Raw genomic sequence first — 70,105 nt, 5'->3', positions numbered from 1 at the left:
CGTCAGGGAAATTCACAAAGAAAAATATAAGAATCAATTTGTGCCATTTGTGTAACCTGCAGATAACACATGCTATCAATTCAGCTTCTTCTGGGTTTTTGACAATGCGAATGCAGCGATTTGTTATCTGCTCAATGGGATCAATACCTAGAACTCTTCCAGCCGCAACAGCATTTGAATTGTGCTCAACAAACCTTTCCTTTTGGAACTTGTTCTGGCAATAGGTGCAGAACCATTTGCCATGAGGAATACTCAACAAGGAGGCACATTCTGCATCACAAGAGAGAGATAGCGGTTAGACATAAACTCTGTAAGAACATTGCATATCTCTAAATGTACAATCATCGAGAGAATTTCAAAAGAAAACCCAGAATCATTTTGAGAAAAGCGGCATCAACTAGAAGCAAGTATATCATGGAACAAGGTTCATAATGTTTTCCATCAAAGTGTCGCACAAAGATCTCCAGTTGGCTTTCACAGATTAAGTTCAACTATCATGGAGTCACATAGGATTTAACATAAACGGACATCGAAGAAGGGTTGTGCTAATTTGATAAATATACAGTCTACAGGATGTACCATACAACACCATAGATGCATTCGGCAAACAGAGATTAAAAAATTAAATTAAATAGAAATAAAAATTGCTATGTTCAGACATCGAAGACTTGCTTAAAAACTCATGCTTAAATAGAAAATTATTGCATGCCACCCAAATACAACACAAGGACGTACATAAATATATATATTCAAAAAATGTGACTCGCAAAATTTTCAAATAACAGAAAAAGGCATGATTCTTTAGGTAAGTCTATGAAGGAAAATTTTCATCAAAATATGCACATCATAAATCTTAACTTCACCTTTGTGGAAGGCCCTGGGACACCCATCACAAAGCACAAGTTTCCCACCATCTGCACAAATGATGCACAAGTCATCATTGTCATTTGCAGATAACTTGCGCCCTTTCAACAGGGAGACAGCAAATTCATGGAGGGACACCCCATTAGAAGTGTAGATATACATATAGCTACAGAAAAACTATAAGGCGTAAGGAAATTAAATGGAAACAACTAAATATTAATTCAGAAAGCTGACATCTCGCAGAAAAATAATCAGAGACCACATACGGTTTCCGGCGGGAGGCACGACCAGCATGAGCCTCAAACTGAGATGGACTAACCTGCTCAAAGTAGGTAAAAAGAAATAGTACATCTGGTAAAATACGGAGCATTTCAAGCACAACATCAACACAAGTACCAGAGTGCTGCAGCATCGACACATTATACCCGATCCCATTTTATAGCCGTCACGCAATTTCTACAAACAGACAAGCGAGTGATTACAATGCTGAAATAATCTAATAAATAGATGAATACATTCATACATAATGTGGGTATGTGGGTAAGCAAACAACACATAAAGCATTTATCTGAACCACCTTGCCATTAGAATAATAAGCAACTTCAGTTCCATCTGGTAATCCACCGTCTTCAAAGACCATTCTGTGCATTTTCTGATCTCTGCGAAGACCCATGAACATTTTCTAATATGGCACGTAAACGAAGCATAAATAAGACAATCAGATTTCTATATGATTCAGAAAACACCACAGCTAAAGTACAAACTTTTTAGTAATTTTTGATGAACTCTTTGATTTCATGGATATGTGAGCAGATCCACGTTTTAAGGGGTTGGACGTCCTTGAAAACCTATGAGCCACAATGAAACAGTAAAATAGATAATAGATTATTTGGTACTACAAATCAAGACATGCAAAGAATAGTTATAAACACCAACTTCTTTAAGATCTTTCTCGTATTGTCGTTCCTCGTGGATCCTTGCGGAGAATCACTACCATTAGCATGTAAATCAAAAGATGACTTCAAATGGCTAGCCAAAGCACTTCCAGAAAATTTTGAGACTGGTTGCTGATGACTTGAACCGAGCAGAATGAAATCAAGGAGGAAATGTATAGGATTAAAAAGGATAAATAATTCAAGTGTCAGAAATGAAAATCAATGTCAATTGACTTAAAAGTGAGAAAAATATCAACATTTTCATTGTCTTCTGCTGGCCCCTCATTGTTGAAATCTGTAATGAGGATCTTTGTGGAGATTTTGTATTAGACGCCAACTCTAAATGCCTGTAAAGGGAAAATAAATGGAACAAGTTCACCTTTACATTCGCTCTGAAAAACAGCAAAGGAAATAATTGAGGACTAAGACCAAAAGATGATACATACTTTTTTCTCTTTCTTCCTCGACGACTCTTATTTTTGGGAGTGTTATGCACTTTACCATTATCAGAAATTGTCAAGCCTAAAAGTGGCTCCAAAGGCCTGGAAGCACCAAGGCAACAATTCAATTAAATATTACGAGAAGTACCTAGCTTTAAGATTATCGAACTTGAGTTCATCAAATTTAAATATTTATCGCATATAATTGACGAAGCTAAAAACAAAACTCAATGGCACACCATGATACAGAATTACAGATGCATTTACTGTTTAAATTTAGGAGCTTCCATACATTAACTTCCCAACATTAAAGGATACGAGGTAAGTATAGAGCTTTAAGAGTCTGAAAGTCAGTTTAATATCAAGTTTGACATTAAAATTTACAACTTCAGGCATCCTAAATCATCCCCACAAATCTTTGTGCGTTATTTTTATTTTACCATTTGGACCTCATTTTCGAAATCTGGCAATCTTTAATGCCATTGTACAACTTCATATTTCTTAAAGTGATTCAACTTTATGGTATTCCTAGCATTAAAACTTCCATCTTGTGATATAACATTTTCAACAGCCTCAAAATCATTAGAGTTACGTGGCTTGTTATCAGCCAATGGAAAAGAAATTGAGTTAAGACATTATCGTCGGCAGAGAGTACCTAGATTTTGTACATTCTGCATCGACTTCAGAATTCTCAATGATCATGCAAGAATCACAAACCGGTTCCACCTCTGAAGCTGTTGCAAGAAATGACCCTAGAAACCATAGAACATCGATTTTTTCTTCAAAGTATAATAGAAATCGACATATTACAGAAACAAATTTATACACACCCTGGCAATTCATGCAAATAACAGATTCCTTCACAGGCATGGGGCCTACAAATTTATGAATTGTCTCTTCTAATGTCTTTACAGATGACTTTCGGCATTCTTTGACAACATCGAGGAGGCTTTTTCCATTCTCTAAGCATATATACTGTGAGGCGCGCCGGTATGATTTACATGCATGAATCTCAAACTGACATGGTGGAACTACCTATAATGTAAATATATCTCTTGAATTCATATGGCTCATACACAAAGAAGAGAATTGGACTCAACCGAGAAATTTAAGTTCTTACCCTAACTCCCTTGCAGGAACTGCACGAACACAATATTCCAGTATCTTTTATACTACCACGTAGTGGAAATCCCTATAAAGATGATATGTCCAATCAGATGCAACAAGCAGGAAAAAATCTTTGGGCGAGGAATCGATATCTTCAATTTGAAATCTCGTTATAAAAGTCACATCTAAAAGCTTTACAGTTCAGGAAAGTTTCACTTTTCGACTCAATACAAGTTCATGTGAGTATTCATGCATCTCAGATTCTCAGTCAAATCAAGTTTCCATGAGTTGGATTAGCATGTGAAATGCTCATCTGCTGTTTTCATCATATAACCTTGTGAGAGAACAGACATATAAGAATCATTTTCATCACATTTTTCATGACATTTTCCAACCAACACGTAAGTTTATTATCCTCATTAATTTATAAAGCCTCGGCATTCCAAATACATGGTACATGACATAGATGATTAAAGCAATTTCGATAATTTAATTCATATAATATGACAATGACCATGATGGACGTAAAGTTTAAAAATATTTAAAGAGAGAAATCATTTGTTTTTCCTTGACCGTCTTGTTGGATTTTTTAAATTTTCAAAGGGGGGAACTTAAAAAAAATCATTTATCTTTGCTAAATACTCATAAATGCTAGCATGTGAAAATTACATGAGATGCAAGATTGCATTAAACACGCCAAGTCGCATCACCTCTCTATGCATGAAAATATAACCTGCAAGTACCCAAACAGTCACAACAAGATCAATTTGTGTAATTGATTCTATTCTGCAAAAGAATCAAGAAAGCCTTCTTCGTTAGTTTGATTTCAAGGAATAGTAAAGTTGCATTTAAGAATTACTAAGAAACTATACTTGCCACTCCATGGAGAAATTCTAAAACAATTTATGTATCCTATCTGTGCGATTATGATCTATTCTAATATTTTAATGGAAGGAGGAATAATATTTCTCAGCACACGTTATAACTCCTTTCCAAAAGGAACTCCATATTGGACCTATGGAATAAGTTACAAAATTTCTGAATAATTGCAAAAAAATTAAAGTCCAACGCTAGAAACAGTAACAATAACTAATGCAAAAATTTTAAGAAAAGTCACTCGAATAATAATCAGCACAAAATGGTTAGAGAGAAGAATACCCTCTTGCCGCCATTGTAGAAAACTGGATACCCTTCCAGCAATCCAGTCTCAAAAAGATCCTTCACTGTTGTTGGCCTTCCTTTTATCGCAATTTTCTTAGAAATCCCCATCTTCCTTGCATTTGGACTAGTCATCCCACTCGACTCCTCACTCTCCAATCCCTCCACTTCCAAAGAGAATGCATCTTGTAAACCCCTAGACACCTCACTCTCCAATTTCTCATTCTTGGACTTAATTATCGACCTCGTAGACCTTCCTGTTCCATTGCTCCTCGCCGCCGCAGCAGCAGTAGCAGCAGCCACAAACATCGGCTCCTCTTTTACTTCAACCTCCACCATTTCACCATCTACATAGCCAGAATCACCCAAATTACCCTCACTCCCACCCGCATACACCGAATCACCACCATGTTCTCCATCTTCACCATTCAAAACCACGGCCTCGTCACATTCGCTGCAAATTCCCGAATTACCCCTCACTTCACCAAAACACCGGATTCGGGCCCCGCTTTCACTCTTCAACCTCTTACTCCTTGTATATACAGCGAACCCATTCGCCTCACTAGGCCGAACCCTAGGGACATAGCCTTTGTCTGTACAATCCGACCCGTCCCATTCAGACCGGCTCGGGTAATCGGATCCAAACTCCGCCCCCTTAATCTGAACTGAACTCTCATTTTTCAACCCTAATTCTGGATTTATCACTGCTTTATCGTCCTTTTCCATGATTGTTCGATCCACTGATGCTGCGGAAGTGAACACAGCAACATAAACAAAACGTTCATTTTAGAAAGAATCACTTGGACTTGGGCCAAATTAACGTTTTACTAATGGTCTGACCCATTTGAACTAAGATCGCATTTTAGAAAGAATCACTTGGACTTGGGCCAAATTAACGTTTTACTACTGGTCTGGCCAATTTGAACTAAGGTTGCATTTTAGAAAGAATCACTTGGACTTGGGCCAAATTAACGTTTTGCTACTGGTCTGGCCAATTTGAACTAAGGTCGCATTTTAGAAAGAATCACTTGGACTTGGGCCAAATTTGTTTTAAAATTTTCTTCCATATAAGTACCTGAAATTTTTTAAAGACATTCCATTTTCATTTTTTTATTAATTAATAAATAAACAAATACTCATTTCGAGCCTCTCCGAAAAAAAATTTTATGATGCTTGATTAGAAAAAGTTTGAAAGGGCATTTTTGGGAATAAATTGATGTATGGTAAAAGACAAAAAAAATTAGGTTGCATTTGAATGGTCGAATTTACATGAAATCTGAGAATAAATTTCAAATTACGTCTTTTTTCGGATGAATTAGAAATATATCGCAATCAATTACAATGAATATTCCTAAATTAAAAGAATTTGAATTTGAAATTCATCAACATTTAAGTCTTCTGAAAATGTCAAATAAATAGATGGCATTTTATTCAAAAATATACAACAGTTTAAAGAATCAAACTGTTTCAAGGATTCAATTTCAAATGCTCAAGTTCTGCGTGGTCTCCAGTTGGTTAATTCGTTAACAAGCTATATCTTGTACCTGTCGGCCACTCTTTTCAAAAAATCATTTGACCAATATTGCACATTAGCCGATGTCTCGTAGTGATTCAAAAAAATACCTTCTAATAAAACAAATATATGAGTCAGTCATTATTTCTCATTAATCAACTTTATCAGAGCCGTTAATTATCATATTTGGATATATAACAAGAAATATTAATTGTGTTATACTATACAGATAAATGAGACAAAAGACAAATCACTTTTGTGTCGACTAAAGCAGAGTTTAAAGGTTGAAAGTGACTTGAAAGTTGGAAGAGTTAAACTGTATAAATGAAAGTCTTTTTTTCCTAGAACACTGCTAAAAGATTGAACAATCATTGAAACACAATATCTCGAGCACTTTTATATGAATATATTTAAGTTACTCACTTTTGCACACATTTCAACAAATATTTTGATCATCAAAGATCGTTATGTCCAACACAACAACTCGAGTTGTTCCTAGCAAGCTATATGTTTGAGTGTTGTGATTTCTATTGAATATAAGGATTCATAACATCCGGTGTATGTATTTATTAAGTTTGTAACAAGGAATTTTAATATAAGAAGTTGATAAGTCATAGATAAAGTGAGTTGTTACAAAACGCTATAAAACTAAAATATTATGGTAATTTACTTCCTTAAGTGGAAGAATGTGAAAATTAGAAGGATATTGTTTTTGAACTTTGATAATATCTATTGTGTTGTTTACTTTACGTAATGTTTTCGTTAAATGTTATTATTATTATTATTTTCTAAAATCAAGTTAAGCACTTTCTATTTGGGAAAATTACTTTAAAATTCTATAAATTTGATTTTTGCATGAAATGTGGTATAATAAATTTTTTAGAGAAAAAATATATTATAGAATTTTTTGTATTAACAAGAATGAATAACTATAAAGATTCCTTAAGCTCTCTATAAATATTATTAATTTAAATTATTGAAACTGAATCGAGTTTAGATATACTTAAAAAACGTAAATTATATTTTTCAAAGCACAAAATATATTGTTTTTATGAATTTTGAAATTTTTTTTAAAAAAAAAACGTATAGGTGAATTCTTATCATATTAAAAAATTTCTTTCAGGATTTATCCTTATATAAGATTCATCTCTAATTACGAGTCATGTGAAAATTGATTCTTATTTTAAATAATGATGTTGTGAATATATTATTGGTTTTTTGAAATTTGTTGTGATCAATAAAGAATCGTAAATTTTGAATTCCATTTTCTTCTAATAGATTTAAAATGTTTACATTTTTCAAAATTTTTGTTCTAGTAAGTCAAGTGTTTTCCAAATTTCGATGTATGTCTAATATAATAAATATTATTATTACAATTATTTTTTGAGTAAATACAAAAAAAATATAATGATATTTTTTAAAAATTAATTACAATTAATATTTTGGGAAAAAATAAATCGCCACCCCTAAAAAAAATTATACCTCTGTCCCTGTGCTTGGGAAATCCTTCTTACCCTAAAATATGATGAGTATGTCTCTTGTGAGACGGTCTCACGAATCTTTATATGTGAGACGGGTCAACCCTGCGGATATTCACAATAAAAAGTAATATTCATAGCATAAAAAGTAATAATTTTTCATGTATGACCCAAATAAGAAATCTGTCTCATAAAATATAACCTGTGAGATCGTTTCACACAAATTTTTGTCAAATAATGATATAATGGTGTGTAAATCAAATGTGCAAATGGGGGATCATAAATTATGAAAATATTCAAGTCTCGAATATTTAATTTTCTTCCTTTTATCATTTCAAGTCAAAGTCAAGCCTGCAACTAATTAATTAAAATAACATTTCTAGTCAATATACACACAATCAGAGAATGATACCTGTACGTCGAGGCCCTAATAATAATCTACCCACATTGGTATCAAATTAATTACTCAGATAATGGTCGTCTTCAAACACATTTAATCAAAAAAAAAATCTATATATGCTTCAACATTCAATTTATTGAGCATATATATTAATTTTAATTTGGAAGCATACTGAGAAACCAGTTTGTTCATGCAATGTGATGATGAACGATGAGATAATAAATATTTAGAATGATATAAAGATATTGTATCTCATCATCACACCAAGGGTCGCTAAGATATATATTTTGATAAAGATTTGAGTTTGAATATATATCTTAAAGATAAAAATAGTTGAAACTTTGAAAATATCAACTATATTATAAGATCCGTAACATAAATTTTTTGGTAAATTATTCAAATGACACTAAAATAGTGGCAATTAATTAGTGAGGGCCCAGTTGGATTAATTCGTTGAATTATGGGATTATATCAGTTGTTCACAACTGCATTGTTTGATTTTTTTGTGTGTGTATACATTTTTTTAAAATGAATTTATTAATTCAAAATCCAAATACCTTATTAACAATTCTCATCAAAATTTATGACACCTCCTCACCCACTGGTATTCGAGTTATTTGATTTTAAAAGTATCAACTTAATTAGCTTGATCGAGATGTCAGAACTTAAATACTTAGTACGATATTAGTTGAACCTAATATGAGGACAAGACACAAACTTTCCATAAAAAAATTATGATATCATTAACGAAGCCCTCGAAATCCTATATTTTCCGAAGGATATATACAATATTCGCTTCCTCAATGATCATACTCCATGCACAAATAAATAACGTTATATTAATATATATATATATATATATGTGTGTGTGGGTGCGCGCGCGCAACATATTTTACCCCAAAAAAATGTAAACATTAGAATAATCAATTTCTACTCAAATTATTACAATTTCAATTTCCTGGACTCGAGAAAATTCTTCTTTCTGCAGTCGTGCGATTGGATATACTCAAGAAAGCTAGCAAAATCTGTATCTTTGTACCGCCTCGGGCTTCCCTCGCTGATAAGCTTAGGCGACGGACGCACCGTACTTGTGATTGGAAGACTGTGCAAGGATGCAACTGAAACGCGATACTTTGTAGTATTTACAAGAACTCTGTGTAACACGCTTTTGTATCTACCGTTGCTGAATATCTACAAACGCAAATCAATGGAACTCAGTCTTAATGTATCTTAATATACAGAGATTGTATACTGTATATATATGTGTGTGTGTACGTATGTGTATATGTCTATGTATACCTCGAGGTGATCTCCGACGTTTACGACAAAGGATCCCGGCACGGGTTGGACGGTGACCCATGTATCTCGGTGGTGTATCTGGAGACCCTTGACCTCGTCTTGTAGCAGCAAAGTGAGAAACCCGTAGTCTGAATGAGGTGGCATTCCAAGAGTCAAATCAGGTTCGGGACATGGCGGGTAGCAGTTAACAACCATTAGCTGGCTCCCATTCTCGAATTCTTTCGATAATAATGATAACGAGTCATCGGCATCGTCATTCTTGTCTGATTCTGTTCCCTTCTTGTCTTTTAGCCCCAGGCTTTCCACTATGGCTTCCACCAACATTAGGAATAAGAATCTCGTTTCTTCGGCGTACGCAGCCACCAATTGCCTAGAAAATTTCGCTGATTTTTAGCACGATGTAGGGTTTAATATGGTGTATATTGCTCGTATAGGATTTGGGAAAACAACAGTTCTGGAATTTGAGACAAACATATATGTACGTAGGATAATTCAACTTTATACATATGTTTGTACGTGTTGACATAATAATTCTCGTACTTGACGCTTGTTGTGGTCCTAACCTGAAATCCAGCGGAGTAGAAGGCCAATGATGAAGAACATTTTGTATAGGGTGACACATCAACTTCAAAAAATCTCTCCAACAAAAGACGCCGTCGTTTGCCTGATTGAAACTGGTCCCGTATCGCACCGGCGAGCTCGTGTCCGCCGACATGTACTTTTCCCTTTCGCTTAACGGCAACTCGAAAAATCTTCGGCTCACGTTCACCGCGTTGCTGATGATCTCATCTGGGATTCCATGATTCACAAGCTGCGAAAAATATGTAATTTTCTGTCCATTAATTCAGGTTGTAATTTTTTAAAAAGAAAAAGTATAATGTGATTAGATTATGCAAACTTCGCCTACTTTTCCTCGATTTTAGTTTCTTAGAAATCAAAAGCTCCTGTTTATGAGAGATTATCAATGATATTTTTATATTTTAACGCCTCTTTTCACATATATTAGCCATATGTATTGATTTATTATCTAAAAATACATACATACATAAATATATGTATATGTCTATTTTATTAAAGGTGTGAGGTGAGGCTTATCCAGAATTTTAGATAAGAACATGATAATATGATTCAAGATAAACCTTGATGATTTGTCTCTGAAATCAAAGAAAAAAAAAACTATCAAGGTTAAGCAGGTTTCTCAATGCTGTTCCGGGATGAACAAGCTACCAACCTGGAAAAACCCATAATTTTCGCAGGCGTGGGCGAGAGATTTGAGAACTTGTGCTCTATTACATCCCTGTAATTCAGCAAAATCAATTACAGGCAGCTGAAGATTGATCATCTCCGGTTCGCTGGATTTTTCGCTATCGATCACATTTGGCCTTTCAGAAACAGGCAGAATGTACTTCCGGGGAACATGCTCGATCCCATTTTCATACAGGTTTTTTACTCCTTTCTGGTACTGGATTTCCATGGAATCCTGATTCCTTAGTTTCCCCGAGACTGCCATTAATGCAGCTGGAGACATTTTTTATAATACAAATAAAAGATGAATGGATACAGAGAGTGTTGAAGGAATGGGATCAGTATAATATATATGTGTATATCCCACCTGAATTATTACCCTCTCGTGAATGGATAGCTGGATAGAAGAAGATGGGAATCAAGAAAACCAAAATGTCTGTATTTATAGTTGTAAATTTCACAGAGCCCCTTGTGTTTTTCTTTTTTGGACAAGGTCTAAAAAATAATCAACGATTAATAGTTGACATTATCGTATCTATATTATTTTATGACATACGCACATTTTAAGCATACATATGTGAAATCATCTCGAAATCAAATTAAGATATCGAAATACAAATTTTTTTAAAAAATACACTAAAAACTAAAAAGAAATGAGAAATTGATTTTTTTGTCAATTAACTTATCCAATTTTGAGTTTTCGTCGATGGAGAAGTTAAAATTTGGTTTTGACGCATTAATTTTTATTTTTTTGATATAATTATCGTCGTGACATCTTATAAATCAATAATTAGTACTTTTTATATTCATGGAGACAAAAAATGATTGGATTTTAAGTTTTTTTTTTTTTTTTTTTTGGAGGGGTAAATCTAGAGGCTGCCGTGTAAAGAGGGGATCTAAATTGGAGGCTGTGTTGTATTTGAAAAACAGTAGGCAGTTTTGAGACAAAAAATGGTTTTGGTTTTATTATGTAGGTTCCATGTACTGGTTTCTGATATTATACTATGTAAATCGTTGACAATTGGGTACGACGAGTAGATGTTGTAGGGACATGAGACGCCATCCATTGATTTCCCCCTATTTAATTTTCATTTTTTATATTATATTTGTTTTTTTTTCCCTTGCAATTTATTAAGGTCTTCCCAATTTAATCTTATTAATTAATAACGTTTTTTTGCTATATTATTTCAAACAACATTATTGACCCTACAAAACCCACGTGTTTGACAAATGATTGCAAAAAAATTTGTGTGAGACGGTCTCACGGATCTTATTTTGTGATACAGATCTCTTGTTTGGGTCATCCATGAAAAATTATTATTTTTTATGCTAATAGTATTACTTTTTATTGTGAATATCGGTATGTTTGACCCGTCTCACAGATAAAAATTTGTGAGACCGTCTTACAAGAGACCTACTCACAAATTATAGTGCAATCTCATTTCATCTTCGTCTCCAAAGACTTTAAAGCCTTGATTTTATATAATGTATACATAGTTATTTGAAGTAGTACTCGAGGCAAATTAAAGCACATAAACCTTAGATGCAAGGCTACGAGAGTAAGATAGTATTTGTAAATACTTAAAAAATCTGATTGTGAATTTTTCCTTCACAAAGTTTTTCAAATTAATATTTTTTAAAAAAAGTCTATAATCAATTTTTTAACCATTTGCAAATAATACCTAAAATGTAGGTCTAAATCAAGTATAGCTTCTCTTCATGGCGTTCAATTCAGTTGTATATATTTGTTTTTAAAAGTAGAATAACTTTCATGGTACAACAATTTTTACTTTCAGTTCATTAATTTGTCAAACTTTGATATGTATATATAGTTTTAATTTTCGGTTATTTAGGTCTAATTTTTGACATGATGTCACACTACAAAAAAAAACGGATTAGCGACGGTTTAAAACAAGCCGTCGCCAAAATTTGCAACGGTTTTTAATCAAACGTCGCTGTTAACGATGGCTTTTAATAAATCGTCGCGAATTTGCGACGTTTTTAAACCGTTGCTAAATTAGCTAGCGACGGTTTTGTATTAACTGTAGCGACCGATAATATAAATCGTCGCTAAATTAGCGACAGTTTAATGTAAACCGTCGCTAACTTGATCGACGACGGTATTGTAAAGCGTCGCTAAATAGCGACAGTTTCGTACACCGTCGCAACATAGTGACGGTCTTTTAAACCATCGCAAAATAGCGACAGTTAATAAAAAAAACCGTCGCTACTAACGACGGCTATGTCAAAAACCGTCGCGCAATGCCTTTATATTCGACCCCACCGAGCTCATTTCTCATTACGATTTCTTGTCTCGAGTTTGTGTCTTCTCCCACCGATAGAGGTATCAAACGAGAAATTTCATATTTTAAAAAAATTAAAGAATTAGCGACGATTTTAAGTATTTATTAACCGTTGCTAAATCTTATAATGACGACGGTTTTACCACGTCGCTAAATATTGCGACGGTTGGTACCCGTCGCTAATTAGCGACAGTTTTATAAAATCCGTCGTCAATTATTTAGCGACGGTGTTTTATAAACCGTCGCTAATAAAGGTGTTTTATAAACCGTCGCTAATTTATTAGCGACGGTAAAAAGTGTCGCTAATTAGCGACAGTTTAGCGACGCTGACTTTAGCGACGGTTTGAAATTTCGTCGCTAAAACCGTCGCTAATTGGGAAAACCCGTCGTTAATATCGAATTTTTTTTGTAGTGTCATACACATCAACATGTGGAATACGACTAAAAAACCCAATTTAGTGATAAATGAATTAATACATTTGGTGATAAAGAAAGATAAAATCGTCACCAAATCAAGAGAACACAGGAATGTTGGTCCTGCATGCGAACGCGCTGCTCAAACAAATCCTAAGAGTAATATAGTGGATCATCAACCTTCCGATGCTCAAGTCAGTGTTATCCAAATATAACGATTTTATATTACTACGCCCCTTAGCTAATTAATCATGAAAATTTGTCACAAAATAGTACGTAGTTTCTATCGCAAATAACCAAAATACGTACATGGACCCTCGGATATTCTTGAAATCTAATACATGTGTACCTGTCACTAATTTTAGCTAGGTAGACACGGCCTATGTTAGGGTTTTGAATTAGTTAATCCATCCACATGTTTACACTGTGTACATTGTTTTCGAGACTTGGTTTGTTCTTGTCACGCCATTCTTGACTTTACATTCATTTTGATTTGACGCTGCTGAATTACAGTTGTAGGTAATACGACTTGGTCAACTTGAAATGGGCCTCAGAGCCAGTACACAAGATTTGGCCAACCCGCGGGGATTGCTAGCAATTCCCCAGTCAATAGCACAAATTTGGCTTGATGTCGACTCGTTTTGGGACTAAAGTCAAGCTTGAAATTTGATTAGCTCCTTCAATTGGTCGACACTCTTGTCAGGAGGGGTCGAAGCTGCTTAAGAAGCTCGGTCCACTGAATGTTTTAAGTCAACCTCGAATATGTCACGTCTTGGACCACACAAATGCAATTACATAATGAATGTTTAAATTCGAGTATTAAATATTTTAAAAAATAAAATAAAATTTAGTTCAAATACATTTCTGTTTAAATTCGAGTATTAAATATTTTTATACTTAGTTATCGTGGAAATATTATAATGATAAAAAGTAATTAATCATTATACTGAAATTTAAAATTATTATATTTAAATATGAGTTATATCATAAAAGAGACTAAAGTTTAATTTGAATTAATAAAATAAAAAACAAATAATTTAAAAGAATGAAATTAAAAAATAAAACGTAAATAGACAAAATAACATATCGATCGACACTGTTTTAACTCTATTATCAATATTAACAGTAAGAGATGTAACTTCGGTCAATTAACCAATAAAGGTCGGCTAACCAATTAGGGTACGAATCATCAATAATAACATATCGACACTGCTTTTTAATTTTTTTACTTTAAAATAATAATTATTATTATTTTAGAACTTGGGCACTTATTATATGCAAATTGAAATATGGTGTTTGAACTTATTTGAATTGCACTGTTACCACCAACTATAAGTTTTGATAAAGTGACAACCGTTCGGTCCTACAATTGATATCACGAGTTTGATTCTCATTGATTGCAAGAAGTGTAATTTTTGAATGAAAGAATATTAGATGCAATAATTGTTCATGCTGGTTAGAGCAATCGAAACATATTGTTTGAGATGTTGTATGATTTAAAAGATTTGAGCTGCATTGTTACCATCAGCTATAATTTTCTGTAAAGTGACAAACGCTCCGTCCTACGAGTCAGTCTTATTTTAAAAAAAAAATATTTGAGCTACAAATAAAAAATGAGAGTTAAAGCTAAATTCAATAATTTGAAAGATATATCACCTTAAAGTGGTGAACCGATCACCTAAATTTTTTCCAAAAAAAATTTATCTGTAAAATATTAGGTAATTTATATTTAAAAAAATTATTTTTACTCTTTTTTGTTTTAAAAAAATTCTTATTTATTTAAATATGTGTTGGTTTAATTTTTTAAGAGATAAAAAAATGTGTGCGTATTGGACCACATTTTAATTTTATTTTACTTCATTCAAAAAAAATAATAATAGTTCAACATTTGAAAAATCTTGAATTTTCGTACTGAAAGTTCTTGAATTTGTGCTCTTGGGCACATCTCTTATTTCAAAAAATAAGACTTGAGACCACATGACAAAAATGATAATTGAAGTTCAAGTTCAATCGTTTGGAAGATAGATCAATCTAAAATTTTTGAATTTGTGATTTTTTATTATTTTTAAATCATCATCTCGTGTGTGTGTGTGTGTGTGTGTGTGTGTGTGTGCATCGAACGGAATTGGCGGCCGGATGTAAAGTGTGTGTAAATATATATATTAGAAGTCATTAGAAAAAATGTTTAATTGGATGTAAAATTTTATTATATAATATTTGTTATATTCGGAACTGATTGATGGGTTTTTTGACTCACTAGATTTCATCGATACGGGTGAGATAGGCTAGATGATGTTGGCTTCCGAGGATTGTTATTCCAAAGCTGAGGGCATTTATCCGAGCCTTTTATAGTTTTCGCAAAAATTTAATATGAAGTTTTTGAAATTTACTAGTTTAATTATTTTATTTATAAGTATGAATTTCATGATAGAGTATCAATATTATTTTGGATACTTAATGTTATGAGGACGACAAATTTTGAGGAGTTTTTGATCGCTTGAAATAACGTTAAAATTTACCTTTATATGCTTGAATTTCATTAATATTGTGAAAGATTTTTACGAAATTAATTTGCATAATTTGGCTTAGGTGTTTAGGACTATAATGTTTATGAATTTTATTGATGAGACAATGTTTCCATGTTAAGTTTCATTTTGTGATGAATTTATTAAATGACACACCGTTTGAGAAATATTTACTTATATGGGAGATGAAGAAATTGGAGGAATTTATTTCATGACTTATGAGGTTAATTCATATTTTTAATGTTGTTAAAATTTTATTGCAAATTTTTATGTTTAAATACATAGAGTTTAAAGTTCTTGTTTTTTAAGAAAAGTTTTACGAGGTTTGAGACCGTCTCGCGGGTCAATTTTATAACATAGATCTCTGATCCGATCCAAATCAAAAAAAAATATTATTTTTTTTATGTCAAATGTATTAATTTTCATGTAAAATATGGATAACACGAGGTTTCCTCAATACATACTAAAATACAACGACAGTGAGTTTTATTATCATAAGAAAAAAAATTAACTAAATTTGTCAGAGCATGCATATAAAGTAGTTGACATAAAAAATTTATTTAAAAATACATCTATATAATATACTATTTTGGGGACTAATGCAAGGGTGGTTTATTATAATAATATGTTATCACAACAACTCAAAGATACAAAATCCAAAGTTATTTTAATTTAATTATGTATGTATTATGTATATTAAAAAATTATGAGTAAACTAATAATATTAATACAAACTCAGACAGGTGTAGTTACAATCCAAAAGTCGTCTTCATTAATTTTAAATGCATAAAACCTAGTTGGATATCGAAGCTTCGTTGGTGGTTAAACTTTTTGTGTACATAATGTTGGGATGCAATATTATTTTGGTAAAACGACAATCGTTCGGTATAATTGATATCAGAGTCAAGGTTATGAGTTCGATGCTTATTGATTGCAAGAAATGCAATCAATTAATGACAGTGAGAGATCTTTGGGTTCAAAAATTGTCCCTATTAGGTATATAAATCGAAACGTAGTGCTTGAGCTGTTATAATGTTTAAAAGATTTGACTTGCATTACTATCATATAACTTTTGATAAAACGTCAAACACACCGTCTTAACAACATAAAAGTTAGATTCTATGCACAGGTGACTCTTACAAAGTAAGAAAAGTGCATTAAAAATTTTATGAAATTAATTCGCATAAAGTAAATAAAAGTATTACAACAAAACTAATTACATACCTGAATTCATTTTTCAAGTGAATTTCTTGATATATCCCACCTGTGTGCACCATTTTCACGTGTTATCCACTTTTATATCCTTCATAATTTTTGAGCCGCGGGATATCTACCAAGATTAACGATTACTTTGTCGATGCAGATATGTAAATTGTTCTCATATACACTAATGTACATAAATAACGAATATAAAAGATGTTTGACATTTGAGAAAACTGGCATTTTAAAAGCATTAATGATGGAAATTAAATATAATTTATAAAAATGGAAACAAAGAAAGTCAAATAACGGAATTAATTTCTTCTAGATGTGTTACATACGTTTGTTAAGATCATGAAATTGATTAAAAGAGAATGAACAAGAAATGTAGACAAAAAATATCCACATAATTCGGCTGGGTTAAAAACACACAAATTTTTATTCTGTTAGTTAAGCTCAACAAGCCAGTAAAATATGAATGCACAGAAAGAGGCTCGCTCAGCTGAGTTGAACAATAATGCGGTTAGGCTCGTGGTCAGTTAGGCTAGGTGTCTAATAAAAATAAAGTGCACAAACAATAGTTCATGCATGTTCGGAGATCAAGTATTCATACAAACCCTTTCTTTCATTTCTGAAAAGATATCACTAGAAGACTTTGATGATTACAAATGACTCGCGACAATTAACTTCAACAGGACTTATCTTTGACCTACTGAAACTCCTATCATTAATGCTAATAGAATATAGCACGAATGATCCTCACAAGGATCGAATAAGACTTTCAGCATGTGTTTTAGCAGTTCATGATCAGTTGGGCTTTCACTGACTTAGTAAATCAACATTTATTCAATGCAAAGCGTAGAGTCTGAAAGGTTCAATCCTTACATTTTTATAGATGAATTCTAACATTCAAATATGAACAACTCTTTTTAAATTAGGTTAATTATCTATTACCAAAAATGACATCTGATAGCCACGTGTAATTAATGATATTAATAAAAGTAATATTATGATCCCCAAAACAATTAATTAGAGTCAAGTTACTTTGCCACAAATTTGGAAGCTGACTGGAGAATATTACTCTAATCGTTTAAGAGAATAATCTGAGATGCTAATTATGTGATACATTTATCTCACATTGGTCGAAAATAAAAATGTAAAAAGCTATATAAGGGCTAAAATATGATCTTATAACAACTTGAATTAACCATTTTCTTAAAAGGTATTTGCAGTCGTGCAGACGTGAGCCTGAACCTGGGGTGTGACAAATTGTGTCAGACTGATATATGATCACTAACGCTTGAAGTGCCTAACTGATATAGACTTGAGATATTCATCAGTTTTCTTTTAAGAGATTAGCCTTCTTCGAAAATTCAGTTCAATTTAACTTTATTTAAATAATCCGTCAGACTTGTTCAGTTCGACAACGTTTAGATTATTTTGAGAATCGTCAAAAAAATTAATTATGCGTGGTTATATTATTTTTCATTTGGAGGTTTTGAATAATTAATTTACCTTTAAAAATTTGATTTTGTGGGCATTGGTGACATATATGAATATGTTTATTTGAATTGTTTAAAATAGATTGTATGTTGATGGGATACGTGTGATATTGTAAGCCAGCAAAAGTCAATCTATAAAAATGGTGTCATTGGGGAAAGAGTCCACGACGTGTGGTTAGGGTTGAGATTTTTACGCTGTGTGTGTTTTGTCCTTTGTTCCCCATTCGTTGCATGCTTAGTATCTAATATCTATACGTCATTTTTTGTATTTATACATTCAAATGTCAACGCTTAACATCTGGTCTACATTTTACCTATATACGATCATTATTGGTATTACAATTTTTTTTTTCCAAAATATCAAGGAGACTCGTGGAATGTTATGGAGCCAGAATTTCATTTAAGTACGTTGGATATGATAATTATTCATTTTACGAAAGACGATCATTGTATAGTATTTAATTTGTTGTATGGTTTTAAATATTCGAATTACAATTATATCATTAGTTTTACTTTTTGGTAGAGTGAAAAACACTCGATCATACATAATAATTAAAACAAAATTTCAAATATCAGAAAAGGTCAATGCATAAATAGATAGATAGATAGAGTCGTCATATGTTTTCTTCGGATCACTTTCTAATGACATTGTATCGTGAACTTTTGATATAAATTCATGAAATAAACGATATGATATTGTTTATGGCAAAATATCGAGACACCATTTAAAGCGACTAATTAAAGAACATATATTAAAATTTCCAACACTAAAAATTTGTTGAAAATTTGCGAGTTTTTGTAAATTTAAATCATTTTTTGTCTGAAAAACTCGTGTTTATCTAGGCATGCTTGATTGCCAATATCGATTAAGAACCATAGATTTTTATATAAAAATCAGTGTGTTTTTAATTATATGTGAAGAAAAAGCAATGGAACATATACTTTTGTTTGGTTGTAATTTTCCAGTTGGCATTCATGCACCTCAAGAAAACGTGTTTCCAGTTTCCCTGGGTTCCATGTGTCGTCGTGCTAACGGCTTTCTGCCAATCAAAATATCCCCAAAAATTGTGTGTGATTCGATCTGCATCGCAAAATTTTACATTAAACGACATATGTTATATAATGATATAAAATAAAAAATAATTAATTAAAATTTAATGTTTTTTTTCCCTCAAAAATGAAAACATAAAACGCGACAAAGATCTATCTACTAATGATTGCTCGACAACACGCTTACTAGTTTGTATGGACACCCTTTGTCGTACGATCTCCTTGTCGGTCGTCGTGTCTCTTATGTCTCTTCTAAGGGACGAGACAAAAAACTTTTTTGGAGAATATATTCTCTTTCTAGTCACAAGATAATCAATTATTTTATTACAAAAAATTTCATATGAGATCATTTTATAAATCAATTTTGTTAGATAAATATCTAACTCGATCCAATCTATGAAAAAAATATTATTATTTTTATATCAAAATTATTACTTCTTGTTGTAAATATTGACTGGATCAATCCGTCTCGAGAATATAGATCCGTGAGACCGTTCACACGAGACTTACCCTTATTTTATTAATAAATATTTTCAATTATAATACTAATAAATTATTATTTTTTATTTTTTAGAATTATATATATATGTATATATTATAATACTAATAAATTATTATTTTTTTATTTTTGAGAATTATATATCTATATGCCTGTGTATTTTATGATCCTGATATGAAAACGCGTGAGTAGTATAATTTAATTTGATCTCTTGGGGAATTAAATACAAATAACGCTCATTTTTGTTTCAAAATGATATTATTTAATTTATTTACATAGGATGGATGATAATCCATTCGAATATTTCAAAGGAAAATACATTAATTTTAGACTGAGAAGATTTTATATTTGGTCATATAATTTGTATGTTTTTTCATTTTTTGACATGTTATTAGTCAATTCACCATATTATTCTACTAATTAATTTTTTTATTTTAATATTTTTACCGGAGAGCTGACATGATACCTTAAATTATGATGTGTTGCCAAAAAAAAATGTGTTCATGGCAAAAAATACAAGTTAGTTGATTAAAACTGTGAATTAATAGTTAAAATAACAAAAATGAAGAATGTAGCAATCAAAAATTTTCTCCCTTTTAGATACATACTGAACTGAATGTAGACGAAAACTTTGACAAAAATAATAATATAAAAAAATAAATGATAAGATTAGAATATTTTACAAATCATCCAAATCAATAAAAATTATAATGCCATATAAACCACTAATTAAATAATTTTTGTTCTTAAATGTTTAAAATGCCATATTAACAACTAATTCAATAAAAATCGAGTAAAATTAATTCAATAAATTTTTACCCATGAAGATATCGACATCAATAAAAATTTAAGACCCCAAAAACCGAATTTTTCTTTTTTCTTTTTTGTAATTCTTAATTTTTTTAATAATAATAAATATTTAAAATAAATAATAATAATAAATAAAGAATATGATGGTGGGGATAGATTTCAATGCTGGCTTCAACATCCAACTTCCAAGCGTCGAATTAGGGTTGGATTTGAGTAAAGCAGCCCAAACTAAAATTTAAGGGCCCGATTTAATTATTGTGATCCATCCCATGTTTTACAGGCCCAAACGAACATCTTCTTTTGCAATGTGAATTAACTAGTATAGTTTTCCAAAAATTTAGTACACATGGGTAATATATTGGGGGTCCATAAATTCAAAAGAGCAGGTCTCTTTTGAAAAAATATCTAGATTTATATCTATTAGACGGTTTTATAAGAATTTTTGTGAAAGTTAAAAAACATGAAAATTAAAATTCATCGTAGTTTTTGAATTCGATAGAAAAATGAGTTACATTACATTGCTAAATAATTGTCATCCAAATAAAAAATTTCGCCATTGACCTACATTGATGTGAACCATAAAGGATTTAGTTTCATTTAAATGATACAGAGAGAGAGATTTCTTCATAATAACTCTTGCTCGATTCAACTTTGTATTATTTGTGTTATTTTATATCTAACATAATTTAGATAACCTGAGATATATAGACTCGAAAATACAAAAATTTTTCAATAGAAAATATCTAAATTGGTAAAATATGTGGATGTTTGAACATTAGTTATGAGTTTGATTCTTCCTACCAACACTTTTTCGGATGATCTGTCATATGAGGCTTGTTCAGTGCGAGTTATTTAACTGGTGTGGTTTGGGTGTTAATGCGGAGGTTTACCCAGTACACATCGAAAGGTAGCGGTTGCAGGTTCCTGCGTCAATTTTAAAAAATAAAATTAAAAAATTCAAAGTAATTTACAAATATGCATTTCCTTGCAATATACACGAGTTTAAGGTTTATTTTTGAACTTTACAAGGAAAAAAAAAACTAAAACAAAATAAAAATAGTGGCCAACCAAATAGACAAGTCATAAAGCTATTCTGGGCATTATTTTTATTTAAAGAAAACATAGAAACTAAGGTGTATTGGGCAACACGGGATCCACGAGCTGATGACTCTTCCTTTTCCCTCTCAAAAATGAAAAAATCCAGTATATAAATCCAGCAGTAAAGAAGCTGAAGAACCAAGCATTGTTATAAATCACAGTGAAAATACACGGACTCGAACTCAAGATCCCAAATTTAAGCAATAAACCAGGAATCACAGGCAAGATTCCTAGGATCAGTGCCCATAATGCTGTCAAATTGTAACCACCAGAGTAATAATACATCCCTTCAGGATTCAATGTGTACAAATCCCTTAAACTCAATATCGAACCTCGAATCAGATAATAATCCACCAAGATTATCCCTCCAATAGGTCCCAACAATGCAGAATACCCAACTAGCCACGTATAAACGAAGCTTTCGCTGGACTGGAGCAGACGCCATGGCTGAAAAGCAATCCCAAGAACTGCGGTAAGGATCGCTCCTCTTCGAAAAGTGAACGTTGAAGGGCTCAGATTGACTAGTGCATTTGCAGGAGCAACAACATTTGCAGCAATGTTGGTAGTAATGGTGGCAAGACTTATGCCAAAAATGGCTAGAATTTTAGAAAAGAATCCACCGCCAATTTGTTCTAAAAGTCGGATAGGATTAGATATCACACTCCCAAAAATCACTTTTGTTGATGATGTTACTGCTAGGCCTACAAATGTGAAAGCACCCATGAAAATGGGTAGCCCGATTTGGCCCATAATTTGATCCGATTCGCTCTTGGCGTATCTAGTGAAATCCGGGATGTTCAGCGCAACAGTAGCCCAGAAACTGATATTTGCAGTTAAAGAAGGGAAGAAAAGCGGCCAAAATTCAAGATTTGTAAGCCTCGAGGATAAGGATAACATGTGGCTGAATCCACCGGCATTTGTATATGACCAGATAAGAAGACAAGAAGTTAAAAACATAAGAATCGGAGCAGAGTATTTTTCAAGCTCCCTAATCCCATCAATGCCATTCCAAACAATCGCCAATTGAGCCACCCAAAATGCAATAAAACAAGCAAATTCAAGGGGGGAAGTGCCGAGCCAAGATAAAGGTTTCGCAAAGGATGATTCTTTAACAAATCTTGGCAAAAGAATGAAAATCGCTTCACCCCCAATCCAAGATTCAATCCCATACCAGCCACAGCCAACGAGAGCTCTAAGAAGAGTGGGAATATGTGCACCCCTGATACCAAAGCTCGACCTAGCCAAAACAGGGAACGAAATCCCATACCGAGCCCCGGGATTGCCTGTCAGGATTAAAGGGATTAACAGGATAAAATTTGCAGCAACAACAGTAGCAATCCCTTGCCACCAAGCCATTCCAAGATCAACCAAACTTCCAGCTAAGTAATATGTGGGCACTCCCACCACAAGGCCAACCCACAAACTAGCCATTTCGAGACCGGATAAAGTCCGTTGAGCCGACGTTGTCGGATTAAGGTCATCATTTGTTAACGTGGGATCAGGTTCAAATTCATCAAGATTGATGGGATTTAACTGGGATTGATCACTTTCTTTAGCCCTGAGAGAAAAAAAGGTGATTCTTTTTGCAAAAGTATTTGGTTGAAGATGGATTACAGTTTTGTAGGGGACTTTACTGAAAGGGAAATTGGTTTTGGTGGTGGGAAAGAGAAAGCCATGGCTGTGGGGATGGGATTGGGAATGGAGATGGAGACTACACAACTTGGACACCATGATTACTTGGAACAAGATATTCAGATTGACTTTTGGAATCTCTTATAAAGATTGGAGATACTACTGTTATATATAAAATGCCCCATGAAATGGTTGCCGAATTATGTACTGTGCTTACTTCACAATGTTGATATAAAAAATTCAATTTTATTATTTTTTTAAGGATAAAAATGATACATAATTGAATTGATTTGTTTTAATAATGTTTGGTGATGGTCATTTGTCATATAATGATCAAGAAATAATGTTGATAAAATAATTTAACTATGTGAAAAATGAAATTTTCATTTGGGATGGAATGATTTTACAAATTTTTTTTACCAACATCCACAATTTTTTGAAGAACATAAATATGAATTGATTTGTTTAGTCCATTTGTTTTTGGATGAATTATCGAGCTCGAAACTCAATTATAATAAAAATATTTATCAATTAAAAAAATGAGTACGTCTTTGAGACGGTTTTACGAATCTTTATCTGTGAGACGGGTCAACCCTACCGATATTCACAATAAAAAGTAATATTATTAGCATAAAAAGTAATATTTTTTCATGGATGACCCAAATAAGAGATATGTCTCACAAAATACGATCCGTGAGACCGTCTCACACAAATTTTTGCCTAAAAAATTACATAATCGATATAAAGAGTTTGCTGTGTGTGAATGTTATGCATACAAATTATGACGCAATCAATGTACAATGAAATTTATTAGCAATTAGTATACTTAAATTTGATATAGATTATTGTTCTTCTTTTTTCAAAAATTTTCCATTATTGATTAAGTCGTTAGATGAAGAGTTATTTTGCAACTTGGCATAATTTATACCACAAATAAGAGAAAGTTGAACGATTATTTCAATATGAAATAAAATAATAATCTACAACCATCATATAAAATATCTATTTATTTATTTATTTTAAAACTCAAAGAGATTCCCTATCAAATCATGATCATGATTTTGTTTTGCCTCGGAAGTCATACAACTGATATTGATTCTAAAGCACTGAATCAAATTTTCCTATAAAANTGCATACATATTAATTGTTTTTTTGTGCAAAATAATATTTGTGTAAAATATTTAGATATCATGTTAAAATTCAAAATATTTTTTTACAATAATATTTTAAGTTAGTGGTGATGTGATTTTTTTTAAAAAAAAAAATCAAAATTTCAGATAAAAGTTAAAAGAAAATATTATTGAGATATGTTACTTATAAATTATCCATGAATTTACTAAAATAAATTTTTATCATATTTTTAAAAAAAATTAAATAGACATTAAATATTTTTGTGATCTTATAGGGGTATTTATGGTTCATAAGAACTTACACCATGACCTTAAAGTAATAGACATAATCTATTGGTTGGTGATTACATCTTCTGTCTTCGTCTGATTTCCTCCACAATCAGAAGAATATAGATGGGCAAGATTTTGATGGATCGTAGTTGTTGCATCAGATTGTAGAGTCCAAGGTGTGGGGAAAAGCGGCCATGGATACATAGAATTTATGTTAACAAACAAATTAAAAGAAGCTTATCAAATTAAAGTGTTTGAATATATAAAGCGTGTAGATAGGAGAAGATTGTGAGAAAGAAATATGGCATATTGTGAGTCGTGGGAAGAGCGGAGAAACCGTCCAGCAGTTTGCAAAAAAAAAAAAAATCATGGACGGAAGAGATAACTGTTAAGATTGGAACTTGGACCTAACTCAACCCCAAAAGTTAGCTCAATGGGGGAGGATTGTCCAAGTCCATATATGTAGCTTCTAGGTTATTTATCCAACCGATGTGGGACAACCAACACACCCATTCACGCCCAAGAATGAACATCTGGAGCGTGAAGTTTACAAATGACTCAACTATGGGCAGAACGGGTGGCCTAACTATAGACAGTCCAACACATAACGGTGGAACCTGGCTCTGATACCATGTTAAGATTGAAACTTGGATCTAAGTCAACCCCAAAAGCTAGTTCAAGAGGGGAGGATTGTCCAAATCCATATATGCAACTTCCAGGTTATTCATCCAACCGATATGGGACAATTAACAATAACAACATAAATCTCGAAAAAATTATAGCAACTATCTGCAGAAAACTTAGTCATAGTTTCACGTTTTTCATTCCATATTTGAGTAGCACAAGCGTTCTTGTTCGTATTTCAATATCTTTCTTTTTTATATTTTATATCTTGTAAATTTTTATAATTTATTGAAAATATAAATATGCCATAAATTTATTAATCAATTTTTAATAGTTTTTTTTTTGTTTTGAGGTTATATTTTATTTATTAAAAATATAAATTTATAGTAATCGTGATTTTAAAAGTTAGATTTTTTAATTTTTCTTGCATTTTTATACTTCACACATCCACGTCACATAAATATTATGCGCACAATATTAGAACTGTGCACGTAACATTTCTTGATAGAGTAGGTCTCTTGTGAGACGGTCTCATGAATCTTTATCTATGAGACGGGTCAACCTTAACGATATTCACAATAAAAAGTAATACTCTTAGCATAAAAAATAATAATTTTTCATTGATGACTCAAATAAAATATATGTCTCACAAAATATGATCCGTTAAATCGTCTCACACAAGTTATTGTCATTTCTTAATATATGGAATGACAAATTGCAATCCAGCTGTCAAATTTCATGCAACGTTAATATATAAACCAAGAAAATTTCTATATCCCATAGCCGGATTCAGCTCCACCTGTTGCATCAATCACCACAATTTTAAATCCTACAACCCTAAATCAATCTTAAATATAACGCGTGTTCATTTTTTCTTATAAATCTATAAACAATACATGCCGTTGTGCCATTCATCAGACAAAAATCTTCTCTTGTTCATTTCTTATTTCTTACTGACCCACCGTTTTCTTGAATCCACGTCTCAAAAACAGACACAGAAAAGGATTCCTAAATGAAATCTGCGGCAGAATCTACTAGATCATGATCTATGGAGGGAGTGACTTCACCGCCTGGATCACAAACTAGAGCACACTCCAGTTCATTTTTATCTCCATTGCTGATCTCCACGGCGGGCATAGTTGTCACATCTGTGGCCATAATCGTCTACCATTTATTCCTCGTCAAGTACTTCTTGAGGCGGCGACAGGAACTCACCACCACAGCTGCGCAACCCGTGCCGGTCGTCGTCTCACCTGGAGTGGAGAAGAAAGTTCTCGACGCCATCCCTGTTCTTGCGTTCTCCGCCGTGAAAGGCGGTGACCAGTACCTCCGATTGGATCAAGAAGAATGTGTCGTGTGTCTAGGGGGTTTGGAGGACGACGATCTGGTCCGATCACTGCCTAACTGCAAGCACGCTTTTCATGTTCCATGCATCGATCAATGGTTTCTTGCCCACACGAGCTGCCCCTTGTGCAGGTCCCCGATTCTGACGCAAGACAATCCCCAAGAAACTTCGGCAGTTACCGCGCAGACAAAATTACAATCCTGACGAAGAAGCTTGTTACACGCCGGATAACATGGAACCATCACTGCCGAGTGCACGACGCTTTGGCCTGCTCCGCCACTGTATGTCGTTGGAGCTGCCGCACGTGGCGGAGATGAAATCGGCGCAACGTTCGATCGGCGGATTGAATCGATCCATTTCAATGGACCCATCTTTTGTCGGGATTAACATTCAAAATGAAGGAGAAATCAGATCGAGTAATCCCGGGATTGCTTCATCTTCTTCGAGGGGTAAATTGAAGAGGAGTGAATCGTATAGGACGAGACCAGTGAACCAACTTCATCGTGTGTCGTCCAAGTTGAGGAGATCATTTTCAAGTTTACGTCTGGGGAAGGGGAGTCAAGTTGGGCCTGTTCTTCCTTACTGAATAAATTTTCATTTCTTTATTAAATTTTTATTTTTAAAAAATTAAATAAATTTTGTGTTATGTATAAAAATTAATTAACATTGGGAGAGAAGTATAACTCTCTTGTTATCTGCAATCAGGAGAAAACATTTGACATCAATCAGTACATCAGTACACATCAGACATGATTTTCTTGTAATAATAGATCATTTTCTCATTTTAAGAAATTGGTTAATAGTCCAGTAACAAATACGAATCGAGATTTTTGGGGATTTTATCAGTCCTACGCACATCCTCTCGTCATCATGTAATTTATGTTGTACCTATCATGTCTCAGACTTTCGTCTTCGCAAGCGTGACTATACAATGAGTCTATGTAGAGTTACTTAGTATTCATCATTATTTTACAAAAATGATTAATTAAGTTTTTATATGGATCAATTGTAAGTTATTTCAAACTTTCATTTCAACAAATGTGATACAATAGTTTAACAATAACCCTTTTTTTTAGAATACGACGTCCACGTCGCGAATTGACTTATCGATATATCAATGCCAAAAATTTAGATGTGATTATTACATATTCAAGATGTATATTTCTTTGTCATAATATTTTCCTTGTATAACTTCCCTTTACTTAGTATACTATTAGAATTCGTAAAATAAAATTTCTCTCAATAATTGTACCAACTAGTAGCTTATGATAATCAAATTGATATTTTTTTTATGATATCAATTGTATGATGAAATGTTTGATGTTTTGTGAAAAATTATAATTGGTTATAAATGTTATTAGTTTCAAATGCTCCATTTATATAAAAATCATGGTTAGACTTAACACGCGACATAGTAAATATTTAGTTATTTTAATTAATTAACTAAAAGAAATTGTTACATGAAAATGGAGATGCAGTTATTGGCAATTGAAAAGTCAAGGGTAATATTAGGATTACTAATTTCAGAAACTTCAGAGCAATTAGATAATGGAGCATCATACACATGTATATTTGTAAGATTGACATACATGCAATGTAATAAAAAATAATAATCTTGATATAAAAATAATATTTTTTATTGAGTAAATCAAATCGAAAATTCATTTCACAAAATTAATATTCAAAAATATATTGGAATCATAAAAATATGAATATTCAAATAAAAAATTTGTTTTACAAAATTAATATTCGGATATATAGAGGCATCATAAAAATGTGAATATTCACAACGCAAATTTAATAAAAATAAAAGATAACTTGGTAAATGCTACATTTCAAGTCAAGGCTTATCAAACTCAGATAGCTTGGTCTCTCCATTGAAGACGACAATCGATTTTTTCTTTTAGGGTTTTCGATCCTCTTTCTGATCCCTTTGGAATTCATCCTACAATCGACGACTGACACCATTTCAAAGTCATGTTCAAGAATTTTTGGTAATCATTTGTTTCTCAAATCAATCGGTTTCCATTGGAAGGAAGTAATGATTTAATATTAATTGATGCTTTGAACTTTTTCTGTTTTACATGGTTTATTTGCCTTTCGCGATGAGACCTTTGCTTTATTAGGCCTGGAATTTATTAATCTTTTATTGTTTCTAATCGAATTGTAGGAATTCTCAGGAGCAGCAATCTCAGCCACGGCCACAGGAGATGCCTACAAATTCGTGGTATCCCCCTTCTGTTGTTGGTTCACCAAGCTTTTCACGCCCGGCGACGCCTGGCGCTGGCTCCAGCAGTTCTAGCGGCTTCACTGTGTCAAGACATGTAGATCGACAAAACTCTCTGGTGAATGTTTCACCTGCAGAAGCCGGAGGCATCATTGCTTCGTTGAAAGATAAAAGGTGAGTGCTTTGTATCATTAAGTTAAATGGGATGATTAATCCATTAAATAATTCTACTTTTCATCAATTTTGTTCTGTGTTTTAAGGCATTAGTTCCTGCTTGGTAAAGTTGTAAAAATATGATTTTTTTGAGTACCTTAATAGGAAGAGAAATTCGATGACTTTATCACATTGTCGTTCCTAACCTGTACCAATCAACAGTTTAACTGAAGATCGGTCAAGGGCGTCGTTACTCACCAATGGGATAAAAAAAAGTAGACGATCTCATGGTGGTAAATGTTCATAAAGGAAAAATGAAGAAAGATTATGTTAGAAGTTCAACTTTCATTGGTTCATAATGACACTATTTCTAATTTCGTCCAGTTGGAGGATTATTCCTCCGCTCCTTCTATATCTTGGGATTTGCATATGCGGAGGGATCCGAGGGATCTTTGTTAGGATCTTTAGAGAGTGTCGGATTGGTTGAAGGGTTGAATATACCAGGGTGTGGGTTGGGGATTGTTAAGGAGTTTTCTAAGTCAAATCATTTTATGAGTCTTTATTTCCGATTAGGGATGTCCCTGTGTTCCCGTCCTTTAATGTACTTTGGAAAAGCCCTATCCCATCTAAGGTTCAAATATTCTCGTGGACTGCAGTGCTGGGTAAATTGCTCACTTGTGATATGATGCAAAAGAAATGGTCTTTGTATCCTTTGTGTCCTAATTGATGTGTTTTGTGTCGGAAGGAGGTGGAGAATCAGGATCTTATATTTGTTCAGTGTTCTTTCATGAGAATTCTTCTATTCGAAGCTTTGGAGGAGATGAATTTAGTATGGGTAGTCCTGAGATAAAAAAAAACAAACAAACAAACAATTGTGTCATTTTTTTCTTTGCTGGGCTCATTCTTGATTATTTTTGTTGGTTTTCAGGCATTACTTGTTTGGATATGTTTTGGTTAATCAAGTCTTCTTTTAGGCCCATGTGGTAACTATAGGCAGGTTCTTATACCTAACAAGGCACTTAAGCGAGATTTATGTATATCCTTTTTCCTAGATACTTTGAGTTTTAATATTGAATTAAGAGTATTATTTGTGCTCTTCTTGAACAAAAGATTTTATAGGAGCGTGATCTTTGTGGCAATCGAAACTCGACTTATCATCGTCATATAATAGCTGTTTGGATGTGGCATCTACAAATTGATACCAGGTTCTGACCTCTTTATTAGTAAATGGTCGGGGTTCGTACCTAACGTGTGGCTTAGGTTCCTGCTAGATGTATAAGCAACAGGTTGAAGCTTTCTATGGTAGTGTAAGCCTTTGTTGAACTAGCAATTTTGTGGATTTGTTTATCATATGTTTATGTGTCTTATTGATATATTTTCGGGGTTCACATCTAATTCATCAATTAAGTTGTTCTTTATCTCCTCACATAAGATAGTGATGAAGTGTGAAAGTGAGTGTCACATGTTAGATACTGCTTTTAAGCTTTCTCTATTTGTTTAGAATCCAATTATCTTAACATGATCACATTCTCTTACTTTGTCATCTGAAAAAAAATTAATATAAACGTGTATGTAAATAATTTTGGCAGTAAATTGTCATATATCTGTAAACTTGTAGAGTGTCTCGTCATCTTCTCCATTTTTTGATGTTTCAGTGTTGATGAGCTGAGGAAGCTCCTATCCGACAAGGAGGCATATCAGAACCTCTTACTTTCACTTGAACCTGTCAAAACTCAAAACAGGGTAAGTTACATTTCGTGGTTTTTATAATATGCCCGCACTCCACTGTTCAATCATCTTACTTGAACAAGGTTCACATGCAGGGTTCTGCACTTTTTCTACGATAGGTTTTTTTAGAATTGTGCGATACAAGTGTCTTAAGTAGGTAAAAACAATAAGTTTGGGGCCTTTTATGTTGTGTCATAATGGCATACCTTTTAAATTGACGAATACTAATAATTTTGACCTTCCATTAGCTTCTGAACATTTAAAAGGGGTGTGACTGTTTCCTGAAGCCAATCATTGTTTTTTATCGATCTGAGTTTTTTCGTTTAATGCATGTCAAAAAATACGCTGGACTGTCTCTTGTCATTTGATATGATTTGAGTTTCTGTCGTCTTTGCACTCACACATGACTCCTCTCATTTTGACGCTGTATTTTCTTCATTCACATCATTGCGAGTTTAATTGCCAGAACTATTTTGACACACTTGCAATTTTCTTTATAACCAAATTAGGTCAGAGATGAACTGAGGAACGAAACACTGCAGCTTGCTAGTAAGTTCTTTATTTACTTTTGCTTTAATTTCTATTTGAGTGCAAGACTACATTATGATCATAATCAAATAAAATTGTTGATATTTCGCTTGCAGGAGAGAATCTGGAAAAAGAACCACGCATAATGGAGCTTAGGAATCAGGTAAAGTTTTTGCCCTCTGAGAAGGCATTTACTTTATATTTTCCTTCAGCATTTAATTTAGACGTAAGTAAATGATTGAAATCGTGTTTATCTTCTTTTTGTGGCTTCAGTGTAGAATCATTCGAACAACGGAGCTGGCCTCTGCACAAGAAAACCTGCATGATTTAGAGAGGAAAAAGGAAGAAACAATGAAATGTTATTCTCCCTCTTCTCTTCTGCATAGACTACAAGGTAGTTTTAACTGCATGTTTTATACAGCTAATTTGTTACTCTTACATATTTTGTATTGAACTTTAAAATTTGGAAGCAGTAACCCAGTCTCTTTCTTGGTTTCACATACAACTATACAAGTATTTGTTTCGACTAGGAGGAAAGTGATTCTTACACACTCATTACAATCAGAGTCTTATCCTGTTTGACTCGTCCAGACCCTTTTTTCCCAATTTGCCCCAGAATTATCTGATTTAAGTTGGGCTTTACTTATTATGATCTGTTGATTATACAACAAATCTTTCTCCCTTCTTCCAACATTTTTCTTCATTTTTCATGAAACACGATACTTATTTCCTGCATCATATATATAATTCATTCTTCTTGACAAACTTGATTGAACTTTTGCGCCTTGGATCTTGAACTTTTCCTCATGCATTTCTTTAAGCCTAAACTTTCACGACATTTGCATATTACTGAAGGGACAGATGTTTTCCTCAAAACCATGCATATGGTTTTCAAGGAGGCTGGAAATTGAAATTATTGAACTACTTATCATCAATACGACTGTTGTCTGATCGATAGTCGTGGTTGCATTGTGTAGCTGCAATGAATGACACAGAAGAGGAATCCAATGCCTTTCACAGGCAGCTTCTTGACAGAGAGAACGATCTACCAGCTTTTGTACAAAAATACAAGAAGATGCGCTACACTTACCATAAACGCTCTATTACCCATCTTTCTGCAAGGACATCATTCACAGCTTGAATGTTTCTTCCATGTGTATGTGTCACCAAACAAAAATCTGTTATTCAAACTTGTGTGATTTCTCCTGTAACTATGTAGTAAGATTTTTATTTCATGTAAACCTGTTTTGGGATTTTTGGATAGCGCGACACCTGCTTGTCTCTCTTTGTAGTTCAACCTTCTGCTTGAATATCATGTCAAAATTTCTGGTGAAATATTTGGTTGAAATATATTTTTGTAAATATACTTTCGAATAATGTATTGGAGAATGAGATGTATTTATAGTTTTATTTTTTGACTGTAATAATTTTTACTGCAATTGTTATTATGTAAGAATGTTGAATGAGTTAGATTATTTAGTTTTTATCAGAATATATGGAAAAAGTTCTAAAAATATATTGACTGTACTGGATTAGAATGTTAACATCTGTTAGTTTATGAAGGATGGTAAAATATTTAGAGTTGAAAATAACAACAATGCTGTGAGAGAGGGGGATAAAATCATGCTTTAGGGAATAACAATATGTATAAAACAACAACAATAACAATAATTTTCTTTATTAATATTTTTTGAACGATTCTCACAATAACAAATTGACAATGCAAAATTCAAATCTTTATAATCCTTACAATAACACTAATGTCGTATTTCGATTGCTATACCACGCAAGATAGCAGGGGCAATTGTTATTTCCCATTCCCTCGGTAAGTTCTCTTTACAGAGCTGATGGATTGGAACTATGATCTTGTTTTAAATTAACCCACCGTTTTTGGAATAAAATCACAAACTATTATGTTATATTAGTTGATGTTGCCACTATCTATGACAAAGGAGCCAGATGTTCACCCAAGTTCATGGGCAGCATAAACGAGAGAGAGTCTTGTTTAAATCTATTTGAACTATGAGGTCTTATGAAACTTTCATTAATGAAATCAGCATCATCCCAACTTCTTTCCTGATGTATTACTGGTTTTGCAGGTTACTTCATCTCTTTCTCCTCATGTGACACCAATTGTTTCCGATGGAAATGAATGCTGTCTAGTCTCGACAAGGTTAATTGGATTCCCCATTATTTTGATTGTTATATGATCACCAATTTCGTTTCTGACTCGAAATGATACTTGACAAAACATTCTTAACATGAGACTGTTTGGACAGTATAATGAGATCGTTTTCTGTTGTTAAACAGTGTGACAGAGTCGTTCCCACCTGTTTCTTTCAATTTTGCTGGAGGTGCATCCTTGGTTTTAAGACCAGTTGACTACCTTGTTCAAAAGGGATTTTCCGTGAATATTCGAATTATAGTCATAATGGATAGGCAAATGTGTATCTTATTCACAAGTTCACCGATCAAATGTGGGACAAAGTTCAACTGCTATTTTCTTGTTACAGACCTTGTTCTTAAAGACAAAATCTTTGTTTATGATTTGCCTCATCAGAGAGTAGGGTGGGCAGACTATTGTAAGTTTTCGATTTTCTTTCCCTTATGTTTCATCATTCTACTTAGAATAACATTGCCATCCCACGTAGATCCTGCCAGAAATTGAGACTACCTTATCAAATGTCTCATCTAAAAGGCTACTAGTGGCTTATAGGCCCGTCATTTGATCATCTAGCTGAAAACTCGTTTTATCTCAAAAGTCCGCAACTGTAAACCATTTAAGACATCTGAATCACATTTCTGCAGGTTATTTGTCTGTGAATGTCTCCATAACATTTGGGAAAGACGAAATGGTAAATGCTGGAGAATTAATCATGAGCAGCAGCTCGTCAAGTAACGTACCCTTCAAAAGTACATATCAGATTATTAATGCTCTCTCGCTGCATATATTTTTATACGTCGGATGCCTCCTGTTTATGTAAATCATCTTCCAGCATAGATTCTTGGCCTGGATCCCACGACACTAGACTAGAAATCGGGCTCTCCTCAAAGGTTTGTCCTTTTTAACATTTGCTGTACTTAGGATTCATAGAAATGAAAGGTGATGGATAAAACGAGTAAGGTAGTTTCATTTTTCATTTCATACAAAAAAGAGATGAAGCCTTGGGAATTGGTCTTTTTCGAAAGATTGTATTTCTGTTTTGGTTTATCATTTGTAAATGTGACAAAATGATTCAAAAGATTTCTTGTTTGCCCCTCAGTTTCTGACTTTCTGTGGTTACTAGCATCAACTGATGTAGATAGAAATTTTGAGTCTGCTCAAATATTATTTTACTTTTACTTTTTTTCGAAATGAGTTCGAACATGTTTGAACATGATTATGAGTCGAATTTTGTGTTTGGCAGCTCATGATCGTTTCAAAATTTTATTGTGCTTGTTAATACTTTATTAAATACATATAAATAACGTACGAAAAATGATAGGAAAGATTTAATTTATATTAAGATATTCTTTTATGAGGTGAAATGATCAAATATAAAATAAATATAAATACATTTTTTTTTTCTATTTACGCCTTTCAACAACTATATTAGTCTTTCTGATCGTAATTTCCACCTTTTTTTTAATCAACAAAAATGCATAAAAAAATTAAGATAATCCACGAAAATTTTTATAATCACCCTACTTATGTTTTATGATTAACTTTCGGGGGAGTGGAAATTTGATATACGAATTACATGCATTATTTATGGAAGACCCGTACGGCAAAATATTTGATGGGTTAGCCTGGACTGAACTAAGAAGTATTTATTAATAACAAATGGGTACGTATAGCAATTTTATTTTATATATATTTAATAATGCTTAGCCTGCATGCAATATATTTAATAAAAATAAAGTAGCACGAATGCCCCATATGCCATCCAAGTAAAAAAAAAAAAAAAAATAAAATTGGAACTTTGTTAGCTTCACATGTTTTGACTAAGTCTCATGTTTCACATATTCATGAGATTAGTCGATCCGATTAATATATTTAATGAAAAATAATATTTATGAGTCGAGATTTGTTTGACAAAATTGATATTTAAAATGATCTGATTAATATTTTTTGTGTTATTTGAGTAAATCTGATTTCTCAAAACCCACGACTACCTGTTATTTTCTTGAAATGTAAGTATTTTATTCTTTTCTCATTCTTTTCAGAATGCTCTCTTATTTTATTTTTTTATTCGATTGTCTACTTGATTTATATATTATATTAACATGTACCTCGACACAATAATTTTCTTATCATGAACTTTTTTTCACATAAAAATTTAGAATAAATTTCTTGTGATATGACTTTGTAAATATATATTTGTGAAATGGGTCGAAGTGATCCATATATATAATAAAAAAATATTACTTCTACATATAAATTAAATTTTTTAATGAGTAGAGTCGTGTTTGATATTTGTCTCACAAAATTGACTAATGAAATGGTCTCATCTTATGAGTTTTTATAAAATTTTATTTTTTTATTTCATTTTAGTCTACGAACTATGAAATATTGGTTTATACTTCAGCGCACACGCACACACATATATTGTATGTATATATGTGTGTAATATGTATATGAATTTATGCATCCAAAATATATACGAGAGAATTTTTCTACTGATATAGAATATATATATGAAGATCTTTTCTATGATATATATATCGAGATATGATATGTTAGACACTTTATAGGTGTCAGTTACAGGTTGAACATCTTGTAGAATGTCATATCAGCTATTTCTTCACACATATTTTCAAGTTTCGAGAAACACGATGCATTAAATGTTTTCAAGATGTTCACATACATCTTGCCACTTCTATTATATGATCTTGGTTGATGACCCGTTACACGTTCTTACATTTATATGTAAATTTCTCCACGTCTCACCAAAAGAGCCCTTTATCTTTCTTACTTTGCTTATAACTCAATTTGATATGATATTTATAAATGAAATATAATTTATATTTGTACTACATGAAAACCAAATGTTAAAATTTCTTTAAATTTTTATGCTCAAATTTAAATTTGCATTCAGTCATTGTCAAAAAAATATTATGTGTTTACACTCTCTGATCTATAACAAAATGTGTTCGAACTCTCTGGGTTCACATGTGTTTTTTTGAATGAAAATTGGTACAAAATATTAAAAAATATAACACTAATATATGATATTTGAAATAACCAACTATTTCAGATCTGATACTAAAATTTGATTTTTGAGTACCTAAACATGTGTAATAAATGTTGATATTCATAAAAGTGTTTCAATTTTATACTCAAAATATATATGTTGTATCATATATAAAATTTCCAAATATCATATATCAGTACTATATTTTCAATATTTTGTAATAATTTTCACCCGAAAGGACAAATCTGTCAGTAATACCAATATTTGCTATACAGGTTTGCGTACTTAAAAAATCATATATTAATACTAGATCTGAAACAACTGTTACTCAAATATCATATATCAATATCATATTTTTAATGTTTTGTATCAATTTTCATACAAGAAAAAACACGTGGGTCAAGATAGTTCATAGGCATTTTTCTCACACGAGCACTGAAAACAAATTTTTGTTTGTTTTTGGAGATTTTTGAACAATTTACCGAAAACATTCTTATCTATTATATTTTACAGAATGAATAATATATGGGGCATCCCCACAAAATTAAATAAATTTAGACCATGCAATTATTGCTCTCTGACTATTAATTGTATTTTGTCCGCAAGTCTATGAGAAGGAATTAATAAGTCTAACGTCATTCTCTCCGAACAATAATAGCTAGGTGGAGTTGTACATGATATAAAGGTGTCCGCAAAATTGATTATTAACATAAATATTTCGCGAATGTAATTAAATAAGTTGACCGCATACCCGTTGTCTGATATGATTGAAGAGATCCAATTAATAGGGGCCATAATTTTTTTTTTTATTTTTTTATTTTATCATAGACGGACTGATCCAATTAAAAAAAACTAATATAAAAAGTAAATATTTAAAAATGAAAATATAATAAAAGACTAATTTATAATCAAGGAACAATGAGAGCATTAGATGGCATGGCATGGCATAGTGGAGTGACACATGTTTTTTCCATTGTGATATCGTGAAGTGTGCAGTATTACATGGACACTTCATATGAAAATAGCTAAAATACAAAAAAAAAAATGGAAGATATATTCTAACAATTATTCTGCATTCATTATTGTTTTATATAAAGGGTCATGAGAATTTGCATTTTTTAAATTTTTTTTAATGTGATTTTGATCGTCTACGTTATTAAACACAACAAGATTTGCTCGAGGCTGATATCCATGACCATGACACGACACTACATACTATCAATTGATCCGATTAGCATGGTATTAATATTTAAGGCTTTTGTAATTTTTTTTTATATATCAAATTCAATGGCAAATTCGGATATTCTCTATGTTAAATCTCAAGTCTTAAAGTAAAAAATGCTCAAAAATTAATATTTTACAAAACTCTTTTTTTTTTTTGGAATATGTCAAATAATATTGATATATATTTTCTTATCTTATGCATACTTTAATGTTTGTGTATTATTATTATTATTATTATTATTATTATTATTATTATTATTATTATTATTATTTATTAATTTATTTACAGTACGATGAATTATTTTGTCAACACTGACGGTTCCATATATTAAATTAGAGATACAAGCAGCCAGGTTGGGTCCCACAAAATTCCGCATTATATTCATAAGTATCTAGAATACCGGCATCGCATTAAATATATATTAGTCTATATATTTGATATGAACGAAAAAATAATTTGTCACTGTTGTTATATATAGAGTCATCAAATATGATATTTAAGTTGTTGAATTATTTAAAAAATTGGAGTTGTCGATTGAACTGTGTAACGATTTAAAATATTTGATTTGGATCGTTACCATTAAAATCGAACGTGGTAGTATTTTAAAATTAAAATTAAACAAGAAAGAGGGATCTGAGAGCAGCTTTTTGTTCCATTGCTATGTGGAAGCTTGAAGTCCGTCCTAACACGCCCTCCTACGGGCATGTGTCTGCATCAAACTACGAAAACACGACAAAATAATAATACGATGAACAGTTTATAATTGAAATATAATTTCGTGTGGGGTTTTTCAAATTTAATATTTAAATTGAACATTTTAGAAAATGACAAAAAAATATTCAATAAAGAACCACTGATGCGATTTTTTCATCATAAATATATTGGTGACCAAATACCTCTTGAGTTCGCGTCACTTACAACGCTTGAATGTTTTTTTTAAAACTAAAATAAAAATTTTAAGTATTAGTAAAGTGAGCTTATTTTAATCTTATATAATTTCTTACATTAATGATTTTTGAAACATAAAAATCTCACAACTAAAGTAATATTAATAAATAATATTACTTTGCCGCCATTCAAAACTCTTTTTTTTTTATTAGATGCCTAAATTTTAGATACGACAAAAAAATTTTAGTTTTTACTATTGAAATTATGGAGATGTTTAATAAAATAGTATTTTCGTTGAACGACAATAAATTAATAGCTTCGTTCGAAAAAATATTAATAAAAAAATTGAACTTAATCAATCAAAGACCTACTTGGTGAACTCTAATACCCTTACGAATAGTGACCGAGCCACATTCATATTTAGCAATTTAGGTGGTCTAATTTTTTTTAAATTTATATATAAATTTTGTATAATTTTGAAATAATATAATATTAATTCGGATAGATCAATTTAAAATATTAAAAAAATATAAAATTTAAAATTTTGATTCAAGCATAGTTATATTTTTGACTCTATCACTGGTTACGACGTTGGTGTCGGCGTTTTAGTCAGGAAGGAGTAGCTTCCCATGCAGGCGGTTCAATGAGTTACCCGGCACAAACAAATAGACATATTCACTTCAAACGTGTCAATCTCTGATTCGCTGTTGGCCACTTGCGCTTTAGTTTCCTACACTGCACGACGCATACTCAAGAGTATGATACTCTATTAAATTTTCTGGCCGGTGCCTCCCTTCCTCCCTCGTTTTTCTCCTCTCTGCGGCAGAGTAGTAAAACTCCCGATGAAAATGGAAGCTCTCCGGTTCTCAGGCCATGCGCAACCCCCACTTTTTACTGCAGAATTCACCGTCAAAAAGCCCTCCGCCGCCGTAAAGAGCACATGCATAAAGCCATTGATCCATGCCACACTGTCGAAGTCGGTGGCGAAAATTTTACCGACCCTCGAGATTCCGCTGCCTAGGATGTCTACACTGTCACCACCTCCGGACAGTAATGTGGGGTCTCATTTGGAGAGAGTTTCTCCGAGTTCTCTGCAGTGCGAGAGCGGGTATTTGATACCGAATAAGAATCACTCACACAACGGTGCGGCGGGTAACGGTGGCTTGAATGCAATGGAATATTTGACGAATATATTATCCTCTAAGGTGTATGAAGTGGCGTACGAGTCACCATTGGAGCTGGCCACCAAGCTCTCGGATAGGTGGGGAGTCAATGTCTGGCTCAAGAGAGAGGATCTTCAGCCCGTATGTCCTCAATTTTATGCTAATATTACATAATGTGTGTGGCATCTTTCTGCCAGTATGCTTATCGACTTCAAATAAGAAAAAAAATAACCACCATATTTGCATGCAAGAAATTGCAAATTGGCCAGGATGGAAATTCCAATATTTCAGCTGAATGTGGAATGATGGATGAAATATGGCAAATTTTTCTTTGTAGAATTTTTTTTTAACCATGGAAATCATTATGTGACTTTATCATTATTATTATTTTCTAACTTTTGGATGGAATAATTGTCATGAAACGTTTTTAAACTTTCAATCTTGGTTAGTCTATACTCTTTTTTTTCCCTGAATTTGGACAACAAATAAATTTATTATTGATTCTGGGAAAGTTTTGGAGCTTTGTAGTGGTCAAGTTTCCCTGGCGTGCTTTGTTTTTACTGAGCTTTTGATTGAGGAAAAAGAAAAGATGTGAAGTCCGTAGCTTTATGGTGCGGTGTGGCAGGAGATCTTGGAATGTGAATATGATATTATACTTCGCAGGTTTTTTCATTCAAGCTTCGGGGTGCTTATAATATGATGGCAAAGCTTTCGAAGGAGCAACTCGAACAAGGTGTGATATGTTCATCTGCCGGAAATCATGCACAAGGTGTGGCATTATCCGCTCGGAAACTGGGCTGCAATGCAGTCATCGCTATGCCCGTTACCACACCAGAGATTAAGGTTATTGCTTATTTGATTTGTTTAATTGTAGATTTTTGTTTTCTTGTTCTTCCCTATTGGTATAACAATATTACTAAAACCTTTTTATGGATAGTGGAAATCGGTCGAAGGACTGGGTGCCACTGTTGTCCTAGTAGGGGATTCTTATGATGAAACTCAAGCTTATGCCAAAAAACGAGCCGAAGAGGAGGGTCGTACGTTCGTTCCACCTTTTGATCACCCAGATGTGATCATAGGGCAGGGCACAGTAGGAATGGAGATTGTTCGGCAAATGAAAGAGCCTCTAGAAGCGATATTTGTGCCAGTCGGTGGTGGGGGCCTTATTGCTGGTATTGCTGCCTATGTGAAAAGGGTCTCCCCTGAAGTAAAAATTATAGGAGTGGAGCCATTTGATGCGAATGCAATGGCATTATCTCTGTACCATGGCCGGAAAGTTATGTTGGACCAAGTTGGAGGTTTTGCTGATGGTGTAGCAGTCAAAGAGGTTGGCAAAGAGACGTTTAACCTTTGTAGGGAACTGATAGATGGGGTAGTTCTTGTTAACCGGGACGCAATTTGTGCATCAATAAAGGTTAAATTCCATTTTAACTGTTTGGGTTCATCATTTTTCATTCTTCTTGATGCATTCTCAGAGACTGCTGCGTTGTTGAATCAATCTATACGCGAAATTGTTTTGCCCCATCCTTGTTCTTGTATTCTCTTGTTATCCGGCTTTCTGCAAGCCAAAAATCATGGAGTTTTTCGAGGTTGACGTCCTTCAGATGTTAATTATCTGTCTCGTATTTGATTTTGCCTTATGACAGGATATGTTTGAGGAGAAAAGGAGCATTTTAGAACCGGCCGGTGCTCTTTCTTTAGCTGGGGCCGAAGCTTATTGTAAGTACTACGGAATTAAGGGTGCAAATGTTGTCGCGGTAACTAGTGGAGCTAACATGAATTTTGATCGACTGAGATTGGTAACCGAACTTGCGGATGTTGGTGGACGTCGGGAAGCTGTACTTGCCACTCACATGCCTGAGGAACTTGGGAGCTTTAAGCGATTCTGTGGGCTCGTGGGTTTTCTGATCCATCTAGGCCTGTTATTTCCCACCATCTTATGAAATGAATCCAAGTTTATGTTCTTCAGTTGTCTGTTTGCAGGTTGGACCGATGAATATTACCGAATTCAAATACAGATATAATTCAGATAAAGAAAATGCTCTCGTATTATATAGGTAAGAGGCGCATCTCACATATTTCCTCATGGAGTACACAAAAAATAAAGTAAAAGTCAAAGAATTGACAACTAAGGTATTTTGATGGAGAAATTCTTTAAAAAAAAGTGATATTTTGTTGGTGTTTTACTTTAAAAATCCAAAATCATGAAGCTAAAAAATGTACTTTTCAGGTGTTTTGTTTCAGCTTCTTTATCAGAAATATACATAAAAAAAACTTGTTCGATATTTTAATTTTTATGCAAACATAATCTGCATTTACCTATTTAAGAAAAAACCACTTCAAAAAACTATTCTTGAGAAAGTGTTTTTTAAACCAGGTGCTTTTGTATCCAAAATCACTCCGAGTTATCTTTTCTTTTTCTTTCCTTCAGTGTCGGGCTTCACACGAAATTGGAACTGGATGCGATGATAGGAAGAATGAAATCAGCTCAACTACTGACCATTAATCTTACAGAAAATGACTTGGTCAAAGATCATTTGCGGCATTTGGTTAGGGCCTTTTTAGTTATTTCTAAATTTAATTGAATTTGTGAACACTCTGTTTCATCAATCTGATCGATGCCCATAGCTTTTTTTAAGAATGTACAGGGGAGTTAACATAACTTGAAAAAAGTGGCTTTTCTTTTTACCTTTTGAATTTTGTACGCTAGTTAAGGAATCATGCAGGCCGGCTAGCTTAAAAAGCTTGAGCAATTTCATAATATATTAAACAAATTCAATCTTGAAACTCTTGTCCGTAGGTCATCTTGTTAAGCGAACAAGCCCAGTTTGCTCATTAACTTGACATGTTCTATCTTAATGTTGTGTAGCAGAGCCGGATAGTTGTCTTTCAGACTCCAAATTCTACCATGCCTTTTAAAGAATGCCATCCAGGGGGTGGGGATTCTGTTAGAATAAGCAGAATATAAAATTCAGAATAAAACATAATCAGAATTTGTGCCTGATACATTCGTGAAATGTTCAATAAATTCTGTGTGTAAAACTGCAACCTGCTGAAAGTAGGAGGGCTGAACCTGATGGCTATTTATTTAGGCAATTTCCTGAGCAATTCAGTTCCATCAGTTTGAGGTCCAACTTCATTTCGATATTGTACACATTATAAAAGGAGAGTTATTAGAGGAACACATGCTGTTTTGGTATTGACAACATTTGTCGCGTGGCGGCTTTCTGCAATAGACTGTTGTCAGTCAGTCAGATCAATATTGTCTTTTTACACCTATGGTATAGTGTTTTGCTTTAGAGCGTTCATGCATTATCTATTTTTTTTGGTTTTATAGTTTTATACGAATTTTGACATGAAAGATCAGGAAAGTTTTCTCTATTTGGTATAATTTTCTATTATTTTTTTAAAATCACTCGGACGTTTTAAAAAATTTACGTCCCTTGGGAGATGTGGAAGTAGACTACGAGTTTTGGTATATAGTCCTTATATTCCATTTTTTGCCTTAAGTTCTACATGTGTTGGTTAGAGTATGCATTCGATTTGTGCGCTTACTTCTCTTACTTTTTCCAGATGGGTGGCAGATCAAATCTTGAAAATGAGCTTCTATGCCGTTTCGTTTTCCCAGAGAGGCCAGGAGCTTTGATGAAATTCTTGGATATGTTAAGCCCACGTTGGAACATAAGTTTGTTCCATTATAGAGCACAGGTAACTTTGATGATATTTAAAACATGTCACCATCAATTTCATCCGTATGCATATGATATTTTTATCGTCGTTATATATACCCTCACATTCCATGTTTATATGCATATACTGTATCTATAGGGAGATACTGGGGCAAACGTGTTGGTTGCCATCCAAGTATCGAAAAATGAGATAGACGAGTTACACTAAGCAAGGTTATGTAATTCGTCCCTACTCTTGGTGCAAAGTTTCGTTCAAACACGAACTTGAATTCCCCATTTCTCACCCATTTTGATCCTAATATTCAATGCAAAACTTAGAAAATCAATCGAGATTCATCATCAAAATTAGATAAACACGAATGTGGGATGAAGATAGTAATTACCAATGTGTCTCTGATTGACAAATGCATGAAGTACATGGCAGTTGCAGTCTACTTGTAATGTTACCTCTTCACCCCAGATGGGATCATTTCCATACAAGTTCACACTGCATGAAAAAACCTTATCATTTACGATCCAAACAAAATCGAGTCCAAGTAGCTTCAACTTCAAAAAACAACATGGAAACAGTATAATACCTTGTCATGTACCATAGATAATCACTTGTATCATTTGTCACAAGCTTTTGGTCAATGAGTCCTTTAGCATAAGTAAAACCTTTAAGGTTTCTACTATACTGAACGGGACATCTCAAGTGCTCCATTCGCTCGCTTCTCCACTTCCAATTCAAATTATAATGTAGTCCTCTCACAGCATCTTCTGGTAATCTCTTCTCCATTAATGATGTTTGTGCGTTCACCTATCATAAAATCCAAAAAAAAAAAAAAAAGTCTCCCTTTTAGAAATCATACGAGGTTTAATCAAAATTTTTATTCCTGTCCTAATATAAACCTCGTTTTCTCCCTACCCGGGCTGTGTTGTAGACTTCAGTGACACAGTCAGGAAGAATGCTAACTGACCAAGATGGAACAGTGTATTTCTTGCCTTCAAAATCTATTGTTATGTCTTCTTTGTCATTTGCATTACCAAAGAAACATGCCCTTGAACCATTGTAATTGTAAATTGTGGACTGCAAATTGAAAATAATATAAAATTTAATATAATCTTTTCAGCCAAGACACACACACACACACACACACACATATAACGAAAAAGAAAATGGGAAATTTAGTTTACTCACAGACATCCAGTTCCCATAATCTTTATTTGTAGATTCACCATGAGTTAGAATTTTTTCCATTGACATGAGATGGGTATGAAGCTGCTTCAGATGTCCATATTTAGGTTGGTTCAGATTACCTGCAACATTAATATAAAACAAAAGTTAAATTATATTGAAGCATATTATAAGAGTAATATTATATGATAATTAATTCTTGGATTATGTATATTTTACCATATTCATCTAGGGGGGCATCGTAGTCATATGACGTAGTAATATACGGTCCACCGGCTACACGTCCAAAATTCGTTCCTCCGTGATACTACAACCACGTATATAATTTATAATATATGATCAATTTGGATCTTGAAATACATGCGAAAAATTCATTTAAAAAAAATATAAGTTTCCTAAAATTTAAAAGTTAATTCTGTCACAAACCATATAATAATTTTGCAATGTGCCACCATATTGATAGAATCGTCCAACGGAAAATGCAAGATCTTCTGCTGTTCTATGTGGGTCTTTGCCACCCCAGTCCTTGAACCTTAATAAATTTTATATATTTATATGAAGATCATGTAAATTTTTAAATTATATATGACAAAACGAAATTAAGAAAAAAAAATAATAGCTGATAATAATTAAATAATATAAAGAATTATTAATATATACTAACCATCCACTCCAATTTTCAGTCCAAAGCTTTGGGCTATTTTTATGAGGCCAAAACTGGTCGCAATAGTAACCATTACATGTATTGATCTGTTCATTAATTTAAACAANCATTTCCATATTCGTTCTCAATCTGATTTTTAGTCCAAAAAATAGAAACAAAATACAATTAATAGATTCTTCAATAATAAATTGGAGTTTACCTAAGTAATTGGCATATATATGATATTTGAATTTTCTCGTTGAATAAAAATTTAGAATTTGATTGGGAAATTAAATTTTTTTCAAAAATTACACATAAATTTAGAAAAATTTTCATTCGAGAAATAATTGATTGGTTGCGACACCGCGCGCATAGATTTCACATACCTGAGCCATTATAATGGGTCCTCCTTCAGAAGCAAAGAGATTATTTTTCTTCATCATATCAACAATCAAGGTTGTGAAAATCTTCATTTCATTCTGAACCCAAATTAAACAACAAAATTTATATACAAATTAATGCTACTTACATAAAATAAACAATAACGAAAATAAGGCAATTGAGTTAATGGATAACACACTACCATGAAGGCGTCATTTTGGGTTCTGAAAGTGATATTTTGTAGACTATTCAGCCAAACAGGAAAACCGCTGCACATACATTAAAAATATTAAAATATAATTTAGTGAATATGTAAAATTTCCCAATTTTACTATTAATATTTTTAAAAAAAAAAACTAAATTTGTTCATAAATAATACCCATAATTCCATTCTGCACAAACATATGGTCCAATTCTCAAAATTGCGTACATCCCTTCATCTTGAATTGTCTTGATAAACTTGACAAGGTCCAAGTTACCTTCGAATGTGTACTGTGTGAAAAAAAGGAGATTAGTCGCATTTTGCACACACGTTTTTAGTATAAAACAATAAGTATATATATAATATCAAACCTGCCGATATAATGGCTCATGCGCATTCCAAAAAACGTAAGTCTCAATGGCATTGAGACCTCCTTCCTTGGCCTTCTTGATCAATGATGGCCACATCTACAATCCCAACAACAACAAAAAAAAATTTTAAATTAAATAATTTTTAGAAATTATTTAAACATCAACTAAATAACTAAATTTCGTAAAAATCACGATATTATGATAAATCGCGACACAATTTTAGAAAGCATACCTCAGTAGTGCTACGAGGATAATGAATAGATCCAGAAATGATGAGTTTCCTTTCTCCATCGATCTTGATTGCTCTATCATCATATGTAACCTCAACAGCATTTGTAGCCAAATAGAAAGTGAAGAAAATCAACAGAAATAATCTGAAATAGCCCATCATTTTTTCTTTCTAATCAGATGGAACCTTAAAAAAAACACTGAGAAATGATCATTTGGTATGTGTGTATTTATAGGCCAACAAATTTTATTCAAATTCTCGATGAGATAAATTGGGATAATTCTAAATCTTGAATTCTATGTGTTTGCGTAACAATGATATCTTCAAGATTATATATGAAAGTACGATTTCTAATTCAAATCCAACTCCCCAAATGTAACCTCATGCAAGATCAAATCGTAGAGATATACAGATAGAATATAATTACTATTTATCTTTCATTTATCTCCAAACTTAATCGTAGACTTTAAAATTACTTGTTTCTTTAATTTCATATATATGCTCGATCGTTGAAAAATATAAAAAAAAAAAACATTTAAAGAAGGTACAGTACAGTTTGTTGTTATATCTGATCTGATATATGGTAATTCGATAGATATAATTTTAAAATTTGTATTTAATTTAAAATCATAACAACTTCTATCTTTTGCTAATTAATAAACTGAATTTTTTGTACAGTTGTTTATGTCTTTAATTTTCTAATTTATTATTTATCATGACGTAAAAAAGTGAGCCTCTGATATAACTGGCTCTTCCAATTGGTTTGATAACGTAGATTACTAAAACCGCAAGGTTATTAGAATAAATGACCAAAAATGCAATTTTTTTATTATAGAAAAATTCTTTCTAATAAGTTATTTTAAAAAAGGTTATAGTTAGTTAAGAAAAAATTGATTCATCCTAATTTATTGTTAAGATATTATTTATATAATTTTTAAAAGCAAATCGAATATTTTTATTTATAATATAATTTTAATTTTTGTGTGTGTGTGGATATTTAGATTAAATTACATCAATTTATGTATACTTTTATCCCGTGTTATGGTGATCAAAATATGATTCAAATTTTATCTAGATTGATTAGTTAAAATGACGATGAAATCAAAGTGTTACCATTCGATGCACATTGAATTAACGCAATATTCATCGAACTATGCTATTCAAGTAAAAAAAAACTCAATGAACAAATTTTGTGAAACAACTTGTTAAAAAAATATTGATAAATAAATTAAACTCTTAATCATTAATCAAATATTCACTTACGTTATCAACTTGTAACAACCTCGATGAACTATTGATTTTGATAATATAGCAGGCTGAAAAGATTACAGATTTTGAAATGGGCCATCAAAATTTTTCTAAGTTCGTTAAAAAAATCAAATTTTGTCAAACAAATCGATAGTGTAGACAGATCAGCACATCACAATTAATTCATACTACATAATGAATATTGTGTGTGTATGTGTGTGTGTGTATATATATATAATGAAATAATTATCGCGAAAAAAGGTAAATTCCAAATTCAAGATGCTGATCACCATATTTGTAGAATTGAATACCGATTCCGATCTCCGTACCACCCCACGCTCCTTCTCTAGTATACTCGCGACATGTGCTTGCCACGTGGTGAAAAATTCTCCTAGGAAAGACGTGGCACCCTATCTTCCGCGATTGGTGTAAATTTCTCATTCCGCGATTGGTGTCCGATTTAAGGAGAAAATCTTTATATATAATTAAGTTTGGTCTACGGAGATTAATGAGGGGAAGAACGGGGAACAGAAAATTTAAAAAGTGCGTAATTTTGCATGAAGAACTCTGATACTGAGACAGAGACCATCCGACGCTTGGCGAATTAGCGTGTTCGGTGCTCTAACCATCTCTCGCCAATTGTGTTCGTCACTTTTCCAAGAGAGGAAAAAATAACGCCTAAAATTACACAATAACACGCATATACGTACAAATCGGGGTTTTGTACGTATATGTAGCTCAAACGTCACAGGGGGAGGAAGAATTAAAGAGAGGATCATCATTGAAGATGCTGAGGATTGTATAATTAGACAGAGAGAGTTAATGGGCTGGCTGCATGAAAAGTGATTCGGGTAATCAAGAAAATTGCATCGTGTGGGTTTATGAATTATGGAGATTTGATTTGGTTTCTAAGCAGGGTTTCTAGGTGGGTTTTTGTGGATTCATAATGGAGGGAGGGTGTAAGAGGAGAGTGTGTTCATGGTGGAAAACATCGTCGTCTTCGACGAGGCTTCTGTGTTTTTTGCTTCCGTTAATGGTGGTTTTCGGGGTGGTGGGTTTGATGGGTTCGCAGTCTTCCAGCTACAATCATCCTTGGGTACGGAGTTCTCTTTTTCCTGTTTATATTAATCATGGAGCGGGGAGTGTTAAGCAAAGGACTCCACCGCCGGGAGACGGCGGCGCGGCTTTTGAGTTGTGGAGGACGGTGGCGGATGGGGGAGAAAAAGAGAAGGCACTTTCGGCGGACTACAATCTCAACCGCTCCGCGGCACCGCCGCTTGCCGTTGTAGCTACAAGGATGACACATGTGAGAACTTTTTCTATTAATATTTTAAAGAGAATTTGATTTTAATATAATATAATTTTTAACATGCATAACTATCTTAAAATTTAAATCCTTGATTCCAAAATAATAGAGTGCGTAATTTAAATTTAATAATCATTTTTTCCTCAGGATCAGGATGAGTTTTGGTCCAAATCTGTGGAATTTTAGTATAAAAAAATTTATGAAAATCAATATATTATGTATATACTTATTTAATATTTGATTTGATTAATATTTAATTTTGCGAATTAAAATTTTGAAAAAAGAAGCCTATTTCCCTCTACTCTTATTTTTATTTTTTTTAGAAAGTTTCTCCATACTCTAATTATCTGACAAATAACATGATTCTGGAAAAACTCCATGTGATGATGTTAAACACATATGATAGCTTACCTCAACCATTTCAGACTCTGTTATTTTCTGGTCCCTAAATATAGTATTAATTGCTTTCTTTGAATTGTTGGTAATTATTTTCTACAACTTTATTTTATTCCGTTTGTTCAATTATTACATTTCTTGCACTTTTAAGAAAAGAATCTATTTATATTTGTTAAGATGAAAAAAATTTAAATTTGACTTCAAATCTTGATATTAATGAGTGATTTTTGGTCTTATAATATATATATTCTTGTGTGAACAGGTAGAGGAGGTGGTAGAGAATTCTATAATCTCTAAAAATAGATCTTATGGTATTCCTTCATCAAATGAGACTCTTATCCTTTCATTGAATCCCATAATCGAAAGAAAGTTCAGCAGTTTAGAAACTCTTGAAGCCCGACTCCAACGAGCTAGAGCCTCAATTCGAGAGGCGAATAATGGGAATGGAACATATGACACAGATTATATCCCAAACGGTCCAATCTATTGGAATCCCGTGGCTTTTCATCGGTATGTTGCGGTTGTTAGTTACTTTACATGGTGTTACCAAACCCCGTCCGCAATCGAATTGAAATTAAGGCGTAGCAAATCATTAGATGTAATTTTGTAAATATATGCATGAAAGAATTAATACTTTATTCAATGGGTTCAACGATATGACTAATGATCTCAGAATCGACCTTAAATACTACCGTCACATGTACTGTCGAGGAATTTATGAAACTTTTGTTACTTTGAGTAACTAGGTTCAGTTTTTTCGATCGAGTCCTCTCGAGCATGGCGTTGTGTGTGATATTTTGATCTTGTTTTACTTATTCGTTGTGCATATAGCAAGGTTCGACTAATCATGTTAATCGATGACCAAAAAAATTCTTCATCCATGTGTAACCTTCATTTGGCACATTAGGAGCTATTTGGAGATGGAAAAGCAGTTCAAAGTGTATGTCTATGGAGAAGGAGAGCAACCTATTTTCCACAATGGTCCTTGTGGTAGCATTTATTCCATGGAGGGAAACTTCATATATAAGATGGAAACTACAAAATTTCGGACAAGGGAACCTGAAAATGCGCATGTTTTCTTCCTCCCGTTCAGCGTGGCATCCATAGTCCACTTCATATATAATAAATCTCCAAAAGATCATTGGTTGCCAATGAAACAGACCGTGAAAGACTATGTCTATCTTGTCTCTAAGAAATATCCATATTGGAATCGAAGCCTTGGAGCCGATCATTTCATGCTGGCTTGCCACGATTGGGTAAATACATCTTCATTCTTATCTATCGTCCGGTTTTCTGCGTTTACGCTTTCTTGCAATATCCATTTCCCTTGCTGTATCATGTTCTTGATATTGTGATTTTTGTTGAAAGTATTAAACTATTGTTTAGGTCTCTGCCTATGGGTTCGAGAATGTTTTTTGTTTATTGGTATGTTTTCATCGTAGGGGCCCGAGCTTTCTAAATCGGTTCCCTGGCTATTTAACAACTCAATTAGAGCATTATGCAATGCAAACATGTCAGAAGGATTTCAACCCTCGAAAGACGTCTCCATACCAGAGATAAATCTACCTGGTCGTCATACCAATGGCTTGATCGGTGGTCCATCCCCCTCGAAACGACCGATCCTTGTTTTCTTTGCCGGTGGACTTCATGGTCCCATTAGGCCGATTCTTCTCCAACATTGGGAAAACAAAGATCAAGACGTGCAAGTTCACAAGTACCTCCCGAAGGATGTCTCTTACTTAGCCATGATGAGGAAAAGCAGGTATTGCATTTGCCCGAGCGGGTATGAAGTCGCAAGCCCAAGAATGGTCGAAGCCCTTTACACCGGTTGCGTACCCGTGCTCATCAAAGATAACTACATTCCCCCTTTTAGCGATGTCTTGAACTGGAAGTCGTTTTCTGTCGAAATTTCGGTTACAGAGATCCCTAATCTTAAACAAATTTTGACTGGGATCTCTACGAGACAATACATCAGACTGCAGAGACGGGGTGTGCTGGCAAGACGACATTTTGAGGTGAATTTGCATCCGAAGAGGTACGATGTGTTCCATATGACACTTCATTCGATTTGGCTAAGAAGGCTTAATATTAGGCTTCATGGGATCGAGGATTCATGACAAAGTTGTTTTACTTACCAGTCCAAGAATCACAGCAGACAGTGTAAAAAAAGTATGTTTCACTGTTAAATATTTGTATAAATTTTTGATGGATTGATACATCAAAATATGTGTAATATTGTGTATGGTGTTCGAAAACAAATTACTAACTCAAATGAAATGTCGTGGGGGTATGTTCAACTTTCTAAGTCTAATCTCCAGCCTTTTACGTTATCGGTGGGCCTCCATAAATTGTATTGGATACATTAACTTCCCATCCCCCTTTGGATTTTTTTTTATATATATAAATTTATATTTGATAAATTCCTTCAAAAAAAAAATTTATATTTGATAAATATTATTACTTTTTATTACTTAAATAATTTTTAAAAAACTAATATTATATTATTAGGTAAAATAATAATAATTATTGAGTTTCAGAATGCTAACAATATTGATTTTGATGATAAAAAAAACATGTTGTAGTATTTCGGTATAATTTATAAACTACAACTTCTCGTATAAGCTTCTTTTATCTTTGAAAAAAAAATTTGTGAAACTTATCATCTTTTATTATGTATTAAGATCTTTCCAATTAAACATTTATTAATATGAATTTCTTATTTCTATTCAATTTTAAAATCAGATAAATAAGCAAAATACTACTCAATTATATTATTTTCATTATTTTTATTCAATTTTAAAATGAGATAAATAAGCTAAATACTACTCAATATTATATTAATTTTATGATTTAACAATCAAAATCTTTCAAAAAGATATTTATATCATAATTAAAATTTTCCCTAATTTTTAAAATAGGTATATATACGATATTCTGTTTACTTTTAAAAATTATTTCCATTTTTGTATGATATATTTGAATAAACGTGGTCTAACTCGCCACTAGAGGCGCGGTGAGGTAGGGGTGGGCATAGTTTGGTTAAAACCGAAATAACCGATCGGACCGAAAAATTCGGTTTAAATGGTTCGGTTTTCGGCCGGTTATGGTTTCAAAATTAAAAAACTTCGGTTTTTCGGTTCGGTTTACGGTTTTGATCACCAGAAAATCGAAATAACCGAACCAGCCATATTATATTTAACTGCATGACTTTTTGTATAATATGCTAATAATTGGGAAAGATCTTTGTTAGTTTCAGTAAGTTTATATATATTTAAGTTATGCTTCAAGATTGTGATTCATAATCACCATTGTGATGAATTTAATGTCATTTTCGTTTCTAATTTTGCAAAACAGGATTTTGGAGTTTGACAATTGGAAGTTCAAAATGTTATTGAAGCTCATATTGTTAAATGTATTGAGATTTGATACGCAAAATCTATGTGCATTTTGGAGTCTTAGAGTTGGAATTTAATGACTGTGTATCATTTTATTGAAGAGCTGCTGTTTGAAATTGTATTTCAAATTGTTATTGAAACTTATATTGTTGTCATAAGTATATTGTAATCATACATGTTCTACTCATCTACTGTCATTGTTTTTTTTATATGTGTTGCATCCATCAAGCATCAAGTGATGTATAATTTTATTTCTTAACAAAATATTATAAAACCGTATATAACCGACCATATAAACCGAACCGTATTACAAAAAAACCGGACCGAACCTAATAAAATGGATTGTTTTTGGACCAAATATATTCAAAACCGAAAACCGAAAACCGAAAAATCGAACCATTATAGAGAAAAACCAGACCGACCCGATCAACGCTCATCCCTACGTAGGAGGATAAAGTCCACAAACGTATAAGTATTACCGGTGCTCGAAACTTCTACATTTCATCCCGATCATCCTAGTCTCGCAACATAGTCACGCCACATGGCACTGTGGCAGTGATGGCACGGCGGTGGAGTCCAACTTTGCATGCAGTATTTCTACCTGTCAGTCTCTAAAAAATCTTAATTTTTCAGGAATTTTTATAGAAATTGGTTGGCCAGCATATATTCCTCCCGCTTGTTCGTTAAAACCCATTGACACTACGGAAGATTTCTGCGAGTATACAGCAATATTCGATCGTTACATCTGTTTCAAGTGTGTATTTGTTTGACGGCTGATAGAATGGCATCGAGGCAAGAAGCCAGGGACGAGAGGGCCGAAGAAGCTGCGAAAACGGCGGCGGAGGAGTTGAGTGAAGCGAACAGGGGAAGGGGGAGAGAAACAGATTCTAAAATGGTAGAAGAGCCGCGGCACATTGATCAAACAGGTGGGAAGCGAGAAGAGAGGTCTCCCGGGATTATCGGGAGCATGATCGGTACAGTACAGGAAACAGTAGTATACGCGAAGGAAGCAGTGCTGGGTAAGTCTCAAGAAGCTGTCGAAAGTACCCGTGAAAGTGCGACGGTGGCGGAAGAGAGGGACAAGGAGACAAAGGATTCCGCCGCCCAGAAGGCGGAGGAGTATAAGAATCATACGGCGGAGAAAGCTAAAGATATTAAGGATTCCGCATCCCAAAAACCTGATGAGGCGGCGGAGAAGGCTAAAGAAACCAGGGATTCTGCTGCAGAGAAGGCCAAACAAACGAAAGATACTGTGGCTAGCAAAATCGGCGAGTGTAAAGATTACACGGTTGAGAAAGCAGAGGTTGCGGCTGATAGGGCCAGAGAGACCAGGGACTCGTCAGCTGAAAAAGCCAAGGGGACTAGGGACTCGACTATGCAACAGGCGGGGGAGTACAAAGATTATGTTTTTGAAAAAGTGCAACAAGCGAAGGATACGACGATGCAGAAAGTTGGTGAAGCCAAGGATGCAACTATAGACAAGGCCGGTGAGTACAAGGACTACACTGCTGAAAAGGCCAAAGAAGGGAAGGATACAACTGTGGGAAAGATCACCGAATTGAAGGACTCAGCAGCGAATGCTGCTTGGCGAGCTAGGGAGTATTTAATAGGGAAGAAAGAGGAGACGAAGCAAGCGGCGGAAGAAACTGAAGAAGCTGCTAGACAGAAGGGGGTGGACACTACCGAAGCAGCCAAGGTTAGCAGATTATGAGTCCAGTCTTGCAGAATACTGCTGGTTGTAATTCTTTGTACTATATATTTGTTCTATTTTTCTTGAATAATGAAAAGGAGCATATGTAATTTTCTTAATACAAATTAAGATGATAAAAGATTTGGTTTTATCCTCAATTTTGATTCCCAGTTCAATATTTTGCCAAACTATTATGGATTAGTTTCTCAAGCTGTCGCAATGTAGGAGTCATACGATGCAACAAAGGAAGACGCAAGAAGAAAAATGGAGGAGATGCGAATTGAAGGTGAACCTGAGAAAGAAGCGGACCAAATGGCGGGTCAGACGTTCAACGACGTGGGTCCGGTAGGTACGGAAGGTGTCGCACACATACGACTGAATCGTTGGTGAAACGCCACGTGTCTTAATAATATATATTATATGTATGTGTATATTTTATTAATGTTAATAATTTATGTAGGTCGGGGGATGTAAACTTTGGTATGTGTAGGGATGGCAATTTTCCAACCCGAAACGGGGCGGATTCGGANATTTTAAAAATTCGGGTATTTCAAACGGGTATGGGGAAGGGGACGGGGATTTTATCCCCGCGGGTTCGGGGACGGGGATTCCCCGATTAGATAGATTCGAGGATGGGTGCGGGGATGAAAGCGGGGAAATAATTAAGGGACGGGGATGGGGATGGCAAACCCGCCCCCGCCCCGTCCCGTCCCATTGTCATCCCTAGGTATGTGCATATATATAAAACGAAGATGAAAAGCTGAATCTTGATGTTATATTGTGACATTGGAGTTTTTAATCTCGTGCTCTTTTCTTTCTAATATTGTTTAATAATTCCATTACTTCCATGTTACAAATGGTAGGACACAAACATATACTTAATAGTTATTTTCTCTCACATTCTACTTTCTTTTGCCTCCTGTTCCATTGGTTGATTTCTCTCTTCACTTCCACAAACTCTTTCCCTCTTTTGACAGCCTCGTTCGTTGTTGTTGATTGTCGAAAAATTAAAATAAATATATGGTTGGAAATCGTTCGACCTAAGCTTTCTGTTGGTGTCAATATTGCAACAAAATCGCGCTACTTGAGCTAGTCACCATCTACCCCTGTTTCGCGTTGGAGCTCCACCGTTATTCCTCCCTTGTTACCGTGGGATTTTCTCGTCGGAAACATTAAACTTTGAGCCAATTTTTTTGAATTCTTGTCTCTGTTGCCGTCCACCGCCTGTCAGTACCGAGATTGCACCGCACCCAGATTGTCTTCGCTTGGAGTTTCACAATTGTGAAAACTCGATTTACAGTCCTTATTGTCCAAGCAGCGGGCTACCTCGGTGAAGAGTTTCACTCATTCGAGTTTGATTAAATTTTAGCTCAAATGTTGCACCAATATTGATTAATTGTTGGGTTAATGTTGTAGGTTCTCATCGATTAAACCCGATGAACTTATAATTTATCGTTGACTAATAATGTAATAATTTGATGATTTAATGATATATAGAAGATTATGAAATATTTATTACAAATAATCTTGTATATAATAAATATATTTTGTTATTTGTTGATTGTATCATGTTATATGTTGACTTACATGTTATCAGTGAGTAATTGATATGCAAACGAAAATAAAATATTTTTTTTATCTACAAACATTTTTATTTTACTTAGATACATCAATATCACTGAATATATCATATTGAACATATCTGTTATTGAGATCCGGTTATATTTCGCTTTAAATCCGTTATTTATGATATGATATTGTGTCATGGAGATGTTTGATTATCTTGATTCGGTCCGCCTTAGGTAGTTGGTGGCGCCATATATCCGGCACTGTCCGCTGAGCCGTGGACCAGATTGAGCATATTATACAATATTGTTGATATCAATCATTCTACTCTTGATATCATGATATCTTGCACCTATTTATTCATTGCATTCATGCATGACATCATTATATTTCTATGTCATATATCGTGATTTCTTGATGTCTCGTACTTGGGTTTCTGATCCCCCGAGAGGGGATTGTCATGTATTTTGTGTTTGGACATGTTCGATCTCAAGTACTTGAGAGGAAGTATCAGGAAACACCAGAGCTCATTAAGAGTAGGTTCAGTTGTATTATTGAGTAGTGTTGTCATCTCCCAAATATAATATGTATATATTTGAAGAATTGTATTATATTATTATCGAACCTTGTCTACTATATAATATATTTTTGTTTGTATATGTCATTATCGTGTCTAGCCGGAACTTGTTTATGTTAGTTGTGTTTATTGATGACATGTGTTGTTTATTTTGAGTATTTGATTTTCTGGTATGTCTTGTTTACAGGAAGATCATGTTAAAATTTTTATAGGATCATACATAGATTTTTAACTCATTTTTTTACTTTTTATTATTGAATAATTAGGAGTGAATGCTAATTGATCATTATCAAGATAACGGGCCTCACAAAAAGTTTCGATTAATCCAGTTTTTTCACATTATAAGTTGATGTATAATTTTATCTTTGGGTGCATACGCCTGCATGTAATGAAATAATTTCAGAAGTCTCGTGGATTTGGAGGAATAACCAAGTGACTAAAAAATAAATAATAATTAACAAAATATGTCATATTTAAATTTATCTCAAATCAAATCATTCCATCCAATCGTGATATAAGGTTGCATTTGGGTCGATAGATTTCAAATTCATAAATTTTAAATATATTTTTGTTGTTTTAGATAAATTCATTTTAATTTTGTGTAATTAATGTGTTAATAATAAAGTATAATTTTAAAATTTGATTTACTATTTTATTATTAATGCTAAAATTATAATTGAAATTCAAATCTATATTCAAATCCATCTTGGACGGAAAGATTTAAGTGAATTCGATTTCATATATCTCAAATCCATTTTTATCAATTTGACAAAGAATTGATGATCTTTAATCGTTTGTGATATTCAAGTATATTTTTATTTTTTTTCTTCAATTTCAAATCTACCCACCAATTTAATCGTTTGAAATTTATCCATATCCTCTCATAAATTCATTCTTCCATCTAATAATTTTATTTTTTTAAAAAAAATTATTAGATTCATGAAAGAGGGGGAGCCATGTTGAGAAAGATACAACGGTCCATATCATTTTGCCAATTTTTTTTTTTTAATTATTGATTTATAAGAAATGACATAACTTCAAAGTTTGGCGAAATCATCAAAAGGTAATTCGATAATTTCACTCTTGTATATTTGGTTCACAACTTGATAATATTATAAATTTTCTATCGTTTAAAATTTTAAATCCATTACATAATTTAAGGGGATTTAATTATTTTAATTAGAAATTTCCAATTTTTTTTTTAAAAAAATCCACGAATCGTTTTAGGGGTGTCAAAATCAGAAACGACCCATCAACCCGACACGTTTCAACAAAAATAAAATCAGGTTTGGGTTTGGGATTTTCGGGTTCGAGTCAGATATGGTTGGACCCGATAGCTGACCCGTAAAAAATGATCGGGTTAGGTTGGGTTCAGATCAACCCAGATTTTAATTTTTTTTAAAAAATTATATAATTAATAAATAATGACTATATTTTTGTATATTGTATGTCTGAAAAAATATTTATTGTATATTTATATCATAAATTTTCATGATTTAATATTTATTTTGAACATTTTTTATTTTTTAAAATAATTGTTAATTTGATTTAATAAATATACTTTAATTTTCTACAATTAGATTTTCAAATTTAAATCATATATACGATGGAAATTTTGTTATTACGTGTTTAAACTATTTTTTTTTAATTTTATTTAATTTTCTTTAAAAAAATTTAAAAAAATTCAAGATCGGGTTAATCAAGTTGATCGGGTTCGGTTCCGGGTTGAGAGATTTCGGGTTAACTCGAGTTCGGGTGGTTTCGGGTTGAACAATTTTTTAATAATACTAATGCTCAACCCGATCAAACCCATCTGACCCGCTCGAATTGACAAGTTTAACTCGTTTGTAGGGGTGTCAATCGGGTCGGGTTTCGGGTCAACCCGCGAAATTTTTTTATTTTTTTCCCCAACCCGAACCTAACCCGAAAACCCCCAACCCGAACACGAACCCGTCTAACCAGAATTTTTTTTAATTTTTTTTAAAAAAATTAATGAAAAAAATTTGAAAAACAAAAAATAATAGTAATATTTTAATTTAAACACATAATAACAAAATTTTCGATTTAAATTTGAAAGTTTAATGGTAGAAAATTAAAAGTATATTTACTAAATTAAATAAACAATTGTTAAAAAAATAAAAAAAATACAAATAAATATTAAATGATGAAAATTTATTATAAAAATATACAATAAATTTTGTTCAAACATACAATATATAAAAATATAGGTAATATTTTCAAAAAAAAAGTTTTCGGGTCAATCCGCGACCCAACCCTAAACCCGTCTAACCTAGTACTAACCCGAACCCACCGAACCCGAAAAACCTCAACCCGAACCTGATTTTTTTCGTGTTGAGTCGTGTCGGGTTGAAGAGTCGTGTCGCATTTTGACACCCCTACCCGTTTGACTCAAATTATAAATTAGTATTTAAAAATTACTATTTTTGTGTGTATTTGATTGACTAAGATACTTGAAACGTATGTAGGTTTCTTATGTGCAATCATTATCGTCCTGCTGTCTTTGTTTGCTTCTTTCTCGCGCTCGTGATTTGTCCCTGTACGGCTGCACCTTTAACTTTTTCCAAACCCCCAGGCCCCACCCCGACACACCAATTTTTAAGGCAAATCGATTTAATTATATTAAAAATATTTTTATTTTATTATAATTATAAATCAATTTAATATGTCTAATAAATACAGATTTGTAATAATATCAGATTTACCTTTTTAAATTTGAGATAATGATTTTAGCCAAATTTTATTTTTTAAAAATAATTCCCTCAAATAGATATGAGTGTATTCAAATACATGTGTGACAAGAACATATTTCTTGTGAGACGGTCTCACGAATCTTTATCTGTGAGACGGATCAATTCTAACGATATTCACAATAAAAAGTAATACTATTAGCATAAAACTAATATTTTTCATGAATGACCCAAATAAGACATATGTCTCACAAAATACGACCTGCGAGACCGTCTCACACAAGTTTTTGTCGTGTGACAATGACCTTAGTCAAATTTCATTTGGAGAAATCGAGTGAATAACTCTAATCATACCTCATTTTTTAACGACATTTTAAAGAAATTTTTTTTCAAAATAACATATGAATTATTAAAATTTTTACATTAATTCGCAAGTTTTTACTTGAAATAAATGTCATTTAATATAGTGGTCTTTAGTAAGTGACGTTTAATATTAATTTAAACTTTAAGATAACGTTTATTCAAAAAATGTTATTAATGTCGGTGACTAATAACTTCGTTTGACACCTATTTTTCGAGTTGGTTAAAAGTTTTTGAATTCGATATCTAAATATAATTTACATTTTTATCTTGACTAAAAACAGAAATTTTTATTATTAATCACTGGTAACGATATTTTTTATTATTAAATAGTTATTATTATTTTTTCAATTTATAATTTTAATAAAATTTTTCTTTTAAATTTAATAATGATATTAATATTGATTTTATTATTGTTGTTGATAATAAATTATGTCTATTATTGATTAATAAGTACTAACATTATTTTTTATTTTAATTAATGTTATATATTTCTTTAAGGAGTTGTTATTTACACTTTTTTTTTTATTATTTGTACTCTACATGTGAATAAATGTTATACATTAAGTGAAGTATAAATAACATAAAATGGAGTACAAATATCATTACACATTTTTTTATTATAATTAATATTATTTATCTTATTTTGTTAATTTAGTATGACTAATATTAGTAAAAAATGATAAAGATTTGTTTTTAAAATATTTAATTAAAATAAAAATGGAGGAGTAGGTATATATTGATAATACGATCAAAATCTCACATTGAAATTTGGTTCGACGTCTTTGAGTAAAGTCAAAAAACAAATGTATTAGAATTTAGTATTAAAGTCGATAATATTATATTTGTGGAATAATAAAAATAAAAATATCTGGATCATGAAGATGAGTAAACCAAACGGGAATGAATATTCACATGAAGTTGGGAAAAAGACAGTCTCTTATATATTCGTAATTTAGCACGAAGATGAGTAAACCAAACATAGGTTTGAGAATGCTAATTTCATCTTATTTTCACAGTTTTGTTTGTTTGTTTGTTTTTTTGTCATCGTTGTATTTAAAGTTGGGTCTCAGTAATATATTTTAATGTCTGTCTGTTATAAATTTTATCACTGTGAGCGTTCACGCGTAAAAATGACTGTCACATCAGTAACAGATTAGTATTAAGCCAAATACCGTATCAGTATTACGATTATACCAAAATTGCGAAAATTAAATATTTTAAAAATGAATGTCATATTTTTAATGTTTGGCTATTATAAACAAGGCTTGTTTAGTTGTACGTATAAGATTTGTAGGGATTGCATAAATAAATAAATAATATTATGATTATTAAAATAATTGTAACGAAAAATAATATTGAACAAATAATAATATATTTGATTTAATATGAAATAAAATAATGAATAATATTTGTATCATTTTTAATAATTAATAAAAACAAGTAAATAAATATATAAAGATAATATGATAATTACGGATTCATGATTTAACTTAGTTGTGATAAATAATTCATACATTAAATTATAATCAAAACATTTTATGGATTTGATTACATCCAACCAACCAAACACAATCCAAAAATATATATTGTAATTACGTAATAATTATTATTATTTTACGATTAAATCTTTATTTAATTAAATTTGTTCTATTCGAAAAATATGTTTTTTTTAAAAATCATGACCAATTAAATATTGCCACGTTCACGACTGATAACCTCAAGCTTGGCCTTTTCTGTCCTATTGGGAGACTGCGGCCACCTTTCTGTGACCTGTAACATCTACATGACAGGTGCCGTTACCCACGTCACATGTCTCGGGGGATTCTTTTCTTTTTGATAATATTTATCGTTTGAATCGCAGTGTTTAAGCGTACTGTAAATTGCTACGCTGTCTTGTTTGATTTCCGGGTGAGGGTGAGGGTGAGGGTGAAGGTGAAAGGGCATGGCCGCGAAAGGGTTGGCTGTGTACTTGTTGACAGGCTTTTCTTTGGCTGTTATCTCTGTACATTTCGTCGGCAATTACTCCAATGGCGGAGATAATGAAGACCCATTTCTTCTTCCTGCTTCTAATTCCAATGTTTTGTCCAGAAAAGATGGATCTGTAGATAAAGTTTGGCCGGTGAGTATATGGATTCTCGTTTTGTATTTTGCATGCGTGCGCGCGCGGATAAGTTTGCGTTGATTTTTTTTTTTTTTTGTTGTTGTTGAAAACGAGTTTGAACCCGTGACCTCAAGGTTATGAGCCTTGCGAGGTACCAAACTGCTCTACCCCGCGCTGAAGAGATGCGCGCGCGCGCGCGCGCGGATGAGTTTGTGTTGAATTTTTTTTTTTTTTGGTTGAAAACGAGATTTTGTTGTTCTACGGCTAAAGATGGGATTTTTTCGGGAACTGGATTTGTTGGTTTGCGGCAGGAATTGAAGTTTAGTTGGGAAATTGTGCTGGCTACGGTGATAGGCTTCTTGGGCTCTGCGTGTGGAACAGTGGGCGGTGTTGGAGGCGGTGGCATTTTTGTCCCTATGCTAACTTTGATTGTTGGCTTTGATACCAAGTCTGCTGCTGCTATCTCCAAGTGTAAGAACGTTATTAAACAGCTGCTCTTGAACATTTCTACTTGTTGATTCAAGATTTTGAATGGAGAAATGTTATTACATTATAAGATTTGTGTTTTTTTTCTTTTTTTCGAAAGTGTATGGCCAAGAATCTGTACCTAAAGATGGTCGGTTTTGAACTGATCTGTGGTGCAGGCATGATAATGGGGGCGTCAGCATCTTCAGTTTGGTACAATTTAAGGGTCCCTCATCCGTGCAGGGAAGTGCCAATAATTGACTATGATTTGGCCCTCTTATTCCAGCCCATGCTTATGCTCGGAATCACAATTGGGGTATCTCTGAGTGTTTTTTTCCCCTATTGGCTCATCACTGTGTTGATCATAATCTTGTTCTTGGGTATGTAGTGGCAAGCATTACTTCGCATCATTCTTTTAGATTTCATCCTATATAGTGATCAAGAATGCAGATTAGTGAGTGATTTTTTTGTTTTGAGTGGGAGATTCATTACTATCTGTACTCATCCTATGCAATAAATCTTAGATTCGTTATATTTTTGATGTGTTATTTACAGGGACTTCTTCTAAGTCCTTTCTCAGAGCAATTGAGATGTGGAAGGATGAAACCACTCTTAAGGTTGGTTGCTCTAATGCTCTTACGAATGGTGTCTGTAGACCTATTTTGTAATCAATTTGATTGATTTTAATATGTTCCAAAACATTCTAATTGCAGAAAGCAATGAAAGATAAACAAACTTTTGTGAATTCTCGTGGCGAGTGTAAGTAGCTAATCATATGTAAGAATTATGTTTTCTGTTATAAATTTCCAGAATAGAGCTGATCTTTTCATTCCCTGTTTCGCCTCTTTGATCAGTGCTAATCGACACTCATGAACCATTGATTCCTAGAGAGGAAAAAACGGCTGCGGTAAGTAAACTTCATTTCAATATCTCTCGTCTATTTCAGCAGTAGCTATCCAAGACATTGAGGTTGATTTGTTACTTGCTATGTTTCAGCAAACTATGAGGGATAACCTTAATTTCAAAAGAATTTTCGTGCTACTTCTTGTGTGGATTTGCTTCTTGTTTCTTCAAGTGATCAAGGCAAGCAAACATATATATATGTACACATGCCATCTAGAATATTCCTTTCTGTATGTGTAGCAACTTAGTTTTTAGTGATATATGTTGATATGATTTATTGGTCAGCAGAACAATACGAAAGCTTGCAGTACATTGTATTGGGTGCTCAACTTGTTACAGGTACATTAAGATTTCTTGGGGTAAATTTAATCCATTTACGTGTTTGAGCCATCTGTCTCAAGAGTTAATTCTCTATTTTGTCTTCAGTTTCCCGTGTCTCTTGCTGTATTCGGATATGAATGTTCTAAACTGTACAAGGAGAGCAAGAAAAGGAGAATAGCTGGAAATTCGGAACTTATATGTGAGGCCGCGATAGACTGGACAGCTACAAATCTTGCATTTTGTGCACTTTGTGGCATATTAGGTGGTACCGTTGGCGGCTTATTAGGATCTGGTGGCGGTTTCATTCTTGGTCCTCTTCTGCTAGAGATTGGAGTAATCCCACAGGTATGGCTGTTTTCAGGGCTATCGAGCAAGGTTATTTGGGAAGTAATAATTATCTCTCACTATCCTATGTCACTGCCACATTTCACAATGATCGTCATTTGGGCTGCTATGGTGGAAAATATTTGAGTAGTGTCTCTTCTATCAGATATAGTTTTTGAATATGTGATCCCAACTCTTATGCTACGACTACCTTTCTTGAATCCAAGCTTTCGATTCTAGCCAATGGCTTTCTTGGACCCCTCGTCGTATAATTTCTTTGGCAATGTCTTAACTTGTAAGAGTGAATCGTCTTTAGTTCAAATGCCCATCTGAACTGGTAAAAGATCATAATTTTTTGTCATTTCAGGTGGCTAGCGCAACAGCAACATTTGTGATGACATTTTCATCATCTTTATCTGTTGTGGAGTTCTATCTCCTCAGAAGGTTTCCCATTCCATATGGTATGAATATGATTTTGAATTTTTGATTATCACAATTATTTTGTATTTATCAGAAAACTCGAAGAATCATATATTTGATTTTAAAACCAAGAATGTTTGTTGTGCAGGTTTATACCTAATGTTTGTGTCAATCTTGGCTGGCTTCTGGGGTCAATTTTTCATAAGAAAGATGACTACAATTTTAGGGAGAGCTTCAATCATTGTATTCATTCTTGCCAGTGTCATTTTTGCCAGTGCTCTCACAATGGGTAACGACAAGATTCATTGTCATCTCGTTATCTTAATGAAATAACAAAATTTATTAACATACAGAAATGTTTAATTGAAGGATAAGACATCCTCCATGTCAAAATCTCATCCTGCTGTCATTTAAACTCAAAAGAAATTTTCTTGACAAAAATGTTTGTTTTTCTCGATCTTTTCTCGTTTCTTGCAGGTATCGTTGGTATAGATAAAAGCATCAAGATGATACACAACCATGAATTCATGGGGTTCTTGGATTTCTGCAGCAGCCAGTGATTTCATCTGGGAAAAGTACAGTATTCGAAGATGCCAATGACATTAAGATCAAGAAAGCTTGTGTTTGTGAAGTAAACATATTACTAGGGGTGTTAGGCCAATGCCTAATTGACCAAATCCCTTGGTATATTCCCTTTTGTGCCTAAAATGGTTTGGATATGGTGAGTGTTAGCTAGCGCTAACACCGCGCGACATAACCATTTTTTATTCAATAAAAAGATTATGTGAGTTGTCACATTGAATCCATTTGTTGGTGAATATCTTAGAAAAGAGTCTGTAATTGTTATTTGGTGTTAACCAGCGCTGACACCAAGTATATCAATTACAGTAGGTTGTTCTCAAGCTTTATTTTATTCTTTTTGCTTTATATCAATTTAGCAATGATTTAGGTACTTGCAAATTTTTACACGAGAAGTCGAAGTAATTTTTATTAACGATTTAAATAGCTGAATATAGTCGGCAATTTACACCCTCATGAAATCCAAGTATCATTTATAAAACATGAGGTTGGGGAAAATGTGGGAAAAAAAGGTGTGATATTTCCATTCGTTCGTATAAGACCTTGGTATTAAAAGTTACCGTTGTCGAGTGTTGGGAATGCAATCAAAATTTCGTATTGGAAGATCAAGAGAAGGATTGGAGTTAATATGAGTTAGAAGATATTGGATAAAAACAAAAAGCAAATTCGTGAAAGTTTAGGTTCAAAGTGGACAATATCATACTATTGTGGAGATGTATGATTTTCATGAGAAAACACGTGATATCAGAGCCATGTGGATGAATCCTCATATACTGAAACGAATGAGGTGAGGACTCTCCGTAATTCGTTCTCGAGATGGGTGATGCTCTCGGTATTACATGTAAGGTGTGTGCTCCAATGCAATGAAGAGGAGTGACAGTGACCTCGATTGAAGGACGGAGAGATTTGAGAGAAGGTTTGGACCATGAAAATAATTGTGGAACTTCATTTGAGGGTAGTGCATTCTCACATTGGAAGATCAAGATAAAAACCATATGTTAATATAAGTTGGAAGATATATATATATATTGATATGAAGACCTTTTGGTTAAACCAAAATCAAATCAATGAGATTTAGGTTCAAAATGGACAATATCATATCATTATAGAAATATGTGACTTCAAATCTTTTGATGTCATTATCTTAAACGTCAATTGTAGACTAACATCATTAATTGAATTTTACTAAAAAGTTTATTTCCTGAATTAAAGTTTAAATTTTCAACTATTAGTAATACACTTTTGTATTTTAATTTTTTATTGACTAAAATACAGACGGCTTTAGTAATAGCATGATTTTAATTTTTAAAATATCAATTGTTTCATGTTTGTTATATATTTAATTGAGTTACACGTGAAATAAATGCATCACGACTAGTCACTAATTAAATGCCACTTGGGGAAGGTTGTTGTCATGGGTTTGCGTATTCAACTTTTGTGCAATCATCCTCTCAATTATCAATATTTTACAAATATTAGATAACTAAGCGCGAGTGTTTCTGCATGGTTGTAAACAGAAGTGTAAACAAATCGAGTCGATTTATAAATTTTTTGAGTCGACTTGAAAAATATTTTATTCGTATTCGAGTCGAACTCGAACATGATCGAATTTTTTTCTAGATGATTTACTCGAGGTCAAATTTCTTCCCTCGAATTTCCAAAATTTACGTCGAATTCACGCTGCTTTAGGAGAATTGCCCAAATTAGGACCAAGTCCACTGGATGACTTATTTGAAGCAAATGTAGTTGGGCTGAAGTGTTAGAGGGCGCCCAAAATTAGATAGGTAGACCTGTATGCAATGGGCCGAAGGATCAAATCGAGGCTTATTCCTTAATGAGTTAATGTTACGTAATTTATCAAGAACATTTCAGGACCAGAACATTCAAAATAAAATACAATTTTTGGCCCAAATTTAAGGTTATCTTTTACTTTTTTTAATCATCTCTCTACCCCCAAAACAAACAGAAATTGATCAATTTAGACACTTTTTGACAATTTAATGCTAATTTTGGGGAAAAAGAAAAAGAAGTAAAATTCGGTCATATTACAAAGCACAAAAAGGAAGTTCAGGACCTAATCTTAGGTACAAACAAAAGTGAACAAAACTGCATCAATTACAAAGCACAAAAATTACAACAGAGGACACATACCTAGCAAAAAGATTTAGATAACATCCTCCAAGTTTGAATGATTTTCAGAAGCTAACACCTACGACAAATCCGAAAAAAAAAACCACCACATAACTACGGAATACATACATGCGTAGTAGCTTTTACTTCAAAAGGCCTGTTTTCCTTCGCCCTTTCAACTCGCTGGGAATTATCAATACGGAATCAACACAAAGTCCACCTTTGGAATGGGTGCAATCAATCTGTTTCATTGAGAATTTAACTTCCGTCGGGGGATCTGATTCGCCGACTATAAATTCACCTACCTTATATTCTATCCAAGAACCGCGTTTATGATTTCCAGAAGGGTCATCATTCCCTGTATCATCTAAAAAGGATTCGCTCGATGCTTGCTGCCCATCTGAAGTAGTCAATTCAAAACGCACAGGTTTGATATCCCAACCATGAGTTTGATCAAAATAGGAAACACGGCGTCCAAGCCTTTTGGAGAACCTTCCAACGTGAATTCTAAAAGACAAAGTGTATATATCTGGTGGAAAAGGGAATTTTACCATCCCATCTACTTCAAACCACCATATTTGCTGCAAATAGGCCATGACATTAAATCTGCGAGAAATGAGGAGCACAAGAAAGAGTAGGTATTAAATTTATAATCAGTTCCATTCTAGTATAAGAGTAAGGTGGTTACAATAAGGTAGTACAGTTAGTTTGGGACAAAAATGTTTATCATGAAGCACATCTGTTGCAATTCAGAATGAGAAAACAAATTTTCAAAATGGGATATTACAAGTTTTGGTAAAGGTAGGCAACATTGGGGTGTAATAACAATTGTAACAAGAAAAATTTAATAGAAAATAACCTTTACAAAAGATTAGCAGAAAGGAATTTGCATGGATATGTTTAAGTTATAAAGGTTTTTTCCGGACCAATTACTTTAACTAGACAATGTATTAAACTGTCTCTGTTCTGGGAATTTTTATTATGTGTTGTCAAGCAAAGAGAGCGAATTTTGCTTTCAACAATTGATTTACTTGTGTTTCTACGATCATTGGTAAGCAAAAAGTTACAGCAAAGAGCACTTGAGTACACCAAGTCTTAGAGCCAAATTGGTTTGGCTCCAACAATATGATAGAGCAACTCTGAATCACATCGATTTAAATTTGAACACTAAAAGCATCACTCAAGCTGAAGCACGGGACATTTTTCATGCCCCATGCTTCTGACAAATATAATGAACATCTAAAGCAGACTAAACAAGAATGATGATGACAGTGAAGACAGAATTCCCTGTAGCAACATGTAATCATTGATAGTGAATGAGCAACATTTTTTGATCAAACAACATTCACAAATCCCACTAAATTAACTTGTGAACAATTTTTACCAAAAGGGTCGAGTTCATAGGAAATGGCTCAAGAATGCATTTATACTTAAACACACCCCGTCATGTACAATCCAGCAATCTTGTAATCTGCGATAACTATTACTATACAAGGCATATACGGGAACATTGGTCTCTGTCGGACACCAAAAAACAAAGATCACCCAAGACAAGCTTAATGAAATCTATAGGGTTTTGAGTACCAAAGGTTTTAACCCGTGAATCTTGACCGTCCTAAAACTTTGAACTACAGAGAGATGACCCAACAATAGTATTTATACTTTTCACAACTTGGATCAGCAACAAGATTATGCTCTTCTGGTTTTACCTCCCTATTTGAAAAACTTGATTTCTAGATTCAACATCTGAGACTCGTGTATATATCAAAGTAAACTCAAGTTCTTGAAAATTTGTTTCCTAGAAAGTTTTGTGGCACTTATCCACACCCACGACAACTCATCATTGAAAGACAGAACACTGACACAAATTTGAGTTCAAGTGCATCGATATTAAACAAGAGTTCATGGAAACAATAATATTCGAATATCTGAAACCAGTACCGAATTCATGTCATCGAATAGCAACATCATATCCAGAAGTAGAGAGTATTCGATAGCATGCAACAAAAATCATCAGATACTAACCTAGATTCTTCAGTTGGAACCCAACTCCAATATCTCCGGTCCTCAATACCTGTAATTGCCATAGCCTTGGCCGATATAGACAAACTAACTCTCCCAGTAACTCTGTCCACCCATGCTACCTGTAGTTCCCCGCGTGAATATAAGTATACTACAAATACTAGAGTCAAAACCCAAATTAAAAAAACATAATAAAGTAGTTATAACTCGATAAAAACTAATACTGTCGGATGAAGTATATGTGGAACCTATATACTATTTCTGTTTCAAATAAACTTATACTGAAGTGTTGGAACTGAAATACCCATATGATCACCAATACCAGAAAATCATAAAATAAACACGTAGGAAACATCAAACATAGCTCAATCCTCATCCATCAACAACAAATTTCTCCGCATTATCAAACAAAATAGCTAGACATCCTTGATCCCAATTGAAAAAATAAGCCAATATCTTTAAATGATAACTCCCCAGCAACAAAATTTGTCAAACCAACGGAATTATTGATAAACCAATGAAAAATGGCAGTCCAAACCAGTTTTACAAATCAAGTAGCTGCAAGTAAACTAATTTCTGACTCCAGCGTAATCAAACTGAAACCAAATCACCACGACATCGTTTTCCCGAGATCACAGACGTCAGTCAAAATCACAGAATACTGAGGAAATCAAGTGGCGTGCCTTGTGCCCGTCGTCGAAGGGCAGGGGGCGGAAAAGGAGGGCAAAAATGTCCTTTTTCGAGAGCGTTTGATAGACTTGTGGATTGGATAAGAGGTGAAGGAGGTCGTGGTAATTGGAAGGTAACTTCGACTCCCAAACGGCGTCGGATGATGCAGCACCGCGGAAGGCGCGGTTTAGCCGAGCCAAGTTGCATATCTCCGGCGGCGTAAGATAGAGGAACACGCACGCCACGCAGCTCTCCGGTATGTCCCCAAGACCCGGAACCCCGTTACCCGACCCGTTTTCGGTT

The 70,105-nt window shown here is 33.2% G+C and overlaps 10 protein-coding genes and 1 pseudogene across 13 annotated transcripts in view; 6 read left to right on the top strand and 5 right to left on the bottom strand.

Moving 5' to 3' along the window:
• LOC140991359 (uncharacterized) overlaps window positions 1–5,272 on the bottom strand; it is a 10,551-nt gene extending 5,279 nt beyond the window's left edge. The window contains exons 1-13 of one of the 3 annotated variants that reach the window (XM_073461275.1): window positions 4,505–5,272; window positions 3,360–3,431; window positions 3,070–3,274; window positions 2,895–2,991; window positions 2,246–2,341; window positions 2,057–2,146; window positions 1,801–1,938; window positions 1,629–1,712; window positions 1,442–1,523; window positions 1,261–1,320; window positions 1,124–1,183; window positions 864–1,041; window positions 57–270 (exon numbers count right to left, since the gene is read on the bottom strand). In XM_073461275.1, the coding sequence (XP_073317376.1) occupies window positions 57–270; window positions 864–1,041; window positions 1,124–1,183; window positions 1,261–1,320; window positions 1,442–1,523; window positions 1,629–1,712; window positions 1,801–1,938; window positions 2,057–2,146; window positions 2,246–2,341; window positions 2,895–2,991; window positions 3,070–3,274; window positions 3,360–3,431; window positions 4,505–5,230 (2,102 nt within the window). In that variant the 5' untranslated portion in view covers window positions 5,231–5,272. The remainder of the gene's footprint in view (window positions 1–56; window positions 271–863; window positions 1,042–1,123; window positions 1,184–1,260; window positions 1,321–1,441; window positions 1,524–1,628; window positions 1,713–1,800; window positions 1,939–2,056; window positions 2,147–2,245; window positions 2,342–2,894; window positions 2,992–3,069; window positions 3,275–3,359; window positions 3,432–4,504) is intronic. The other 2 variants (XM_073461276.1, XM_073461277.1) reach the window with 2 other exon arrangements.
• A 3,506-nt stretch (window positions 5,273–8,778) lies between these two features.
• Window positions 8,779–10,859, bottom strand: LOC140991720 (probable 2-oxoglutarate-dependent dioxygenase SLC1). The gene is made up of 4 exons (XM_073461839.1): window positions 10,426–10,859; window positions 9,758–10,005; window positions 9,195–9,564; window positions 8,779–9,086 (listed from the first exon to the last, which is right to left on the bottom strand). Exons 1-4 carry the CDS (start codon window positions 10,720–10,722, stop codon window positions 8,838–8,840), a joined length of 1,164 nt encoding a protein of 387 aa, XP_073317940.1. The 5' UTR covers window positions 10,723–10,859; the 3' UTR covers window positions 8,779–8,837.
• Window positions 10,860–21,708: 10,849 nt separating this feature from the next.
• Window positions 21,709–23,601, bottom strand: LOC140990971 (purine-uracil permease NCS1-like). Its single transcript, XM_073460864.1, has one exon. It carries the CDS (start codon window positions 23,569–23,571, stop codon window positions 21,871–21,873), a length of 1,701 nt encoding a protein of 566 aa, XP_073316965.1. The 5' UTR covers window positions 23,572–23,601; the 3' UTR covers window positions 21,709–21,870.
• Window positions 23,602–26,544: 2,943 nt separating this feature from the next.
• On the top strand, window positions 26,545–27,045 carry LOC140991317 (RING-H2 finger protein ATL17-like). The gene has a single exon (XM_073461229.1). The coding sequence runs from the start codon at window positions 26,545–26,547 to the stop codon at window positions 27,043–27,045; it is 501 nt and encodes a 166-aa protein (XP_073317330.1).
• A 1,618-nt stretch (window positions 27,046–28,663) lies between these two features.
• LOC140956287 (vacuolar protein-sorting-associated protein 37 homolog 1-like) lies at window positions 28,664–32,912 on the top strand. Of its 2 annotated transcripts, none has more exons than XM_073413002.1 (7): window positions 28,664–28,835; window positions 29,012–29,242; window positions 30,877–30,964; window positions 31,459–31,498; window positions 31,594–31,640; window positions 31,751–31,871; window positions 32,333–32,494. In XM_073413002.1, the coding sequence occupies exons 1-7, from the start codon at window positions 28,819–28,821 to the stop codon at window positions 32,386–32,388; spliced, it is 600 nt and encodes a 199-aa protein (XP_073269103.1). In that variant the 5' UTR covers window positions 28,664–28,818; the 3' UTR covers window positions 32,389–32,494. The 2 variants fall into 2 exon arrangements, with proteins under 2 accessions (XP_073269103.1, XP_073269102.1); XM_073413001.1 differs by having other exon boundaries at window positions 28,665–28,835; window positions 32,455–32,912.
• A 6,461-nt stretch (window positions 32,913–39,373) lies between these two features.
• LOC140991841 (threonine dehydratase 1 biosynthetic, chloroplastic-like) lies at window positions 39,374–43,894 on the top strand. The gene is made up of 8 exons (XM_073462000.1): window positions 39,374–40,068; window positions 40,591–40,770; window positions 40,865–41,341; window positions 41,574–41,822; window positions 41,911–41,984; window positions 42,359–42,476; window positions 43,501–43,635; window positions 43,756–43,894. Exons 1-8 carry the CDS (start codon window positions 39,607–39,609, stop codon window positions 43,822–43,824), a joined length of 1,764 nt encoding a protein of 587 aa, XP_073318101.1. The 5' UTR covers window positions 39,374–39,606; the 3' UTR covers window positions 43,825–43,894.
• A 67-nt stretch (window positions 43,895–43,961) lies between these two features.
• On the bottom strand, window positions 43,962–46,790 carry LOC140991316 (beta-galactosidase 15-like; annotated as a pseudogene).
• Window positions 46,791–48,412: 1,622 nt separating this feature from the next.
• On the top strand, window positions 48,413–51,858 carry LOC140991842 (probable glycosyltransferase At5g03795). The gene is made up of 4 exons (XM_073462001.1): window positions 48,413–49,173; window positions 49,832–50,079; window positions 50,477–50,825; window positions 51,012–51,858. Exons 1-4 carry the CDS (start codon window positions 48,814–48,816, stop codon window positions 51,684–51,686), a joined length of 1,632 nt encoding a protein of 543 aa, XP_073318102.1. The 5' UTR covers window positions 48,413–48,813; the 3' UTR covers window positions 51,687–51,858.
• A 1,647-nt stretch (window positions 51,859–53,505) lies between these two features.
• LOC140991315 (uncharacterized) lies at window positions 53,506–55,044 on the top strand. The gene is made up of 2 exons (XM_073461228.1): window positions 53,506–54,660; window positions 54,880–55,044. Exons 1-2 carry the CDS (start codon window positions 53,746–53,748, stop codon window positions 55,042–55,044), a joined length of 1,080 nt encoding a protein of 359 aa, XP_073317329.1. The 5' UTR covers window positions 53,506–53,745.
• A 6,647-nt stretch (window positions 55,045–61,691) lies between these two features.
• Window positions 61,692–65,329, top strand: LOC140956366 (sulfite exporter TauE/SafE family protein 4-like). Its single transcript, XM_073413086.1, has 12 exons — window positions 61,692–61,987; window positions 62,281–62,440; window positions 62,614–62,814; window positions 62,990–63,051; window positions 63,148–63,193; window positions 63,289–63,341; window positions 63,431–63,517; window positions 63,626–63,676; window positions 63,764–64,003; window positions 64,350–64,443; window positions 64,551–64,691; window positions 64,880–65,329. Exons 1-12 carry the CDS (start codon window positions 61,811–61,813, stop codon window positions 64,960–64,962), a joined length of 1,395 nt encoding a protein of 464 aa, XP_073269187.1. The 5' UTR covers window positions 61,692–61,810; the 3' UTR covers window positions 64,963–65,329.
• Window positions 65,330–67,037: 1,708 nt separating this feature from the next.
• The window catches only part of LOC140991539 (F-box protein PP2-A15-like), a 3,292-nt gene continuing 224 nt past the window's right edge, over window positions 67,038–70,105 (bottom strand). Inside the window, exons 1-3 of the mRNA XM_073461540.1 lie at window positions 69,817–70,105; window positions 69,137–69,255; window positions 67,038–67,717 (exon numbers count right to left, since the gene is read on the bottom strand). The exon at window positions 69,817–70,105 is cut by the window's right edge and continues 224 nt beyond it. Of these exons, the coding sequence (XP_073317641.1) occupies window positions 67,255–67,717; window positions 69,137–69,255; window positions 69,817–70,105 (871 nt within the window). The 3' untranslated portion in view covers window positions 67,038–67,254. The remainder of the gene's footprint in view (window positions 67,718–69,136; window positions 69,256–69,816) is intronic.

This window comes from Primulina huaijiensis, chromosome 13 (genome assembly GCF_012295235.1).
Source record: "Primulina huaijiensis isolate GDHJ02 chromosome 13, ASM1229523v2, whole genome shotgun sequence".
Taxonomy (NCBI): domain Eukaryota; kingdom Viridiplantae; phylum Streptophyta; class Magnoliopsida; order Lamiales; family Gesneriaceae; genus Primulina; species Primulina huaijiensis.
Note: the sequence above shows the minus strand (reverse complement) of the source record. Positions and strands in the feature narration are given on the sequence as shown.

What these genes read in the sequence shown, in the direction of transcription:
- LOC140991841 (XM_073462000.1), top strand. Translation starts at nt 39,607, where the DNA reads ATGAAAATGGAAGCTCTCCGGTTCTCAGGCCATGCGCAACCCCCACTT. An exon ending in AAGATCATTTGCGGCATTTG is followed by an intron (nt 42,477 to 43,500) that starts GTTAGGGCCTTT and finishes TACTTTTTCCAG; the next exon opens with ATGGGTGGCAGATCAAATCT. An exon ending in TGTTCCATTATAGAGCACAG is followed by an intron (nt 43,636 to 43,755) that starts GTAACTTTGATG and finishes CTGTATCTATAG; the next exon opens with GGAGATACTGGGGCAAACGT.
- LOC140956366 (XM_073413086.1), top strand. Translation starts at nt 61,811, where the DNA reads ATGGCCGCGAAAGGGTTGGCTGTGTACTTGTTGACAGGCTTTTCTTTG. An exon ending in AGGATGAAACCACTCTTAAG is followed by an intron (nt 63,052 to 63,147) that starts GTTGGTTGCTCT and finishes TTCTAATTGCAG; the next exon opens with AAAGCAATGAAAGATAAACA. An exon ending in GGGTGCTCAACTTGTTACAG is followed by an intron (nt 63,677 to 63,763) that starts GTACATTAAGAT and finishes TTTTGTCTTCAG; the next exon opens with TTTCCCGTGTCTCTTGCTGT.
- LOC140956287 (XM_073413001.1), top strand. An exon ending in GCTTCGTTGAAAGATAAAAG is followed by an intron (nt 29,243 to 30,876) that starts GTGAGTGCTTTG and finishes TTGATGTTTCAG; the next exon opens with TGTTGATGAGCTGAGGAAGC. An exon ending in TCTTCTGCATAGACTACAAG is followed by an intron (nt 31,872 to 32,454) that starts GTAGTTTTAACT and finishes TGCATTGTGTAG; the next exon opens with CTGCAATGAATGACACAGAA.
- LOC140991315 (XM_073461228.1), top strand. Translation starts at nt 53,746, where the DNA reads ATGGCATCGAGGCAAGAAGCCAGGGACGAGAGGGCCGAAGAAGCTGCG. An exon ending in ACACTACCGAAGCAGCCAAG is followed by an intron (nt 54,661 to 54,879) that starts GTTAGCAGATTA and finishes GTCGCAATGTAG; the next exon opens with GAGTCATACGATGCAACAAA.
- LOC140991317 (XM_073461229.1), top strand. Translation starts at nt 26,545, where the DNA reads ATGGAGGGAGTGACTTCACCGCCTGGATCACAAACTAGAGCACACTCC.
- LOC140991720 (XM_073461839.1), bottom strand. Translation starts at nt 10,722, where the DNA reads ATGTCTCCAGCTGCATTAATGGCAGTCTCGGGGAAACTAAGGAATCAG. An exon ending in TCTACTCCGCTGGATTTCAG is followed by an intron (nt 9,565 to 9,757) that starts GTTAGGACCACA and finishes GAAATTTTCTAG; the next exon opens with GCAATTGGTGGCTGCGTACG. An exon ending in ACGTCGGAGATCACCTCGAG is followed by an intron (nt 9,087 to 9,194) that starts GTATACATAGAC and finishes TTGCGTTTGTAG; the next exon opens with ATATTCAGCAACGGTAGATA.
- LOC140991842 (XM_073462001.1), top strand. Translation starts at nt 48,814, where the DNA reads ATGGAGGGAGGGTGTAAGAGGAGAGTGTGTTCATGGTGGAAAACATCG. An exon ending in AATCCCGTGGCTTTTCATCG is followed by an intron (nt 50,080 to 50,476) that starts GTATGTTGCGGT and finishes TTGGCACATTAG; the next exon opens with GAGCTATTTGGAGATGGAAA. An exon ending in TGCTGGCTTGCCACGATTGG is followed by an intron (nt 50,826 to 51,011) that starts GTAAATACATCT and finishes TTTTCATCGTAG; the next exon opens with GGGCCCGAGCTTTCTAAATC.
- LOC140990971 (XM_073460864.1), bottom strand. Translation starts at nt 23,571, where the DNA reads ATGGTGTCCAAGTTGTGTAGTCTCCATCTCCATTCCCAATCCCATCCC.